The following is a 72,089-nucleotide window of genomic DNA, read 5'->3' on the forward strand; positions in this document are numbered from 1 at the left end:
CTGTCTTTTCCTCAATTGGCTCGTGAGCATGATTTTAAATTTCGGCCGAAATTCAAAATTTTGGATTTCGGTGGAGATCGAAACCGAAATTCAAAATTTTGGATTTCGGTGGAGACCGAAACCGAAATTTGGCAAAATTTCGAATTTAGCCCTTTACCAAATTTCGACCGAAATTTCAGAATTTCAGTCAGAAATTTCGATTTAATGTAATTTAAAAAAAAAAAACTGTTACAAAATTTCGGTCAAAATTTCAGAATTTATTAAATACACTTTTTAATTTATTACCAAATTTCAACAGAAAATTTTGAAATTTAGGGTACCGAAACCGAAATTTTAAACCATGCTCGTGAGAGCATTTTGAGAAAAGTAATAACATTTTTGGCAGCTCTTTAAATACTAAAAGACATGATGGTATATGAAAATATCAAAATATGGTTGTCCTGATATCATTTCCATCAAATATAGGGAATGATACCCCCCCCCCCCCCAAAAAAAAAATGATTTCTATGAGAATGGTTCACTACTTGTGGATAAATTCACCCTCTTTAACTTTTTTTTCTTACCTTTGAAAGTTAACACATAATGTTAAATGAGGGGATTTTATCCGTCAAAAGAAGGGAAATATCATTTCCCCAAATATAATAAAAGTATTATTATTTCTCAATTTTATTGTCTACTTTTTTTTACTCAATTTAATTATGGAAAAATGATTAGAAAAATGTACTTTTTAGCTGAAATTGTCAGAAAGGGGGGCTGATTTCTAAATTCTCAAAGATGTTTTAAGGGAGAAAACTTAGCCCATTTTTGGACCACAATACCCTTACCTCATTTTGAATTTTTTCACTTTTTACTTTTTTTTACCTTCTCTCCCTTCCCGCTACAAACCTCAATCCGTCTTCTCTCTCCATTCTCTCTGTCCTTCTCTCTTCCGCCGGTAGGGCCGTAGGTTCAAAGAAATCGAACCTCACCAGTGGCGAAGTGAATCAAACTATTGGGGTTGCACACACTCCGTCCTCTCTCTCCATCTTCTCCATCTTCTCTCTTCCACCGCGTTTTGTCGGAGAAATCAAACCCTACCGGCGGCGAAGTGAGCCCAACCGACACCGACGCCATTCTGTCATCCACCCTTCGACTAGGAACATGAACTCCATCTTCAACGATAAGAACAGAAACCCTAACTCAATTTTCTTCTATTAGGGTTTCATGGGTGGAAGGTTTTTTGTACTTGAAGAAGACCTTTATTGATGGATTCTATGGGCTCAGAACCACTATGGATGCCCTCAAGATGTAATAGTGGTTCAATGGTGGTTCAGTAGCTGTTGAATGTCCTCTATAGTTGCAATAGTTGTTCAATACTGGCTCAATTGTGGTTCAATGGCCTCTATAGTTGTAATATTGATTGAGTAGTGGTCAATGGCCTCTATAGTTATAATATTGATTGAGTAGTGGTCAATGGCCTCTATAGTTGTAATATTGGTTAAGTACTAGTTCAATGGTGGTTAAATAGCGGTTCAAAAGTAGTTCAGTAGTGGTTCAATGGCCTCTATAATTGTAATATTGGTTCAGTACTGGTTCAATAGTTGTTCAATTGCCTCTATAGTAGTTCAATAGTGGTTCAATGAACTCTATAGTGGTTCAATAGTGGTTCACTGGTGGTTCAATGGCCTCTATAGTTGTAATAGTCGTTCAATAGTTTGATTCCATCTACCTTACCAGTGGATTGGATTCATTGGATTGGATTCCATCTACCTTTCAATTGGATTGGATTAATTGGGTTGGATTCCATCTACTTTACCTGTGGATTGGATTCCATCTACCTTTCCAGTGCCTCTATAGTTGTAATAGTCGTTCAATAGTTTGATTCCATCTACCTTACCAGCGGATTGGATTCATTGGATTGGATTCCATCTACCTTTCAATTGGATTGGATTAATTGAGTTGGATTCCATCTACTTAACCTGTGGATTGGATTCATTGGATTGGATTCCATCTACCTTTCCATTGGATTGGATTCCATCTACCTTACCAGTGCCTCTATAGTTGTAATAGTCGTTCAATAGTTTGATTCCATCTACCTTACTAGTGGATTGGATTCATTGGATTGGATTCCATCTACCTTTCAATTGGATTGGATTAATTGGGTTGGATTCCATGTACTTTACCTGTGGGTTGGATTCATTGGATTGGATTCCATCTACCTTTCCATTGGATTGAATTCCATCTACCTTACCAGTGGATTAGATTCATTGGATTGGATTCCATCTACCTTTCCAGTTGATTGGGTTTTTTTTTATACTCTGTTATTGAATGTTGTCGTCCATAATTTGACATATTTGAGTATTTTACAATGGGTTTTTTTTTTTGCAGATTACTTCTACGGACCTTGTAGCATCTCCTCACATAATGGTTGGCTAAAAGCATTATTATTCTGTCAATTTGATTCCATCAATTTAGAGTTGTAGTGTATATGTTTTTATGAAATTGTGTTTTCTGCAGGCAAAATATATTACATCTAGATATTGCCCTTCGAAGTTTCATGAGTGCATCCAGTCGTTGAACCTTAAGGATGTGCATTTAGATTTGTTAAATAGAACCCCATTTAGTCAATTGTGAAACCTTGAAGATGTTACATTGCACAAAAAAATTCTATTCGTATTGGTAGGAAGCTGGCAACCTAAGACATCATCTTTCATAATAGACTTGGAAATTCCCTTTTTAGTTAGGGATGTAGCTCTAATATTAGGGTTGAATATGGTAAGTGAAAGGTTGAAAATTAACTGGGGTTCCACTGATAAGGTCGAAGGTTGGAGGTTCCCAACTCCAACGGCATCCTTAGATGAGACTGTGGGTGTAATACAGGCTGAGGTCAATTCGGATGAGAAATTGTCTGTAGAGGCGACTGTGAAGCACGTGCTGATGCTCTTGTTTAGCACTGTTTTGTTTGCACATTCTGATCGTAGGACTAGGTCATGCCTCTTCTGTTATGTAGATATCAAAATTGTTAGTAAATTTGCTTGGGCGTATCCCGTACATGACTTCATTGTACAATCGTTGAATTCATATTTGTTGAACAGAAAGGGACATATTATGGGATGCTCCATTTGACATATATTGTTGAAAACACTTGTACTTTATTTGTTAATATTCCTTAAATAAGTATATTATGATTCCAGGTATGGTTATTTGAGCATTCGAACCTTTGGGATCCTTCTCTTCCTCATGAGCTTCCACGTTTACTGAAGTGGACCCATCATATCGATACGAGGATGAAGGATCATAGATATTTGATTGAGCTCATCTAGTTTGGGTTACTTGGAGAGTCAGAGGTGAGATCTAAGAAGTTTGCTTGTATGTTGGTCAATCTTATTCATATTTTGTAACCAAAATCGTCATCAGAATTCAGGTTTTGAGGACGCTACAGTTTGTTGACGTAAAAGAAAAGCTACTAGCCAGCGAAGAGGGTCACGTGCATGATCATGGTGGAAAGGGGAAGGAGAAGTAGAACCGAGTGCCAGTTTCAGAGGTTAGTAGTTCGCTATATGGGGTATTGACTTTGCAGTTTTAGTGCACGTACTTGAATGAATGTTGTTGCTCAATAGATATCCCATCGCACATCGTAGGCTTTGAAGCGAAAGGGTGTGGGAGAGGAAAAGCTCCATGGAGTGCCACTTTCAGAGGAAGGCAACTTAGGCTCTGTGCCTGTATCTGTATTCACTTAATATTTTCGTTCCATTCTGTCAACAACTATTGTCCTTCTATCTGTGTTATGTTATAGCATTTTCATTTTGTGTGGGCGGTGGAGAAGTGAGAAAGGAAGAGAAGATTTTGAAAAGGAAAGAAAGAAGGAAAGGAGGAAGGTAAAGAGAAGGAAGGGAAATCTGTAACGTAGGCAGAATGTAAATTGATGAAAATTAGGATTTGGCAACTTGAATGTGAACTGGCAAAGCTGAAGAGGAAGAAGGCTAGAGACATGGATGATGAAAATGAGTTCCTTTGGAAAGAAGGGGATGGCCTACAGATGGTTCATATCATACCTGATAGTGAAAACCGCCAAGCAGGGCACAGCATGGATGAACCTATCATGGTTAATAGTCAAGATGCCTCGATTAAAAAGGACCGAAAGAAGGAGAAGACAGCACAAAAAGAGGAGAATCGAGGTAAGGCAAAACTTGGGAGCATTGAAAAGAATGTCAAGCGTGCTCTAAGGCAATTCAAACCAAGCAAGGCCACGAAGTCACCATATTTGGTACCAAGGAGAACGGGGAGGAACATTTTGAAATAACCTGTACTATTTCTATGCAACGGAAATTTGTTAATTCTGTTGTTTTGCGATGACAAAGTAATTGTAAGCGACGGCTATTACATATGCAAAGAATATTTGCTTATAGTTTGTAATCCTATAAGGTGGTTAAGTTCTCCTGTAATTGACAAGTGACATATTATTTTTTTGATGTAGTTAATTGTGTATTGAATTTTAATCCAGATTAACTGTTTTGTAGGTTATTAACGTATATACCGATTATCTTAACTTGCGGGACAAGTCTAGAAGGAAAGAAGGGAAATGAGGGTGTGTTTGCATTTCTAGCCATCTATACGTAAGAGTGTACCGATTTCTATATCTTTAGTTGTATAGCTTAACTTCCATAAAGTTTTTGACGATTGATTTCATTTCTGTAGTAAATTGTATCTGACCCCAGCTATACGAGTCTCGCATCAGTCTCGAAATACATACAGCATCTAGAGGTGATCCCAACTGTAGATATAAAAAGAGTCCTCATTCCAATGTGCATCCCGAATCACCGGATTCTTCTTGTCGTCGATATGCTTAAGAAATCCTTCGTCATGTACAACTCTATGGAAGAATGCACGTTTTTCCCAATGGCACAACCACTAGTAAGTGCTTACCGACTTAGCTTAATTCAGTCAAACATAGAAAATAACGTACTAACGAATGATCCGTAGGTTCGATACCTAATTCATTTTTTCGAAAGCATAAAGGAAGTGGATATTAGTGCATTTCAATTTGACGAACCCGCGAGGTCGGTGATGGCGATGGCTCCTCGAGGGGAAGGGGATCATCAAGGACAAGGGGGTTAACCCGCAAGGGCGGCGACAACGGCGCAAACCCTGAACCCTTATCTGAGCCCTCCCAAGTTGGATTAGGTTTTTTTCAGTCCGACCCAGAACAAAAGCTCTTCCACGAGCTAGGCAATCGGGAGATCTTATCAGGCCAGTATGTAGACATTCCTAATTGGGTCGATACGACATTGGTTCATATTTTGAGGCCAAAGGGTGGAAGTCAATCATAGATTTGAATAAAACCATATATCCAAACCTAATCCGTATGTTCTACGCACATGTGAGATTTTCAGAAGACAAGCTCGTCCTAGAATCGTATGTGAAATCCACTCCGATTGTACTCGGTGGGGAACTCTTTTGTGAAATCCTAGGAATTCCAGACAGTGGTGAACCTATCTTTTTCTGGGAGAAAAAGAAGCTTGAAACTTATGGTGTTGATAAGGTCAGTATATATACTTCTATGTGTCAAGACTATCAACCCGAAATGAAGGTTGTATCGTGTCACCTACAACCCGTTGCTCGTGTTCTTCACAAGACAGTCGCCCACAACATCACTCCCAGAGGTGGAAGCTTAGACTCTGTGCATCCCTTTGAAGCATTCATCGTTTATTGTCTCATCGTGCGTCAAAAACTTAATCTTGGTCACATAGTCTTTAGTTTATAGCCAAAGCCACTACTCGCTCCAAAGGTAAGAACCCGTCATTGCCTTTTGGGATGATCCTTACTTGAATGTTTGAACATTTTAAGGTACCCCTTGAGGATGAATTAAGCAAGGATCCATCCCCTCCATTTGATGCCTCTACCCTGAGGAAGATGAGGATTGACATTGATGAAGCCTGTCCACGAGTTCCTCCTCAGGAACGTCAAGATTTGACCGAAGAGGTCTTCTTGCAGGAAATGACGGCACTCCATAATACCATGGCCACTCAGCACGATGTTGTGGTTAGGCACATGAGACAACAGGACGAAGCTATCGCCGCCATGAAGACAAGACTCGGAGATTTTATACGACAGTATAATGAGCCTGGCGAGGAGCATGAGGAGGATGAGGAGTAGATGGAACATCTTCAGTACTCTTTTGGGTCTATGGGGTTTAGATGTTATCATTCGTATGTTCTTTTTTTGGCATCTTTCTAGTTTTTGGCATGTACTTATCTTATTTTGGTTTCAACTGTTCTGTGGTGTTTAAAATACTCTTTCGTTGGTATCAGGCATTTAGTATTTTGTTGGTTTCTATATATGTTTGTGGCATTTGTTGGATGGACAACATAACTCTCATAACAGATTTTATTCAGGAAATTACACAGTATAAACAACATCTCTACATTAGGTTCTAACAATCCATCCCACTGCCTCCTATTCCTCCAACCACAAAAAAAACAGCTGGTTCCAGGAATTCAGGAGGCAACAAAAAAATAACCAACCCATGGCTTGAGTATGTACACCCTATCAATATAGCTACCAAAAGAATGGTGGGCTGGCAGGATATACCTACCAAAAGAATGGTGCTACGAAGGACACACCGGGCCTACAAAGGAAGGTTACATCGATTAATTAAGTAATGGATGGATGTCTTATGGAATTTAGCTACTGATTAATAATTCAACACGTATAAGCCACAAACATGTCCTACGTAGGTGCGATAGGCCCGATGGGAGTCATATTTGCTGCATGATTTACTAGGGGCGGATTTTTGCATGTTCTTTTATTATGTCCCGGTTGACCACATGTTTTACAATTGTGATGCGCTCCAAATTGCAGCCCTCTCTCTATTCGTACCTTTTTTGGTCGTCCTGGCTGTCTTCTCGTGGTGGCAGTACCAATGACAGAGGTTGGGAAGGCTCCGGCCATTGTGATCTATCTAACGTAGGATGAACCACCTCCTCATACGTAGACTGATGTTAGAAGCCAAAAACCAATCCTGACAGTACTTATATGGATCTAACCGGTTCATTCCCATGGCTGCTATGGCATGCCCGCATGGTAATCCCATCGTTTGGAATAGACCACAGTTACACGTTTTCTTCTCTAGGTCCACCATATCAACATTACTTAATGACCTCAGTTCATATTCAGTCAAACTACACGTGAACGGTGTATACTTACTACCATACGTACATGAATTTGCTAACCACTTCTCTGCTTTGGCAGTCAAACTTGTTTGCAATTTATCCCCTTCTTTCCGACGAAACTGAAAGAGGTCTTATACTTTCCATCTAGTGTGATCCACGAGAAAAGCAATCGGCAATTCCCTTGCACCATTTAATACATTGTTGAAGCACTCCGCTGCATTGGTTGTCTATACATTCCACCTAAACCCTTTAAAATAAACATTGGCCCAGTTTTCTTTAGGAATCTCACTTATCCATTTCTCCGTCGTGGGATTTTTTATTTTAATAAGTTACATCATATCCTTAAAAACACTCTCCCTTAGGGAATATACAGCTTTCGAAAAATTTTACAAAGTACTGTACTTTTAAAGGTTGATAAAAAATTAGCATTGATGTGACGAATACAATAGTTATGGTATAAACCGGGTAATGCTTCAGCTACTGCTCTAGGCAAACCCTTCATCCGATCGAAGGAAATCGTAAACTCGTCGTTGTTTTTTTCTGCTGGCATGACCTTTTGGCGAAGTAAAAGCAGAAACCATATCCAGCTTTCGTACAACTCGCTCTCACCACTGCATATGCTAACAGAAATAATCCACCATTACCATCTAGTGCAGTTGCGGCCAGTAAAATTCCTTTATACTTGCCCCTCAAATGTGTCCCATCGATTAGTGCGAGGGGTCTAATAGTTCGACTGAACACACGTATGCTAGGGCCGAATGACCAAAATAAACGCCCAAATCTGTCATCTCCATTCCGTCAATCCAGCTCTCGAGATCGGTATACCCGCATAATGGTGCCAGGATTGCATCTTTCCATCTCTTGCGCATATACAGGAAGGATGGGATAAGATACCTCGCAATTTCCGCACTTAATTTCGTAAATAATAACCTTCACATTGAAAGCTTTCCGATAGCTTATTGTTATACCCCAGTCTTTCTTGATGTATTCTCTGATCAAACTGGGCTTGACGTCTTCTGTATGGGGGAATAAGGCTAGACAGGTCTCAGCTACTCAAGCTGTTGTCACAAGGGGATGACCATTACCGCTCAAAGTAGTTGAGCATGTATGGTCTGGCACAAACCCTTTTACCTTAACAAATTCCAAGTAATTTGTCCCTGTGATTCTAAACGGGCAACTCCGAGCAATGCATTTAACAACATATTTTTTGGGTTTTGACTCCATTGGGACGTATGCAAACTTCCGTGAAATCGCATACTCTCTAACTGTTTTCTTAAAAACTTTCATATTTCGGAAGATCCCCCCGACCTTCAACTCCTCATGTCCCATATCACCCTCATTTAACTCATCGACAACCATTTCATCCAACTCTATCGGCTCCTTTACGTAGGTATTACCTAACGGGTGGTCACCCACATTGTTATGAACATCATCATGTTCTACACGGAAGTCCTCATTGTCCTCTATACGGTTTCCATTGTCACATTCATTCGCAATCCAACCAAGGTCCTCACCATCACCAAAGTCCTCATCATCAGTGTCTTCTACACTGTAACGATTGTTGTGTTCAAACCAATCATTAACATGCATATCACTTTGGACATCCCTCATACACTCTGGGTCGAGTCTGCAATGGTTGGCAGTATTCATATGCTGGGTTGTGTCATTTATTGTAGCAAAACATTCAGGATCTTCGTACTCTTCATTCAACCCCGCATCATATCTGCTCACAGGTTGATGAATTTTAGATGGAGAAATGGATTCACAAAATCATAATAGGATGATAAGAAAGCCCCATAGCAACTCATCTAACAAAATACCTTTGTCTTTTTCGTTATTTGGGAGCAACAACGGATGGAATAGGTGATGCATAATGTGCTGGGATAGAATTATTGGAGCGCAAAGCCGGTTTTGGTTTGACTGGAAAACGACACAATTCTGCTTCGAAAAACATTTGAAACTTCATTCAAGTCCACTTCAAACAATGGTGAATTAGAATAATGGGTGTTAAGTCCATCGCCATCTCTTCCCTCATTTAGGGGAACTTTGGATGGAACGAGTAATTCGGAGGGAGTACAATAAGGAGGGACACCGACATTTATACAGGCCACAGAATTACTTCCTCCAACTCTATACTCTTTAGTTATATACAGGCCCAGAGAATTAATCACATTATTGTCAAAAAGCATCATCATCAGCTCAAGATCATCATCATTTCCAATATCATATAGAATGATTTGAAATGGATCTAGGATGTACCGACATTTTATAGACAATGCAACTTCAGCTCCTACAGTCCCAATTTTGTTGTGAATTAGGGTCTCCAATTCCAAGAATTTAATTTTTCGATTCACTATTAGAGGCATCCTTTTCCCGCCAATATATTTGAAGGATATTGCATCCTTCAAGCATCCATCAACATGTAGGATAAAGGAAGCCCTTCGCTCTACCATATTCACAAACCCTGCAAGGATATGATAGGAATGAAAGAATCACTATTTTAACAGTAATAAGCAGTATTTAGTTACGTAGAACCACTATTTAACAATCCAAAGCACTATTTAAACACTAACAACCACTAAATACCACTCTGAACCACTATTTAAACATAAGAACCACTCTGAACCACTATTTAAACACAAAGAACAACTATTTAGTTAAATAAAACCACTATTTAACACTACAGACCACTGTTTTAAAACTACAGAACCACTATTTATCACTAATAGCCACTATTTACCTCTATGAACCACTATTTATCACTAATAACCACTATTTAACCCTATGAACCACTATTTAACACTCGAAACCAATATTTTAACACTAAGAACCACTATTTAACACTATTAGGTAGTAGTTCAAATCTACAGAACCACTATTTCACACTAAGAACCACTATTTAGGCCTCTGAACCACTATTTAAATACTAAGAACCAGTATTTATCACTCCAAACCACTGTTTTAACACTAAGAAACCTATGTTTATCAGTCCAAACCACTATTTAAACACTAAGAACCACTCCAAACCACTATTTGAACACTAAGAAACACTATTTAGTTAATCGGAACCACTGTTTGCCACTCCGAATCACTATTTTAACAGTACAGAACCACTATTTAATACTAATTAGCACTCTGAACCACTATTTCAACAATAAGAACCACTATTTATCACTGTGAACCTCTATTTTCAAAAAACAAAGTTAAGAGGGAGGGAATATCTTAAATTTGATGCGAAATGGAATCATAGATTGCTCGCAAGAACCCAGGTTTCTAAATACAAGGTTTGGCTTTGAGAAGATAAGAGATTGAAGAAGAGGTTTTTAAACTGGCTTTGAGGGTTTCACAAGCCTCTGAGAAGAGGTTTTACAAGGTTACAAGGTTTTTAAACTATTGGTTTGAGAAGAGAAGTGATTGAATAAGCTAAAATGGAAGAATGGAAAGTTCTTATGGGACTCTGAGAAGTGGTTTAATGGAAGCTTTTTCATTTGTTTGAGAAGAGAAGAGGTTGAAGAAGAAGGTTTCATTGGGTAGTAATCATGAAACAAGGTGAAAAGGTGCCTTTGGAAAACGTGAAAAGGAATGATTGGATGGGTTAACTTCAACACCTATGTAAGGGTATTGTGGTCCGAAAATGGGCTAAGTTTTCTCCCTCCTCCCTTCTTTGAGAATTTAGAAATCAGCCCTCCTTTCTGACAATTTCAGCTAAAAAGTACATTTTTCTGATCATTTTTCCTTTAATTATTTAGTTTTTTTGAGTCAATCAACCATTTATAAATTATGATTTATCAAAAAAATTCATTAAAAAAAGTGGAAAGGCCTGGCACGACACAAGTGGGCCATTCCGTACCCACCTCCCAAAACTCTTGGGCCGTGCCCGCCCGGCTCGAGAGGGAACCATACCATGCCTTGCCTGGGCCGCGGGGCCACGTGGGCCATTGCTTCGCATGGCCCATTTTGACACCTTGAGCATTTCCATCCACAAATTTATTAGTTTCTCATATTTGCTTTACTATAAGCAAATATATCTGCAATTCCTTGTTTTGATATACGCACTTCTCTATTCAATTCAAACTTGATAGATCCTGTTAAAGTACAAAAGATTAAATAACGGCTTCTCCAACAGCTAAAACATTTGGAGTAACTGCTGATTTCACATGGTATCAGAGCAAAGTTCCTGAGTTCAAACCTCCTTGATGTCAAAAACCCACATGCAATGGTCACCCCAATAGAGGGGCCACATGTGCCACTTATAAGCCAGCCCTGGAAAGAGGGGCCACATGTGAGGGGGAGTGTTAAAGTATAAAAGATTAAATAATGCCTTCTCCAACAGCTTAAGCTTCTAGAGTAACTAGTAATTTCAGCGATCCAAAGGGTCGAATTTATTTGGGTGACAATTAGGCACGGCAAATGGGTCCATCGGACACGGTTCGAATCTCAGCCCGTACCTACTGGACCGATACTGGAATTTCAGTTTTAGAGAAATCCTGTTTGACAGCTTATAAACCCTCATTGCATGTGGCAACTGATGACACCGATATCAAGGTGATCAGCTTAATTATATCTGGGGTGAAAGTTATCCCCTCGTTAAGATCATCTCTTATGATAATTTGTGGAGATGTTGGCAAGAGGCTTGCATTTCCAAGGAGCATAATGAGGTGCAATCTCCAAGTTGGAATCCAGGAAGTTATAACTTAATTTTGATGGTTCTAATTTTGGAAAGTCTGATACTGTTGATATTGGCGGTCTATTACGGGATGAATGGGATTCAATAGATGGACTTCCTAGGGCCCTATTGGAACCATGCATTCGAATGATGCTTAAGTGAGCGTGGTTCTTCAAGGAATTGAGTTGTTGAGCACTACTAGGAAAACGGGAATCCGTTTTGGGGAAAAAACGGGCATCAATCAATGGGCCACATCCACTGAAAGACAAAAGAAGGGAGTTCAAATCCCCATAAAAGCAATAAACACACCTTTAAAAAGGTCAAATCGACGGTCATGTCCATCCTGTTTTTATTTTTAACCCGGAATTCCGTTTTCAAAATGTTTTCCTAAGTTGATTGAGAGTAGAGACTTGGATAGTTTAATCGTAGAAGGTGATTCTTTCAATGTAATTAGTTTGTTAGAGGGCAGGACCCCTCCCATAGAAGGTGTCGTCTTTTAATGTTTCCTTCCAGCACATCATAAGGTCAACAAACACCAAGGCAAATAGTATAACTAGAGCGGGAGTTCTAAGAGATATGCTGGAGGTCTTTGATCTTCATTGATCCTAGGCTTCCCTATAATCAGCTTGTATCTTCTTACTCCATCCATTTCGGGCGGGTAAGTTTGTTTTTGTTTTTCTTCTTTAATGAAATATTCACAATTCAAAAAAAAAAAAAAACTGCTATACTTAGTTCACATATTCACTAAGGCCCTGATCGTTTAAGATTTATAACCACCGATTGTGAGCCCAAAACCAATTATTGGACTAAACATTAAACGTAATTTTGAGTCGAATAATTGGTTTTGGGCTCACAATCAGATGTCATAATCTTAAAGGAAGAGGCCCTAAGGCTATGTTTGTTTCGATTTCGAGAACCAATTGGGAGTCTAAAAGTCCAATAACCAGTTTTGGACTCCCAATGGGTTCTCAAAATACAAAACAAACAGGGTCTGATTATCAGACTTAAAATTCCGTTTAATTTTAAGAAGAAAAAGAACATTTTGGTTATTTTTTATGAGGTAAACGGATTTGACTATTTTTTGAGATAAGTGCATCTTGGTCATTTTTTTTAAGGTAGTGATGGGGATCTAATGGAAAACCTTGCTATTGGGCTCTTGCGAGGGCTTTCACCTTATCATTCTTGATAATAATTTGCTATGAAAATGTTAACCAACATTAATCAAACTGTAGAATTTAAAATTCTAGAAAATAAAAGGATGTGAACCAAACCAAATAGGAGGAAAAAAAATTCTACAAAAAATCCCTAATAAAAGAATTTTCTAGGGGAAAAACTTTCTTCACATCCAAATATGCCATTAATCAGTTAAACTCTTCAATGCATGTTGCCATGACTTGTTTGCATAAATTATAAAATAAAAATTAAGCAAAACTATATCAAATAGTTACAATGGGGAATTCCACTAATAATAACAACCATGATCCCTAAATTTATTACCATGTCATCTTCACTAATCTTAGTAATGACACACCCACAAACCGAACAATTGTGCATAGTTGTGTGCAAGGGTCCACCGACTTGATTACACATTTTTTCTACGGAAAGCTCTCTCCTTTTCTAGTCGTTCAAAGAGGGTTCCATCAAAAACCCCTCTAACAGTGTCCCTTTGTAGCAATCCATCCTCATCCTTGGCCAATTTATAAAGAAGCTTCCATTCTAACAAAGAGGCAATCCTGCAATTCATAACATCATTAAGAAATTATAAAGGAAGGGTTCTGTAAAATGAGTTGACACATTTGGGAGGCCGCTTTTCTCTAGAGATTGATCAGATGCCCTTGTCTGATCTTAACTAAGAGAAAGATTAGGCAAACAGTACCCTATAGATCAATGTTAATGATTAATTCTACGGTCTCACTAGAAGACATGTATGTGCAATCAGGACCGTTGATCTTATAAAACATCATCAACTCTGGGGTCTCACGGTTAGGAAAAGATTTTCACTATTAAGATGATTACAATCAACCCTAAACGGTGCTTATATAGATCACTTAGAGATAAGCATGCAAAGATAAAGATAAACATAAAAAAGACAATGAAAGAATGATCTCAATCGAAACTAACTTTCTAATCTAAACTACTTGCCTTGTGAGATCTGATCCTATTCTAATATGCCCCTCAAATGTATGTAGTTTGGAATGGACATAGGTATTACTCGAAAAATTTCTCAAAATGTAGTTAGAATTCCTGAATTTGATGCACACTATAAAAAAAGGGAGATGATATTTTCACTCCTCCTGCATTACGCGCACGCTCCCCTTATAACGTAATTTGACGTGAAAAGTGGGCAACTTTAATGCTTTTTGACGTCAAATCATGCTATAAGGGGGGTGCATGCATAATGCGGGTGGGTGAAAATATCATCGCCCATAAAAACTTGGTGATGAATTTCTGTTCATAATGGTGACCGATGCGTATTGGTAAATTTTATTGATTATGTATTTGATTCTGGTGATGAATATCTGTCAAAATCTAATGGGTCGTTATAGGTCATTGCCTAAATGGGATGGGGCTCTAGCTTCAATGGGTGAGTTCTCATGTGCCGGTTTCGAATATAGATCCTCATAGAACTGAGTTGTTGTTCCCCTAAATAGCCAAAATGAGCCTAGACAGACGGGTAGCAAAGGGTCTGGTTTAGGTGTCGATCCTCATAGGAATATGATTTAGTCATCCAATCACACACCTCAATAGAAATGAGAGCCTTAACTAAATAAAGTTACTATGTCAAGCACGAATCTCATCTGAAATAGACCAAAGATAAAAATTAATACTTTAGATAGAATTGATATTGAGAGCAAAGAGAAATATATGAGGGGAACAACTAGCAACAAGGGACCCTGACACCAAATATTAGAGACATTAGAAAAGCAAGACTATTTTATGAAAATGGACTTTGCATGGAATGTCGTCAACTGGAACGAAATCCTATGCAAGATGAAGTACAAAATCCAACCATTTAGGTTTTTTTTTGGCAGAACCTTCAAGAGACGTAATGGAACATGAACACTAGGTTCATTAGATCAAGGAGTCCTCAATGGCATTTGGTCAAACTTTTGGCCACACATTGAATCAACAGATCAGGTCACATAGACATGAGAAGGGGGGCCCAACGGCGTCTGCTAGGAAAGAGCAGTAGCTACTATCTTTGTAGCATTTTCCTTAAATAATACTGTATAAGGTGTTTAGGTGCCTCTTTTGATATTCATATAAATCTTATATGCAAATGGTTTTGAAGTTAAATATGATTAATGGTCCCAATAGTTTGAAAAATGATATAATTAATGGCTTCCAAGTCAAGTTCCAAAGAGTCCTTAATCTCCCACTTAGAAATAAGATTAAATTAGAATAATCTTATTTGCAACTAGGATGACATCCAAAGAGGCTGTAAGTTTAATTTTCTTAATCTTCAAAAAAAAGTCGAAAATGATAGGACCCACCATCCAAAGGAGTCTGAAGATTTGCGATTAGCTTTAAGCATCCTACTAAGCTCCTGTGATGTCAATGCATTAGGATTTGTGGTGGCATACTTGCTGAAGATGGCATCAAATTTCGATTGATCAAACCTGCATCCATGGCCAGTCATTGAGATTACTTCATCTTACCAGAAAAGTGGGAAATGATATTTCCACCCTTTTTTCTGTCTTTTCCTGAAAAATAGTTGACTGCATCAGGAAGGGACTAACTTACCTTCCTTGTGTGTCATAGGTTTCAGTGTCACTTCCATGCTTCAACTTGTGAATGTTTCTAATGTAAATAGGGAAGAGAAGAGAAGGTATGCGTCCCTACAAGGAGAAACATCAAAATAACAAGTAAAATTGTCATGAAATGGTAAGAGTTCTAGTTATTTAAACCAAAAAAAAGAAGATATTTTTAATGTTTTTAAACACGTGAAATCAATGTTTCAAAATGAGGATGTGGGCCAAAATACAGTCAAAGCAAATCCTACTCAGCTTAGAATGATGCTATCAAGTATTGGGTTGACGCAGCCAAGTACTCAACTGATGTGGTCATAACTCGAGATATTCTCATATTCAAAGCAGTTTTGATCGATTTTGAAATGTTGATACAAGAATGTGACCAAAGTAAAAGGAAGTCAAATGAAGCTGAAGAGATAGATTTGCGACAGCAAAGAGAGTGAAGAGATTATTGCCCTAGGTGGTGCCCCTGACCCTGGAAGGATGAAGTTAAATTTTGATGGATTTAATTTGGGAAATTCGGGGCCTCTGGTATTGGAGGTATTCTAAGAGATGAGAATAGCATCGCTAAATGGGCATTTTTCAGGTCCAATTGGAATTAAAGATTCCAATGAAGCTGAAGAGAGGGCAATCCTTCAAGGCCTTAGGTGGGTAGCGGATAGAGACATGGACAATCTCATTGTGGAAGGAGACTCCTTGAATGTCATAAGATGGTTAGAAGGCCGTTCACCACATCTGTGGAGAATTGAGGAGCTATTTGATGAGATTTTGGACCAGGTAGAAGGTCGTAGGATTACCTATCATCATGTAAGGAGGTCGCTCTGAATGAAGCGGCGGATCAGCTTGCTCGAGCAGACGTGTCATTTGTTTTTATTAGGATTTTTCTATCTTGTATTGTATATGCTCTTCTGCTCTTTGTTTCTGTTTGTGGCATTTGTTATTTTGGCCCCATGACTGACTTGGTCATGATCTTTTTTATATTATTGTAATAAAAAGTTACCACTTCAAAAAAAACTAAAAGGGAGTCAACTTGGGTGAGTTGATGTTGATAAAATTAAATTAAGAGAATTTCTACTAATCTTGGATAAATTACAAAGAGTAGGTCACTGCTTTTATAGAGCACTTACATGATAAACATAAAATGATATCAAGATAACTATGTAAAGAGACAAGAGTAGAATATCTTATTCTAACATAACTGATAATCTAATCTAGTTTCCTATATGAGTGTTTATATAGAACTATTTTGGAATGAAACTTCGCCGGATTTTTTAGACCAATGGCTGGAAACAAACATGGCCATGATCCTCTGGTGAGTCCCAGAACCCTAGAGCCCAATATCTCAGCTCAACCACCAAACATAATGGATTTTAACTTGCCTCAATCAGCATTATCTTACATGAAGGAAAGAAGAAAGAAGAAAGCAGAAAAGACTCACTGGGAGGGTGATATAGCTGAATGCAAGATTGATGAGCAGCGCGGCCGAAAGTGACTTACGAAAACCACAGCCAATAGCTCGAAACCCTACACAACAATAACAAAGTTCTTCATATAATTCCACACAATTCTTAGGGCTGATTTAATTTTTGTGAAAAATGATATATTGAAAAGGCTATGATTTCACTTTTTAAGTTTTGAATAGGAGAAACTAAAGACAAAATAATTCATCAAAACTTAATATTTACCTTGGTATGTCTCCCATGGATAGATTAAGCCATCTTTGTTTCTGTCAAAGAAAGCAACATGTTGTTGAAGAGCACTTAGATTGTGGTGCTCATGTCCTTCACTGCCATTTGGGTGTGTTGTTGCCATTGCAAGTGTTTGAATGGGAAGCTTATGTATTATTTCTATATGAGTCTTTTTGACAAGTCACAAAAACAAAGAAAAGATCCCAATTTCTTCTTAAGTGAGGAGAAGGGCTTCCAATATATATACACACACATGAAGATGGATAGACATAGAGCTTTTTTATTTGTAGAGACTTGCACGTGTTGGAACTGTAATTCAAACATCTTGCTAGTGGTCCCAGCCAAATTGATTTTATCTCTATCTTAGTCATCTAGAGTTGAGTCCGTCATGGTTTCCGGTGTGAAGCAATCTTTTTTTATTCTTATCTTAAAGAGTCCAACTGCTAGGTGGAGTCCGATTAGAAGAAGTGCAAAAGTAAGAAGAGGAACTCTAGACTGAAGGGAGCCCTTGCAAAAAATAGGTGAAAGGGCTCTCCCATTGGCTGCACATCACCATCATGCATTAATAAGTCCCTTCAGTTTAGACTTCCTCAAGTAAGAAACGTGAGTGTTTTTTGTTTTGTGTTGCACGTCAGCAACAATTCTATCTTCACCCTCTTGTGTTCTTAATAAATAAAAACTTATTTTATTCTTCTCTTGTTTTTATGCATTGTTGTTTGCTCTCAAATTCAACAGCAGGTATGTTGCACAGCTTTCCCTTGAACGTGGATTTGTTGTTCATTATCCTTTCCTATTTCTTTATTCTGGTTTTATTTTTGTTTTGGGTTTAGGTTTTGGCTCACAGTGACAATTTCTCGTTCAACACATGGTTTTTCTTGATGCCAGTAAGAATGTGGTTTGAGTATAATTTTTTGGGAATTGATAGTGTCCATCTCAAACGGCATTTAGCAGCTGGTCTGTCGCATGCCAGACCAGCCACCTCGTGACAGACCAGAAATGCCTTTTCCGAGGGACCTGGCAAACCCCTAATTTAATAACAATCATATATTTAGAGAGATGATATTTTCACCCCCCCTCATTACGTGCACGCTCCCCTTATAACCTGATTTGACGTGGAAAGGGACAAATTAGGTTATAAGGGGAGCGTGCACGTAATGCAAGGGGGTTTCACGTCCCTTTTCACGTCAAATGAGGTTATAAGCGGAGCGTGCACGTAATGCAAGGGGGGTGAAAATATCATCACCCTATATTTAATATAACTTGATCTTCACAAAAGAATATTTCCAAATTGAAGTTTGAAGAGGTGTGAAAGTTGCACCAAATTGTAATTACAGCTTACACGAAATCGCCCTTGGTAAATGAAAAACTGCAATAATATACTGGCTTCAAACATGAAGTCAGGATCATAAATGGGCACATGTATAATACTTGAGTTTTTTTATATGGTTAACGGTCGTGCATTTTATTGTGTGTGAAAAAAAAATAGAGTGGAGGGGCACATTATTGGTTGATCTAGAGGGAAATGATATATTCACCCCCTTTCTTCACTGAGCCACCCCATTGTAGTGTACCTTTTACACCAAAGAGGGGCCGCGGAAGAAAAAGGGATCTAATCTATCACTTCCTTACCATTCATTTGTGGGGCCGTCATATATAGGCCGTACCCAAAATATCTTCTTCATGGGATGATCCTAGCCCTCCAATCTGTGGCCTTTCTATACCGGATCTTCCATTTAAACCCTTTTCTAAATTTTCTTAATTTAATTTGGATATTAAATGTTGATCAAGCGGCTATGATTGTCTAGGGATGTAACTTTTTGGTAATGGGTTGCCCAAAATAAGACCCTTCTTTTGGTGGGTCCACATCTATATCATGTGCCGTGCATTTTTGGGCCAAGGGCAAGGCCAAACTTTAGGTGGCTCCTAACTTCCAACTGAGTGCACGAGGATAATAGCTAATGTTGACTGCAAGATTGAGACGTGTAAAAATCATCCGATGAGAATAGGCCAAGGGTAATAAGCCAAATTGTGATGGGTTTATCTGATTAAGTTAACGGGTTGGATTTTGAGAATTGATTTTGAGTCCAAAACTGATTATTGGACTTAAAATTAAAAATCTGAAACAAAAACCCCAATCTGGTCATACATCATGCCATTTATGCAAGTGAGAATTTATACGATACATGGGTGCTTTGGGCGTGTAATTTCCACAGAAATAAACAGGGCAGAAATAAGTATAGGGGCCAACCTATTTAGATTTGATTTGTAGAGGCTTCCATACCGTACTGTTCCAAGCAATAGAATAACTATATATGGAATTTGCTATCGTCCATCGCATAGCGGATGGTCTGTTGCATGTGAGAGCAGCCACACAGGCTCACTTCTCAGCAGATTTTGTCTTCATTCACCAGGTGGCTGGTCTCACATGCAACAGACCATCCGCAGCGTGTAATTTCCACAGAAATAAACAGGGCAGAAATAAGTATATGGGCCAACCTATTTAGATTTGATTTGTAGAGGCTTCCATACCGTACTGTTCCAAGCAATAGAATAACTATATATGGAATTTGCTATCGTCCATCGCATAGCTGATGGTCTGTTGCATGTGAGAGCAGCCACACAGGCTCACTTCTCGGCAGATTTTGTCTTCATTCACCAGGTGGCTGGTCTCACATGCAACAGACCATCCGCGAAATGCCTTATGCAATGGTAGCTAGCAAATCACACTATATATATATAGTAGTTTCTCCTGCCATAATTTGGGACACTGAATTACAAACTTTCACAGCCGGAGGTGGTCCTAACACTTGATTCGTTTCGTTTTTAGGCATTGGTTGTGACAATTTGACTGGTTTTGGTCGCCACGAAAACAGAAACATTTCAGTTTATGTTGGAAATTTCAGTGGAAAAAAATGATACGATATAAAGAAGAAACTTCAAAAAATAATAGAACAGGCACAAACACACACTTAGAAATCATCACACAAACAAGATAAATCACGCATAATGGTTTAAAAACATCAACATGCAATGTGACACATGTCTGATAATTTAGTACATACCAAATTCACAGGTCATATAAATGTGAAGGCTGCTAGCAAAATGGGATTTCGTTTTGGGAAAAAAGATGAATCCCTTTGAAGCGACACATGCAATAAGACAAGAAAGTGAACTCGCATCTCTACGAAATGCAAAAAATCACGTGAAAATGACCATATCAACCGTCATTTTCACCGGTCTTTATTTTCTAAACGGGATCCCGTTTTACAAGTGTTTTCATATAAATATTTATAAATAATACATGCACCACAATTTACATATAATTAATATAAATATAATCATATAATACATATGGATATAGTACACTATTAACTCTATGATTTTGGTTTATGCATTTCAGTCGTTCCAATATCAGTTTCGGTATAGATGATAATGTAAGTATTTCAGTCGTTTCGTGTCGGTTTCGGTGGAAATTTAAAACCATGCTCCTAAGAACCATCCATATACATATATGAGAAACAAAGTTTTAAATATCACAATATATCGGCCGATATCAGGAATATTCCCAAAATATGGGTATTAGAGGTGCCTCATATACAGGAAACTTCAAACCTTAATGAGAACCTGTGGAGTAGTAGTAGTAGTAGTATAGAAAGCCATGACTAATCTATTCAGTGCAAATCAGTTATTTTTCGATTATTAACATATAAACTACCTCCTCATTTCCCCACTTGAATACTTGTGCGACTAGATTGCAGATGCATGCCAATAAATGCGCCAGGCATTCGGAAAGATTTCGGATCCCATCTCTGTCTAATATGGCCTTCTACACAGCAATCACGGTTGCCACCTACATGGAGATACTATACATACATTACAGTGTTCATCTCACCTGATTCAGAGAATAGAACACCTGAGCACCAAAGCCTTTTGATCCATCCTGTGCTCTTCATTTCCTGCAAACATAAAAAAAATCTGTAATTCCAAATCTAAAAACAATATATAATAAGACAGGGAACGATATAAGGTGACCCACAGCCAAATAAAAAGGAAAATGAAGCAAAAAAAATTTCAACATGCTCGATGATCCGGATTCCAAACTGTCCATCGAGGATGCACTGACTGTGAATGGGTCAGAGAACAAAAATAAACACCAATTGAACGACCATATTAGCAATCCTAGTAATGGACTTGGTCCTGCCCATTTCCTAGACTTAAGGCCCTGTTTGTTTTGGATTTTGAGAACAGATTGTCACTCCATAACTGATTATTGAACTCAAATTTAGGCACTGTTCGTTTTAGATAGTGACAAGTGATTGTGAGCCCCAAACCGATTATTGCACTCAAAATGAGTGCAATAATCGGTTTGGGGCTCACAATCTAAAACAAAAAGAGCCTTATGTTTAATTGGACTCACAATCAGTTCTAAAAATACAAAACAAACAGGGCCATAGAAATTTAAAAAGGAGATACATGCATGTACAGATCACCTTCTGGAGGCTGGACCAACTTTCGGTTCTGAGAAGTCATCATTTCCTTCTTCAATTGGGTCAATATGTCTTCCATCGTGTACTCCCTTTGCCAATCCGCTAGCATTGGAAATTGGGCTGGTTCAACCTGGTCAATCGGAAGAATCTAAGCATACAGGACAAAGAGGGCTGATAGCAAAAACGGATTTCGTTTGGAAAATAAAGACGAAACCCTATGTTGTGACACATGCGCAAAAAGACGATTGAGCGAGCTAAAATCCGCTCGAAAATCATTGTGGAAATGACCAAATCATTGGTCAATTTCACTTTGGCTCTGTTTAATTCGACGGAAAATGGGCGTAAAACAAATTTTATGCCCATTTTAAGTTAAAAATGGGCGAAAATTTGTTTTTACTTCAAATTTACATTGAAAGAAACAGAGCCTTTCGTCTTTATTTTCCGAACGAAATCCTGTTTTTTGAAAGTGTTTTCCCAGTGTAAATTCAGACTGGAATGAGGAATGCGCGAGTTTTTTTTAATATTACCACTCCAGTTTCCTGGTTCACACAAGTCATGTTTATGCGTGTTTGAAACCTCACGGTAGGTGGGTTAGCTGGGTAATCTTTGTCACAAAATAGTTTCAGCTGATATATGCGTCCTTCATGAACAGTCTGGAAAAGCAGAATAGTAGACAGGTTAATAGAATATGCTCTGAGGAGCTAGGCATGATGAAGCCATGAACGGAGACAATAAGAACCATTGATGGATGTGAAAATGAAGGGGCATAAGCAAACATACATTGTGAGGACCAATGATGGTTCCAGTCCAGGATTGCATTAATATGTCATCAGCATCATCCATTCCATAGCTGACGGTTCCATCTCCAATCCCCTTCTCCCCCCTCTCAAGTTCTTCCAGCAATCTGAAATTTCTAGGAACTGCAACCAAACACCGCAATTGTCATTCAAAAAAACCTGATTGTCATTGAAAAAAAATAGATTGCCATTCAAACAGTGTTAATAGATTGACATTCAAAAAAAAGAAAAGAAAGAAACTTCTAGGAACTGCAACCAAACAACGCAATTGTCAGTCATGTATTTAGACATGCATGATATGTACACATGTATGATAGATACCCTCCCGGCTCTTGGAGTTATATTCACCATGCACAAAGTAATCATGGGTTTAAATGTCGGTTTTGGTGTCGGTTTCAGTGGAAATTTAAGCCGAAATCATGTAAAACCTTGATAAAAATTTTGGCTTTTTTAAAATTTCCACTGAAATGTATAAAATTTCGGTGGAAATTTCAGCGATTTCAGTGGAAATTTTGTAAATAAGGGTGAAAAACAAAATTTAGGTAGGCAAATGACACCAATATCAAATGACAACATTGTGAGTAGTTAGCTAGGCAAGACACCAATATCTGGCCATGCCTTAAAATTAGTTGAACCGCCAGCTAATTGCTTGTATCAACAATTCCAGCTCCAACTTCTGAACTCAATCAGTTGAACTAATGGAGAAAGATAATCATGCACACAATAACGAAATGCCTCCCTTAATTTGGTACTACCAATTTTGATTAACAAAGAACTTGGAAGTTTCAAACTCACTGATTCGCTTGTTTTATGACCACTTATATCAATCTGAAGGCTGTTACAATTGATCAATAGTTTCAATCTCACTAATTATCTACAATATAATAAGGGAATGACATACACACTACCTCTCTTTGTCAAAAGACTTTCAGATTGGATGTTGATAGCTTTTAGGAAGGAGAATGATGGGGACTGATAAGAAGGGCTTCAGGGACAAGATGGCCAGTCCCTGCATGCTACATGCATAGTCAGACTCCTCAGAACTGTAACATTTCTTTGCCTTCAATGTAAGGCCTTCATTTTTTTTTCTCCCATTTTGAATGGTTCAATGTAAGGCCTTCATGTATTTCTTTTTTAGAGGTATTATATTTTTGGGAAAAAATCCCAATAAGAAAAAGAACACAGTTATAGCATGACTACCTTTTTTCAAGATTTTTTATGAAAAATATTTACCTAAAAAGCAGGTTACCGAACCTAAAAAAATGCTTTTTGTTGAAATATTTTCAGTCTAGCCAAACATGCCTTTATTGTTTTTATTTTTCTCTTTCTTTAAACTACTATAAAAGATCATATAAGTTGTTATTTGGATGCATGCTCCTATGATGTTGATTACTAGAACATTAAAAATATTTGCTCACTACTTTTGATGACTTTGTGTTATGTTTTGTTTAAAAAAGTAGTTTGCAAAACATCATAGACACTGGGATTTGGCAATAAGAGCATCACCCAATATATTGAATAGTGTATGTTGATTACTGAACAGTCTTTTTTTGAGTGGCAGAAAATTTCATTAAAAAAGGTTCCTATGCTCAACCTATGAAAATTAAGCTAATGGACACCTGCCCTGGAGGAGAACAACGAGGCGCATGGGAAGATTGAGTCTTCTGGCTTCTTAAAATCTCATGCCGAAGCATGGATTTTTAATATTTTTAGGGCAGTGATAAATCGACTCCCCATTTGGATAAATCGACTCCCCATGTGTCTATCTCTCTCTAACCTAGAGGAGAGAGAAAGACACATGGGGAGTCGATTTATCAATTTGGGGAGTCGATTTATCACTCCCCTATTTTTAATGATTTTATTTGTAAAACAACATAGGTGCATGGATTTGGCACTTGATTGATGGATTTGGCACTTGATCCATGCATCATGATATCAACTACAATTTTTTTTTACTTTTTAAAAATGTTTTTCTCTACAGGGATTGTGTTTTAATGTTTAAACACCCCCCCCCAAAAAAAAGTACGAAATTTATCCTTTAGTTAACCTTATCAATGAATGATTTTGGGGTTTGTTCTTTTCTTACTCTTTTGTTGTTGTTTAATTCCTTTCTTACTTCCATGGTGCCTTTTCTTGTTCTCCTCATGGATTGGAGAACATAATTGCATATTAGGTTCTTAATCCACTAAACTTACATGTGGCTCAATGAATGACTTTGGGATTTGTTCTTCTCTTATTTTATTTTACACCAAGTATCAACAATGAAGGCCTTTGCCAAGGAAGAACAGTCAAAATCAAATTTTGACCAAAGGAAAGAAAATAAATTTGAAGTGGAGAGCACCAATACCAATGAAGAGAATTTGAATAAATTTTTTTGGGGAATTTAGAAGGGTCACGGTGAATGGAAAAGGCATCAACTACTTACCAACCCCCAACACCCCCCCCCACCAACACCACCAAGCTCCCACCTTCAAATGATGATCACCTGTCTAGTGGTCTTGAAATTGAAGCCTGGTGGTCTTGAAAATGAAGCCCTAAGGTCTTGTTCAGCAGCTTCTACTTCATATTGACATTTCAAACTTCTGCTTATGCTTTGCATATGACATCTTGCATCCATATTCTCTTCATTAGTTCCCCAGGATGTTTCCAAAGCAAGGAAGAGGATTGAGATCGAGAGCAGATATCAAGTGGAGTAAGATCTTAATCCCTATCATTCCTTTTTCTTTTTCCTTCCATTTGTACAAGAATAGTTCAATTTTTTGCATAATTCATCATTAGATTTGGTTTAAGGTTAGATCTAACTGCCTAAAACCCTAGCCTTATCCTCATTTCTTCGATTCATTTATTAAGCAGCAAGATCTCATCAATTTAGCTCAGAAATTCATGCGAGAACTCAGAAGTTCATAGCTGAAATTCAAGTGACAAATTGAAGTCACTAGCCGTCTAGTGCTTTTTGCTAAAATTGAAGTAATCGATTTCCATGAGCATTTTCAACTTGAATTCTTCAAGAAATTCATGCAAATTTCTTTTGTGAGTAAAGTTGATATTACATTCTAAAATATCTCAAAGCCTCAAGCTTAAATCCTTCATAGATCTAAAAATCTAAAGCCATAAACTTCACTAGTTCATACCTATGGCTGCAGGACTGTGCTCATAGTTTTAAGCAAAGTTTTTCATCTTTTCTCCAAGAATTCTTCAGTTCTTTGCATGAAATTCTTCCTAATTATTCTAAATACATCCTAAAACAAAGTACATATCTATCTAGATCCATAGCAGATCTAAGGTTTAAAGTCCAAAGGATACTCGATTTTTGTATTGTTCATATGTGCAGAAAATTGTTATTGTTGATCTTTTGAGGCCTTATTTGGAGTTGTTCTTGTAAGATTTCTTTAGAACTCTTGTTTCCTGAGTGTTCTGCAAGCGAAATACATCTAATTCAAACCAATTTCCACCACGAAATTCTATTAAGATTGAAGGAAACAAAGTTAAACTTGATCAAGTTTATCATTGTGGATTGTTTTCCACATAATTCTCGGCTAGACCTATTGCAGATAATTTTATTGGAATTTTCAAGAGGAATTCGTTTTTGAGTACTCTCTTGAATATCACAACAGTATTCAAAGAGAAATTCTCCAAGGAAACTCAAGAATTCCAGTCCATTGCCTTGGCCGAATTTTTAAAAATCGATTTCACAAAACAATCCTGAAATTTTTACAAACACGTGCCGAAACAAAGCCTTTAGCTAGTTGAATTCCGCCCACTTCTCCCCACTATTCCCTTCTACAGCACCTCTCCTACATCAGACTTAGTATCAGAGCCAAGTAAGATCCAAAGCACATAAGCGAAGCCAAACCAACATATAAGGCTCGATACCAAGTTTGATGTAGGAGAGACGTTACATAAGGGAATGGTGAGGAGAAATTGACATAAGTTGTCGGAAATCTCTCTTTTTTTATGGGTATTGTTGTCAGAATTCAACTAGCTTAAGACCTTAGATCAATAGGTGCTTGTGAAAATTCTAAGGCATTGTGTCTAGTATAGACGGTTTTTAATGAGAATAGGTCAAAGCAATGGCTTGAAATTCTTGAGATTTCTTGTGGAATTTCCTCAAGAACTAATCTTATTTGAATTATAGAAGTCTCAAAGAAGATCCACCTTTGTAATTCTCTTGTCCTTAATGGAATTTTAAGATGAATATCGATTTGTATTGCAAGTGTTACACATGGAGAACACTCTGAAAACAAGAGAAATAAAGAAATATCTTTTTAGCATGTCCAAATTAAAGCTCAAGATAAAAACAATCACACACTGTTCTGAACTTTTGAAAGTGCTAAAATCAAGTGTTCCTTTGCTTTGATCCTTAGATTTGCTATGGATCTTAGTAGATCCGCATTAGCTCTTTATTCTCAGATGAATGTAGCATAGTTAGGAAGAATCTCACGCAAAAGAACTGGAGAAATTCCAGATAAATAAAAGAAATATGCTCCACAACCGTGAGCATGGTAATTCTGTCCAGATTGCACAACTGGTGATGTTTGTGGCTTTGGATCTTTAAATCTATGATAGAACTAAGCTTGAGGCTCCGAGAACTTTTAGAATGTAGTATGAACTTCACACTAGAAAGAAATATGAACTTCACAAAATTTGCGTGAATTTCATAATTTTCATTAAGGAATCAAGATGAAAAATGCTTATGAAAATAGGCTACTTGCAATTTCAGTAAAAGTGCCTTTGATTTCTCACTTGAATTTCAGCTAATAACTGAGTTCTAGCAAAAATTTCAAATGGATATTAAAGATAACTAGTTGATTAATGAAGGAATGATGGAAATGAGGATAAAGCTAGGGTTCTACGCTGCTAGATCTAGCCTTAAACAAGATCTAATGGTGAATTGTGTAGGAAATTGAACTACTCTGGTACAAATGGAGGGAAAGAAGAAAAAGGAATGGAAGAGATCAAGATCTTGCTCCAAGATCTCCTTGATCTCTGCTCTCAATCTTCTTCCTTGTTGTGGAAGAATCCTAGGAAACTCCTCCCTTGTTTCTTAAGCTCTCCTCTCTCTTAGAGAAATTCTAATTTTCCCTCTATAGGATTTAAATTGCCAAAAGTCTAAAGGTCTCTCTTTTACAAGGTCCCCACTCCTCTATTTATAGAGTGGTGGAGGTGGTCTACAAGCTTCTCATCCAGCTGGCAAGGGATCAGGTGTCAAGCAAGTGGCATGTTTGTGTGGTCCCCACTTAATGATGTGGCAAGCCACTTGTCTTACCCTTATTCACTAGGTAATTACAAGTAAACCTTACTACAAAATTACTTGATCTCTTTACAATATTTACAATCATGACATGCTTGGCAAATACAACCAATATGTAGTGGAAATCACACCCAACCAAGGAGAAAATTCATGCAAGAGAGAATGTAGAATTCGAACATGAAGGGGTTGCAAGTGGTCGCACCATAATATAGATTTTGCTAAACCAGAAGGCTGGCTTACGTCACTAGTGATGTGGCAAGAACCCATTTGTTCGGTTCGTGCTCGGTCTTACTCTTGGTTTCACTAGCTTTACTGTTTTTTCAATTATCCTAAAATTCATGTTTAAGCCCATTCAAAACCTCATGGTCTGGGGGAAAAATATTTTTTCTGCTCTTACAAGCGAGGACAAAGTCCAATAATACATGTATGTTTCATTACTAGCAAAATTTCTATCATGAATTAAAATATATTTATCGTCTTTTATTTTATTTTTTATTTATCTTCATTTATTATATTGTTTCTTCTTCTTCTTTTGATTTTTTTTGGAGTTTTATCATATTATCTCTTCTTATTCTCTTGATTTTTGGAGTTTTTTCAACTTCCATAAACCTACACAATACCAATATGGATTGGCATATTGATTTTTGATGGTGATGTGTTGGCATATTGATTTTGAGGGTTTATGATGCCAGTTGCCACATCAAAATCTGAGATTTTAGTCCTTCACACAAATTGCTCAATCTCATCAACACGTAAGTTCCTTATCAACATGAGTCACCAAAAACCTTTCCCACCTTTTTTCAATATTGTCTAACCAATGGCTCTTAATTCCTTGTAACCCAAACCAGCCTTCAAGATATTTCAGCCAAAGGAAACGTCAATGCCTAATATCATTAGAAAACCAAATGCAATTACTTATCCCAACCATATACTTAACACCCAACCTAAGCTCTACCCTCACCCTAGTAACTGCCCAAAAGATCCAAATCCTCAATCTGTACAAACTTCTCTGCAACATCCTCCCTTCTGACATTTTTGTGAAGATGCAGACTACCTACACATGGACAAAAAGACCATATGAAGCTTTACTGTTCCGGGGATAGGCTTTGGGCCTTTCCTACGCAACTCTGGTGGAGGGAAAAGAAGTCCTCTTTGTAGGGAGGCCCAAGCCATCAATGAGATACCACACTGGAAGAGCTAGAATTATAACCTTGTGTCAAGACCACAGGCCAAAGGACAAATCCAAATCCAAATCCTCTATTTGTACCAACTTCTCTTTAACACTCCCCCACCTCCAAGCAACCTGCTTCTCTATGAAAAGCCTTCTCGGAAGACTCCACTTCTCTGTTGTTGCCACTAACGCCACCTTGTCAAATGTGCAAAGATTCCTAATTCCCAAACCACCCCCTTCTTAAAAACACAAACCTTCTTTCTACTAACCAATTGAACTTGTTCCCATGTCCATTTCCACTCCACAAGAAGACTCATTGGGTCTTACACGCCTATCTTAGTTATGAATTCCATTTCGTTTTGGCTATTGGAACGAAATGTTTCGGTATTTCGTTCGAAACTTTTCATTCCGCTACGACGACTTTTTTTTTTAAATTTACAAATATGAAAAAAATCCAAAAAATCAGAAATTATTAAAAATATAAGAAACAATTAAATGAACCAAATATGTAAAAGATCCAACATTTACAAAGAAAAATCGCTATCAGCTGAAATGCCTATGTTGACCCGTGTGTTGACCAGTGCCTGATAAGATGAAAAAATTTTAGAGACCAAATTATGGGATTTTTTTTTACCGGACTTTTGGGATTTCACAGTATTTGGACATGATAAAATTTAGGGAATTTTAAAATTGGAACAATTACCCCATCGTTTGAAAGTTAAGATTTTGACCTGGCCCGATATTTTTCAAAATTTGTACTAGAACTGGAAAGTTGAACTTTTACCTTTTTAGAATTGGGTCTTGTAACTATTTTAAATAAATCCAAATGGGGGGCATTCCCTTATTCACATGTAAATCTTAAGTAATGTAAATACTAAGAAGAGGAATGAAGAAGATAAGAGAACTAAGAAAAGGAAAGAAGACAAGAAAAAGCTATCAACTGAAATGCCTATGTTCACCCATGTGTTGACCAGTGCATGATAAGATGAAAAAAGTTTAGAGACCAAATTATGGGAATTTTTTTACCGGACTTTTGGGATTTGACAATATTTGGACAAGATAAAATTTATGGAATTTAAAATTGGAAAAATACCCCATCGTTTGAAAGTTAAGATTTTGACCTGGCGTGATTTTTTTCAAAATTTGTACTAGAACTAGAAAGTTGAATTTTTATCCTTTTAGAATTGGGTATTGTAACTATTTTTAATAAATCCAAATGGGGGGCATTCCCTTATTTACATGTAAATCTTAAGTAATGTAAATACTATGAAGAGGAATGAAGAAGATGAGGGAACTAAGAAAAGGCAAGAAGACAAGAAAAACAAAAAAAAGTGTTTTCCGTTTCGTTGTTTAGTCTAGATTTCGTCCGAAACGAACGAAATGGACCGTTCCGGTTTTCGGTCCTGAAAGAAAATTCCCGTTCGTTTCGGACGAAGCGAAACGAATTTTATAACTATGATGCCTATCCTTACCCTTCCATTGGATTTAGAAAATAGACTTTGAATAGATAGGAGTACACTCACCAGGGATAATTTAATAAGCATAATTCTCTGTCCAAGAGAGTGATACTGACTCTTCCAAGAGGAAAGCCTCTTTTGAGGGTTTTCCACCAACAACTTCATAAGGTCCTTTTGGAATTAGTAATATAATTCAAAGTTCAAGATAAGCTGACTACAACCTCTTTTGAGATGCCGAAACGCACACAAAGTTCTCCAAACTGCTCCCCACATATCTAACTTCCAAAAAGTGAGCTTTTAATTTTATTTTATTTTTGAATGGTAAAAGATATTTATTAAAAGAAAAGGGGAAAGATATGCAACCAAGACAGAGATGGTCACCACCAGAAACACAAGAGCCAAAAAGAAACATACAAAGATGAATAATAATTCCTCACAGCCTCGAGGAAGAAAATCAAAACCTCCAATCGAGGGCTACCAACCCCTGCTCGAGCAAGCATCTGCCTAAAGTGAGCTTTTAAGTTTTAACTATAAATATCCACAAAGTAGCAAATGAGAAGCACATGAAATCTAAAGACATCCAACCTCACATGAAATCTTTTAAGAATCTTTGCAACAATTGAAAAGAGGATTACCATGAAGAAGTCCCGTTAGTATAACTATTGAGAATGATACACATTAGATAACTAAGACAATGACATGCAAGAAAGCATATCCCTACATAAATGGCCTTCACAGCCCACCCTGCCAGGCATATAGTGCAAGAAAGCTCAAACAACATGATTACAAGAAGACTCCATCTTGATTTTCAAATTAAGTCAAAGTCGTCTTCTGAACGCATTTAATCACGACATTCATGGGCGATAAGTGCAACATAATGTATCTTCCTACCATGAACGAAAACAACTCGTTGCAGATAAAACCTAAAAGGATAAAACCAATCACCTCTCGATGAAAATAGGAGCACCTTTGCGAAAATCTTGTAAACACCACTCACCAAACTAATCAATTTGTGAAGTCTTATTTCAAGTGCTCTATCTTTCTTAGGCACCAAGGTAGTTCACACCTTTATCAACTTCAATTATATATAGATGTAGCCATTAAAAAACTATATATAGATGTAGATATAGATATATATAAGTGTGTGCGGGCTTTTAAGTCTCACAAGGCTTCCCATTGTGACCATCATCCACCTTAATACTACTAATGTGATAGCATCTTATTCTTCCACTTGCAACAGACTAAAAGCAGCTCTTGTATTCTGATCCCCTTCCTTCAACCGTTAATATTTTCTGCCTCCAAGTGATTTGCTCCAATAATCATGCTATGCTTCTTCTTCTTCTTTTTGAATGGTATCCAATTTTATTGCAAGAAAATCATGCTAAGCTTCTCTTCAACAAACAACTCCCAATTGTTTCCTTGTAATTCCCACAAGCACTTTTGTAATCTTCAAACTAATAGCTCCAAACTTGAAATACCAAAGTTTCTAGAGCCCATTCATTAACCTTGAGTAACTTTAGTTTCTTCATAAACATGAAACTTGTCCAAACTCTATCAACCAATATTTGAGTAACTCGAGATTATCACAGTATGGGGAACTCAGTAATTATCCGTCTCTCTTGTTCTTGTGAAGCGAAAGTGAAGATACAAGGCTTTTTTCGAATAAGCCAATTCATTTGGGACCCTGCAGATCCATTCTTTTTCCTATTCAAAGATCAGCCCTTTGTCTCTGTGTTTTCACGTCGAGAATTCTTCTCGAATGGAAAAAAAGTATCTTTTTTCTGGGAAAAAGGTCAACCAGAAATTCTGATGTTCGCGATTCTTCATCCACCGAAGCAGAAAATTGGGGACCTTTTTGGGAGATTCTACTTCCGGTGTTTGCCGTAACCTTTTGTATCTGATCAAAAAGGCAGCAACTGTCAACCAAGTGATTTAATTTTATTTTATTTTTGAATGGTTCAAGTGATTTCAAATTCAAAAAACCACAACATCTTGTTTAGTCACTAATATTTTCTCATAAACTTTTTTCTTTTTACCTACAGTCATTTTTACCCCTCATATTTCGAGAAACACCATATCAAACATGTATTTGTATTATAGTTATCAAAAGCTTCCTACTGGGGTAAGAAACTAGCTTCCGTGAAAGCTCACTTCAGAAGCTAAACACTTTTTGCTTCCGAAATTTAGCAGAAGTGTGGCTACAACACGCTTTATCTGAATTGCAAGTATACTTAGAATCAAGGAGAATTTTTCATACAATAATTTTTACTCTTTTGATAATGCCAAAGGAATGTATTTAAAAACTAAAAACTAATCTAAGTTTCAAATAAACCTTATGTGAATCTTTTCCAGATAACTGAATGTTAGATCTAAATGAATAATACACCAAGCTTGTAAATTTATAAATCCCTAACACTTGTAATTTCAATCATCCGTGCGGTCCTCTTTAATACTTGTAACCCAAACCTATATCAATCATTCCGTCTAGCTTATTATAATCCTATCTATTTCTATAAGCGTCACTTTCACTTACAACGAGGCTTATTACATGCTTCAAGTTGACTTTTGATAACGCTTCCTATGTATTTCTTTACTTTCATTAGCATTTTTCGCTTCCCGTATTTTCTCTTTTTTAGATCCCTTGCTTCCCGCTTCCGTATCCCATTTCACTTCTTGTACTAGCTTTCTAGTCTGGCAACTATGATTTGTAACATCCCACTAAGAAGTCCACGGACTCCATACCATTTCACTCCAACTCCTACACAGACAACTCCGGCTTCATACTTCCATGAGTTCAAGACCATAGAAGTACCAGGTCATCAGAATGTGCACAGTGTTAGAATGTAATAGATCAGATCTAGAAAGATCTGATACCATAAGGGGCTGTTTGGAGACGTGGATTTTAGAATCCAGGTTTCAGTTTGAAAGTGGTGTAAAATCCAGGTTTTAGAAATCTCACCCCCATCTTGAGATTTCTAAAACCTAGAAACACGGGACGATCCCCTACTATCTCGCTCGACAAAAGGAGGGGCGAGAAATCAAAAAACGACGGACGGTCTCCTTCTCTCGTCTCCCATCCAGGATTTTGATGAAATCCAAGGTTTTAAAATATTAATATCCAAACGGCCCCTAAAAGAGTACGAAAACATGGAGAAATAGGAACAAAACCCAATTGGTTTCTGGGTTTCATTTGCATTATGTTTATAGATAAGTTTACAAGTACTTTACATGAAAAACATGTTAAACATGTGCTTAACTGCCTATAACTACTTGTATTTGAATTTCAAAATACATAACTAAGATAACCTCCTAATCTACCACTACATTGATCCAACTGTCAGATCTTTCTAGATTTGATCTAATACATTCTAACACACAACCTATTTACTTGACACTCTATTCACCAGAGAAAAAATAGAGGGAAAAACAGTCACAATAGGCATAAAATGTTTGAAACAACCAATCTAGTTAACAGCTAGTCATTAATGGAAAGCCTTGCATTAAATCCATCCATTTTGTAAGTTCCCAAATCATTTCAAAATGCAAATTAAATTGGCAATGTAAATTTCTGGAACAAGTAGTACCCATATTCCTATTCATGAAAACCAAAACAAGAAACACAAAATCAAGTATTCAATTGTTAAACATGATACCTCTACTCAAACCATAATCATCCCCAAATTTACCAAACACAGAACTACATTAAATTTTATATCCACCAGATTCCACCATAAAATCTCTAAGATATTCTCAGAAACCCTAGAATTTTGCTACTGAGCAGTAAATAAACGTATAACAGCACAAATATCCAGGAATTCTAAGGAAATTACGTTATACAAATAAAATCGTAAAATATAAGGACAGAAATAAAATTAGATGAGGAGAGGGTGCTTTGAAACTCACCTACAACCCTCGATCCTTCGGAGCCCATTTTCTAGTCCAGGCACTGAAAGCTAGGGTTTCACGATAAGCTAGGGTTTCTCTCTCTCTCTCTCTCTCTCTCTCTCTCTATCTCTAATATACTTAGAGAGTAGGAGAGAGAAAGCAAAAAATCGTTACGCGGTTCGTACTTTGTTCTGTAAGAAAAGGAGGAGAAAAGAGAGACTAGATATAACCGTGAAGCAAACTTAAACTAAAATTCTTAGACCGCTTACTGAGAGAGAGAGGGGGGATGGCGGAGGTCTTATGGGCCCCATCATGATGGGGTGAAAATCAAGTCAATGGGATGATCCTAACCGAACGATTGATTTCAAGTTTTGCAGCATCTTTTGAAGGCTAAGCATCTAATGGCTAGGATTGCTTGAAAATTGATCCTGTGTTCCGATGATGCTGGTCACTGATGGAAAATCTCGATCGTTAGACCCTTGAGCCAGTTGACTAATGAAGATGAGGGAAGTGATATTTTCAGCCCCTTTTCTTCCCTGGGACACCCCTCTAGTGTATTTATGAGTTATGACCAAGGATTTAAATTCGTCCGAAATCCAAAATTTCAGATTTCGGCACTGAAATTTCCGAAATGTACCTTCGGAAATTTAAGAAATTTCAGCAGAATTTTTGAAATATACTAATTCTTTATTCATTTACAAAATTTAAGCCGAAATTAATTTTTCGGCTTAAATTTCGGCCCAAAAAGATGACATTTCGAGCGCCTTTACCGAATTTCGGCCGAAATTTCAGGATTTCGGCTAAAATTTTGGTTTCGTTACCCCCGAAATTACCTCCCAAACTGAAATTTAAAACCTTACTTATGACCATTGTTTTAAATTTCGGTCTCCGGCCGAAATCCAGAGATTTCTTCCCCGGGACACCCCATCTATCTAGGTGGCATTTTTCTAACAAATAAATCCAAAAATAAGGGTATCTCTGTCTTCTGATCCTTGATCATTTTTATGAAATTAAATTAAAAAATGGCATTAAGCCAAAGCGTTAGAAAGACAACAGTTGAACGGTCTTGAGTCTGAAACGTATAATTTAGGGAAAAATACACTTAGACCCCTGTGGTTTCCATTTGTACAAGGTAAGCCCCCTCAGTTGACGGTTCATCAACAGATTGAAGGGTTAGGATGATCCGATGGAGCTGATTTTTTGGGCACACCCTATCTCTATGTGAGGGCCCATCAAATGAACGCTCTGGATCATCCAAACAATGTGGGCCTATACCCAAATCCAAACACTACCAAAAACACAGTGGGCCCACATTATTTGGATGATCCAAAGCGTTCATTTGATGGGCCCTGATATAGATAGGGTGTGCTTAAAAAATCAGCTCCATCGGATCATCCTAACCCTTCAATCTGTAGACCAACTGTCATAAGGGGTCTTTCTTATACAAATTGAAACCACGCTTGTAACTTTTAAACATTAGGGTAAGTTGAATGTGTCAGAAACCACATGGGTTTGAGTGTATTTTTCCCTATAATTTAAGGATAGCATGCACTGAATCAAAACCCTAAGAAGAGAAGACTCAAACTTGGGAAAGAGGAAAAAAAAAAAAAAAACGAAAAATAAGATGACTTTGGTAGAAGGCGCTACAGAATACGATCGGGCAAAAGAAGTGAAGGAATTCGATGATTCCAAGATGGGAGTAAAAGGTCTTGTCGAATCGGGTACGAAAACCATCCCACGTTTCTTTATACACCCGCCGGAAAATCTCACCGGCCTCAAATCACCTCCTCCGACTGCCGGAATCCCTATCATCGATCTCTCCGGCTTAAATTCCCACCGTCGATCAGAAATCGTCGAGCAAATCCGAGAAGCATCCAGCCGTTGGGGCTTCTTCCAAGTTTTTAATCATGGAATCTCCGATTCCGTCCTTGACGAGGCAATCTCAGCCGTTAAAGCCTTCCATGAACAGCCGTTGGATGTGCGGGCCCGGTACTGTGAAATTACTAATTACTTCAAAAGCTTACTCTGTTTAGTTGTGGATTTTTAGGACTGATTGTGAGTTCAAGACTGATTATTGGACTCAAAAATTCAATGCAAATTTGAGTTCAATAATCAGTTCTGAAATGATAATCGGTTCACAAAATCTGTTTTGAACTCACAATCGGTTCTCAAAATCCAAAGGCCATGTTCGTTTTCGATTGTGACACTTATTATAAGCTCCCAAAACTAATATTGGACTCAAAATTATATTTAATTTTGAGTCCAACAATCACTTTAGGACACACAATCGGTTAGCGCATTCTTAAGGCCTTATTCGTTTGAGATTATTACGACTGCTTGTGAGCCCTAAACCTATTATTGAGCTCAAATTACATTTAAATTTGAGTCCAATAATAAGTTTAGAGATGATAATCGGTTGTAATAATCTCAAACGAACAGGGCCTAAACGATTAGGGCCTTAAACGCTCAATTTTGGGTCCAATAATTGGATTGGGGGTGACAATCGGTTTCATAATCTCAAACGAACAGGGCAAAAACACTATTCAAAAGCTTAAGCGCTCTGATACAACGTGAAATAACCAATCACTCCAAAAGCTTAAGCTGTTAGAGATGGTGTTTGTGAAACAACCTGTTGCTCCAAATGCTTAAGCTTTCGAGAAGGTATTATTAAATCTTTTATACTTTAACACTCCCCCTCATGCGTGGCTCCTCTTTCTTTAGGTTGGCCTACACTTGGCACATGTGGCCCCACTTGCTCCTCTTTCTTTAGGTTGGCCTACACGTGGCACATGTGGCCCCACTTTTAGGTTGACCAACGCATGTGAATTTTTTGACATCAAGAAGGGTTGAACTCAGGTGCTCTGATACCATGTGAAATAAACCAGTTGCTCGAAAAGCTTAAGCTGTTCGGGAAGGTCTCTTTTATACTTTAAGAGTGTTATTTAATCATTTATACTTTAACAGGTACTACAGCCGGGAAATGGGAAAAGGATTTTCCTATAACTCGAATTTCGATCTTTTCCGTTCGAAGGCGGCAACTTGGAGGGACACGTTGCAGATGAAAACGGGACCGGAGCCACCAGAGTTGGACCACATTCCGGCGATATGCCGGAGAGAGTTGTGTGGGTGGGATCAGAAGGCCAAGTGGTTGGCTGAGGTGGTGATGGAGCTGTTGTGTGAGGGGTTGGGTGTGGGGCCAGAGAAGTTGAAGGAGCTGACGTGTTTGGAGGGGAGGACAATGGTGGCCCACTATTATCCAGAGTGTCCGCAGCCGGATCTGACGTTGGGACTTGGGTCCCATTCGGATCCTGATGTGTTGACGGTTTTGTTGCAGGATGGAGTGCGAGGGCTGCAGGTAAAGCATGGAGAGGAGTGGGTGGATGTGAAACCGTTGCCTGGGGGTGTCGTTATCAATATCGGAGATCTTCTTCAGGTATGTGTCTTTCCTCTTTTTTTTAGATGTGAATTCGTTATGATTGGGCCAGGTAGGCCAAAAGCTGCATACGTTTGGATAATGTTAAATGGACCCAGAACTGGAGGAATCAAATGAATCGTGGCAGAAGGTTCCAAAGAAAAATTGTCCAAGATGCTCCCAAAGATCTGGACATCCTCCCATCAAGCGATTATGTAACTAACTAGTATTGAGCAGTTTGATCTCTTAGGTTTAGCGTTCCTCTATATCGTGTTTTGGATCTCCCTCTCTCGTGTGTTATGAGTTAGGGATGGCATATTGTGCCCATGAATGTATCATCTTTCTCTTTGTCTAATAAACTGGTAGGGGTCCCCTTCAAACCCCAGCTTACCCATAAAAAAAAAGGTTAATTGCATGATCTGATTGTTGGGAATCTGAGATTATCCAAATGGAGACTTTTTGGGTATTGTTTTCTATCTTTGTAGTTTTCCATTGGGAGTAGGACACGAAGAGAAACTGTATTGAATAGTTTTTCAAAAAAACAAGGGAGTTCTCTCTCTGTCTCTTTTTTCAGGTGATGGATAGATAGATGTGTTGGGTTTAGAAGAAAAACTAAGCATAAAAGGTTATGTGGAAACCTTATGGGAGTTGTAAGATCTTTCAAGGGATAGATAGAGGCATTAGATTTTGAAGAAAAACCAAGTCTAAAATGTTATACTTAAAGGGATAAATAGAGGTGTTAGATTTAGAAGAAAAACTAAGTATAAAAGGTTATACTTATGGGATAGATAATGGTGAAAACCTTATGTGATAGATAGAGGTGTTAGGTTTAGAAGATGCCTTAGGTATAAAAGGTTATGTGAAAACCTTATATGGGTGTTGTTAAGATCTTTCAAGGGAGAGATAAAGAAGAGGATTACAGTTTGTAAATTTAGAGACTAATATCTTGTAATCTTTGTTTATCTATTTCTCATAGTGAAACATTCAGACCATCGCTCGTAAAACATTTGGTTTATCTTTGTTCTTGCTGCTTTCTTATTTCTTTTGCACGTGATCAGATCGGATTAGGCCCGTCAGATTTCTGCAAAGTGATATCAGATCGCAAGATTAGCGGATTGGACATAGGAAGAAAAAGAATCAGATATTTTTAGAGATTCAATCTGTAGAAAGAGTTTGATTGCTGGTGGACTGTTGTTTCTGTTCGCTTTAGAAAGATGGTTTGTAGCTCCGGAACCAATGTCCCAACTAATGGTGGCTGTGTTAGAAGATGATGGAGCAACAACAAATACCATTTCCTTAATGAGACCAGGACACGTCTTCCTTACATCTAACCTTTGTGGATTGGGTGTTGGAGGGGTTGTGACCCTGACCGCGTCCACACCCATGGTTGACCTCATTATTATTCTGGTTTGATGCACTCGAACGTCCTTCTCCACGTCCTCGATGGACCTTCCCTCTGATAGGTGTGTTTGCGAAGGGGATAAGTTGATCCTCAACTGGGTTTTTTCTCAAGCTGAATTTCATGGATGAGAAGATGACCATAGAGGTCATTAAGAGACATTGGTTCGACTCTGGTTGTGAAATTACCAGAGAATTGTAGTATGAACCTAGTCCCACTGAGAGCGTAAGAAATTTCTTCATGTCATGTGTATTCTGGCCCACGGCTTCGAAAGTATCAGTTAGACTTCTCTTTTGAAGATATCATTTTTTGAAAGGATTTCCTTCTTTAGAGAGGAGAGTTGAAATTGAATTTGGATGGCATAAACTCAAGAATGGGGTGTGATGATGCCGAAATCCGCTCTATACGATCTAGTAGTGATAGAGTTATTCCTGTAAGCAACTTGTACTCACAGAAAGATGTTAGTAGTATGATACTTCAATATTTAAGCTAGAAATCGGAATCACAGGTGAATTGAAGGGAAGGAGATGAGACTCAGAAGCATTACCAATGAAGAAAAGGTGGGAGATGATTTGACTGAACCTGGTCTTCCCAAGCTGCCTACATACCCCTTTATTGAGGATCAAGTCTAACGTAGTTCCATTATGAAGTAAGGGTCCCTTTTATAGAGAAATGAGTCCTCAATGATTAAAATGTTGTTGTAGGAGTCTTTCCTAATCGGTTGACTTCCTCGAGAGATAAGTTTATATTTATTTTTAATAGATATCCTATTTCCCTTAACGAGCAAGTTACTATTCAATGAATTTCCTATAGGTAGAAAGTCACCGCCTTAGAGTACATTGCCTCTTTGAGGGGCGGTTTCCTAACTATGAATGTTGCTGTTTATAAGGAAAGGATAAGATTTTATTATCTTTCTCGTAGGTCGGTTTCTATTTACTCGGAGGTGCCACGTGTCGTTCATCAACGGCTAGTGTCAATTTTACCCCCAACATATTGCCCCCAGTTCCTTGAGCCATTTTTGGGTCGAGGAAGTAGCTCGAGGATTCCTTTATTCTGTGGGAAGTTTTATCGGTACCGATGGTGTTATGAACGCACCTTTGCAGGGATCCATCCGATCTTCAATGTTTGGCTGGTTGAAGTGAAAACCGAGTCTCGCAAATGCTATCATTTTTAACTTTATCATTCCTTGTGGTTCATCACCGGGAATCGTCAAATCACTCTTGATATTCGAAATGACGGTGTCTATCATAATGACGTGATGGGAAAGGGTCTCTTCATAATGGACGCCGTTTCTTGAGGCAAATAGTATCGTGTCACGTGGCAAGAGGCGGAAAAGACCCAAAGGACACTTAATGGTACTTAGTTTCCTTTTTTCTTCCCTTTTTTCCAAAAACCCCATGACTGAAAACCAAGATCTGGACCTTTCCACCCCTGGGCTCTTCGAGGCCCACATCGTTGATGTGGATGCCGTACCCGAAGTGGAGGTTGTTATGACGCCCCCGCCGGAGCCACCAGTGGAACCGGCTGCAAAGAGAACCAGGAGGGGCTCCGCCGGAAAAGAGGTGGTGAAGCAAGAAGAGACGAAAGAAGAGACCACTGCGCCTCCTGCTCCCCCACCGCCGGTGGCTAGAAAGAGGCTGAAAAAAGTTGCACCTCCCTCTCCAACACAGTCGGATGCCCAGTGCGAGATGTCCGATTTAAAGGGAATGCGACTGTTTGCTCGCAACTATCAACGTTCAGCTAGGCGGGCCAAGGACCGGAGCATAGCATTCGCCGGCCGGTTCGTGGAACTGGCGCAGGAGGTCTGTAACTTGGAGATGAAGGCGGCTCTGTTGGAGGAGGAGAACGCGGCTCTTCATACCTGGCTCGCGAATCTGACTGGAGAAGTTGGTCCTTCAGAAATTTCTTCCGAGGCTGACCCTACCGAGTAAAATTACTTGGTACCCCGGATTCTGAGAAGGTCAGAATAGTGTTCTTTGCATTTCCCTATCTCTTCATTGGGGAGGGGAGAACATTGTTCTTTGGACTTCTCTTCAAATCCGGGGGAGGCTCCTTTTTGTTGGTCGATATGACGGGTCTCTGGCGATCTCCACCATCTTCTGGGAATTGGCTGATTTTCTTTTGTTTTTAGTATTTTGCTTCTCACAGTTTCGGCCACGAAGCCTCTCATATGTAAGCATTTAAACAGATCAATGAAACAGTCGTCTTTTTGCTGCTTATAATATTTCTATTTTATTTCTGTAACTCAACCATTTTGGTTCATGATGCATACTTACCGAGTCATAGGTCTTCTTGCAATGTAACATTTTAACTTTATTATCCGCATGCTAATCGACTGCCGAGTATGTGAGTCGATTCTTATTAAGATGTAGTTCGCTACCGAGGTTCAATGTTCGCCCATAAGTTACTGTTTATGGAGACTCGGCTGTGGTAATGGCGCGTTGGTATCGAGTTATGGGATTACCTCCCTTAGAATTTTGACAATTATTGCGTTGGAAACTGGTGCCTTTTACTCATAAAGGTAACCGCCATTTTTTTCGGTGCAATGATGGAAGACGTGAGGTGTCACTGCCTAGGGGCGTGACACGTGTTTCCTTTTAGAATGGTAACCCTGATTTTTCCCGCCCAAGGGTTTTACCCCATTTATAAGGCTTTTTTTACCTGTCAATTTCGCTTCAAGGGTGGTGGCAAAGAATAGCGGGACGTTCCTTGCCTCGGAAGGTTCATCTGGTACCTTCGTTCCTACAAAAATCCGTAAGTTTTTCTTCTCTTTTCTCTTGTGTTTCTGCCCTTAAACATGTCTGATTCTTCAGACTCACAAAACCCTTCTAGGAGCGTAGGGCATATGGAGAACTCAGAGTCTCCTCATAAAGTAGATTCAGATGAGAACCTTAGGGATGAGGCCAGCGCTAGTGAGCCACCGGCTTCGGCGAAGTCTTGTAAGAAGAGAAAACCCACTAGGAAGGAGAGGGCCCCAAAATTGTCTAAGAGGGTCAAAACTGATTCGGGGGCCGCCAGTGATGTTTACAAACCTGATGACATTCCTAGGGGTTTGATAATGAGAACACCGATAGGGGAACAACACATTTCCCTAGTTAAAGAGTCGGCTGATTTCTTTGAGGCTATGGGGGATATTGGGGAACCCCATAGACCGGAGGTAGTCGCAACTCAGGTTTGCACCTTGATAGGGAGGAACGTAGATTATATCCGTAGAGAGTACCTCATTCCTGATGATTATTTTATTTGGATACCCAACTCCACCGAATGAGCCTGCGAAAATTCGGTCGCGGGTGAAACGACCTTTTATCTAGAGGCCTTTCGTGGGGGTCTACGATTTCCCGTAGCGGAGGTAATTCCTCAAATCTTCAAGTTTTATGGGATAACTCCCTCTCAAGTCTTTCCGAACAGTTGGAGAAATTTATTGGCCTACTTGGCCAAAAGCAAACTCTTGAATGCCGGTGTATCGGTTGATATCTTCCGTCGGTGTTTTAAACTGGTGGATGATGGAGAATGGTTGACCATCACTCATCGCCGAAACATAATGATTGGGCAAAAACCCCTTCTTCAATCAAAGGGCGGAAGAATGAGTTTCTTTTCGTTCGGCCTCCAATGGGCGCTGGATGGGACTTTCCCTTTGATTGGAGAAAACCCTCAGCCGACAGATTAAGTGTTTTACCGAAGCTAGGAGATATGGGAAATAAGATTTTCAGGTCCATCTCGTCGGGCTTTAAGATTGACACCCGGGAGTTCAAAGACCAAGAAAAGCTAGTAGAATATGGTTTGTGCCGCGAGGTAGTTCTCCCCAGAGTTTCCATCAAGGGGGTCGAATCCTCCAAGAGCGGTAATTCTCGTTTCTGCGTCTTATTCATTCGATTATGCCCCCATTGAAGAATCTAATAATTATATTTCTTTGTACAGGAATGATCAACCTCAGTCGCACTTTACATATCATCTGGTTGATCCAAAGATCTAGGCATCGAGTCCTCCTGTCTAATGGGTCAGACGAGTGCCTCACCCTACTCGACCGGTTTAAATACTTGGTCGGTGGGCATTCACCTTAAGAGGTTAATTGATGTAATGGCATCGAGTCTTCCTGTCTAATGGGTCGAACAAGTACCTTACCCTACTCGATCGACTTATTTGCTCGGTCGGCGGGCATTAACCTTAAGAGGTTAATTGATGTAATTTATATTTTTGAAACATAGGTATGTAAGGGCTTTGTTTCTACCCATTTTTAAAGGTTTGACAAGCATTTTACCTTGTTTATTCAGTTTGCCTATACAATTGGTGGGTACTGAAATTGTTTAATGTTTTCAAGCATGTATAGAAACATATTTAACACATAGAAACATAATAGGAACACTTTTGAAACAAATTTAAACTTTATTTCATTAAGCTAAATTTCTCATTACATCCTTTCAGAAGATCTGTTTCTACTTATTCCTGCATTTGAAAAAAGAAAAAACAAAATAACAAAAACTAATTAAAGGAAAACTTACTGATAGAATTTCCTTAGGTTTTGCATATGCCATGTCCTGAGGATCGGTGCACCATCTAGATTTTCCAATTGGTAGGCTTCTGGGCGTAAGATCCTTATAACTCTGTAAGGCCGCTCCCATGAGGGGGCAAGTTTTTCGGCATTCCTCGGGTCTGAAACATCTGCCCAACGGAGTACCAAGTCTGCTTCTTTAAGAGCTCTTTCTTTCATCCGATAGTTATAATACCGACGACCCTCTGCTGGTATGCGGCGACTCTGATCCGAGCTTTTTCCCTGGTCTCCTCTACGAGGTCCAAACTGCTCCTCATGAGTTCGTTGTTCATATGTTCATTATAGCACTTGACCCTCGGAGAAGGGATGGCTATCTCAACTGGAATAATTGCTTCGACACCGAATGCTAGGTCGAATGGGGATTCACCTGTTGCGGTACGTGGAGTAGTTCGGTAGGCCTATAGGACATTCGATAACTCTGACGCCCAAGTGTTTTTGGCTTCTTCAACTCTCTTTTTAAAGCTCTGAAGGAGAATTCGGTTGGTTACCTCGACTTGTCCATTTGCTGGTGGATGTTCGACCGAAGTAAATCTTTGTTTGATCATGAGTCTTTCGCAAAAATTCCTGAATTGTTCACTAGCGAACTGTGGTCCATTGTCGGTGTAGATCAGGGTCCACAGTCGGTGACCAACACCATTGGTATTCCATATCTGCATATGATGTCGTGGTAGAAAAAAGGTTTTTGTTGCCTTAGAGGTGGCCTTTTTTACTGCTTTGGCCTCTACCCCTTTGGTGAAATAGTCTATCGCGACATATAGCATCGTATGTCCGCCGACTGATCATGGAAAGGGACCTAATAGATCCATTCCCCACATCACAAAGGGGATTGGGCTGGAGATAGGGGAGTATTGGGCTGCTGGCTGGCGAAGTACCGATGAAAACTTTTGGCACTATTCACACTTCTTGACATAGTTCTGGGCATCTTCCAGTATGGTCGACCAAAAGAATCCTTGGCGAAGGATCTTATGAGCTAGCACCCTGCCCCCCAAGTGATCTCCACATATGCCTTCATGTACCTCAGCCATTGCTCGATCGGCGTCTGTGGGTCGGAGAAACTTTAATAGTAGCCAAGAAAATGATCGTTTATAGAGCACTTCACCTTTCAGGATGTAAAGGGCGGATTTGGCAGTAATTCTCCTTGCTTCCTCTCGGTCTTCTGGCAAGGTACCGTCTTTGAGATACTGTATTATAGGGTCCATCCAGCTGGGTTCATGATCAATATGAGTAACTTCTTCTCTCTATGCTAGGACGGGAGAGAACCTCAGTATACACGTTCCCCCAGTTAGTGGTTTCCGAGGAGGCCATTTTGGATAGGGCATCGGTTCTTGCATTAAGGGTTCTAGAAATTTGCACAATCTCAAATTCTTTGAAAAGGGAGATTTTTCCTCTCACCTTTTTTAGGTATTTAAGCATCCTTCGATCTTGTCTCATAGAGTCCATTAATATGTCCAACAATGAGTTGTGAATCACTATGGGCTTTTAGTCGGTCGGCTTCCAATTCAAGGGCTAATGCTAGTCCGGCTAGGAGTGCCTCATACTCGGCCTCGTTGTTGGAAGCATCGAAGTCAAGTTTCAAAGCATATTCCACTATAAATTTATGGGGTCCGGCCAAGACTAATCCTGCTCCTCTTCCGCCTGCATTGGCTGATCCATCGACAAACAACATCCATGTATATTGTTTTTCTTGTTCATCTTTTATCTCCTCCTGCCCCCCCCCCCCCCCCGCCCCCAAGTCTTTGGTCGGAGCCGTGCATTCTACCACAAAGTCGGCAAGTACTTGCGACTTAATTGTGGGGCGATGTCACACTTGTATGTCAAATTCGCCAAGCTCTACGGCCCAATTGATTAATTGTCCTGAAGTGTCAGGTTTTTGAAGGATTTTGCGCAATTGTTGGTTGATAAGAACAACTACGGTGTGGGCTTGAAAGTATGGACGTAATTTTCTGGCGGTAACGACTACCGCAAATGCAAACTTTTTTATGTTCTGATACCTTGTTTCGGCGTCATGTAGTACTCGGTTGACATAATATATGGGGTGCTCCATCCTTTGCTCTTGCCTGAAAAGTACGGCGCTAACAGCTAGATAGAGGTATAACTCTTCATTCGATAGCTCATCAACACCGGAGGAGACTGGAGGTAATGTTTGAGTTTGTCAAATGCTTCCTGGCATTCGTTCGTCCATTGAAAAATTTTCATGTTTCTCAGTATCTTGAAGAATGGAAGGCACTTCTTGGCGGATTTGGACATGAATCGACTCAAAGCCGCTATCCTTCCCGTGAGTCGTTGTACTTCGTTCACGATTTTTGGTGGTGTCATATCGAGGATGGCTTGGATTTTCTCAGGATTAGCTTCTATGCCTCGTTGACTGACCATGAATCCGAAGAACTTCCCAGAAGTTACCCCAAAGGCGCACTTTGAGGGGTTGAGCTTCATCTGATATTTTCGTGATACCACGAAAGCTTCCTGAAGGTCGATAACATGGTTCATGCTTTTCATGCTTTTAACAAGCATATCGTTAACATATACTTCCATGTTTCGACCGATTTGTGGGGCGAAAATTTTATTCACCAACCGCTGATACGTGGCTCCCGCGTTCTTAAGGCTGAAAGGCAAGACCTTATAACAAAATAGTTCTTGTTCTGTGACAAATGATGTTTTGGGGATATCAGGGGGTACATACGTATCTGGTTATATCCAGAGAAAGCATCCATAAAGCTGAGCATCTCGTGGCCAGATGTAGCGTCTATCAGCATATCGATCCGAGGGAGGGCGTAGTGGTCTTTTGGACAGGCTTTGTTTAAGTCAGTAAAATCCACGCATATCCGCCACTTCCCGCTCGCCTTTTTTACCATTACTCAATTGGCGAGCCAGTCTGGATAATTTATTTTCCAGATGAACCCGGCTTGTAGGAGTTTATCAACTTCCTCTTTTATAGCTTTCTGTCGCTCTGGAGCGAAATTCCGTTTCTTTTGTTTAACGGGTCTATGAGAGGGGTCGGCACTGAGTCGATGGACGGGAACGTCTGTCGAGATACCTGGCATATCTAAAGCAGACCATGCAAAAACATCTGCATTAGCTTTCAAAAAATTGACCAGGTTAATTCGGATCTTACCGGTGAGGAGTGAGCCGATCTGGACCATTCTTTCATCGTCTTCCCCGAGCAACGGTATCTGGGTCAGCTCTTCTACCGGTTCTCCGCGCCGCGTCTAGTAATTATCTGGTCGTGGATCGGTACCGGCTATTTGAAGGGATTCCTTCGCCTTTTTCACTACTTTAGTATAATCCGCATAATAGTTCCTGGCTCTTTCCTTATCTCCTTTCACTTCTCCAACTCCTGCTTTTGTCGGGAATTTGATTTTGAGATGAGGTGTGGAGACGACCGCTTCAAGCTTGTTTAGAGCCGGACGCCCTATGATGGCAGTATAGGTGCAGGGCACTTTAACAACCAGGAAAGTCTGCATGATGGTTTTCTGGCGGGGTTCTGTACCGAACGTAACACGAAGGTCTATCCTTCCCTCAATACAAATCGATCCGCCGGAGAATCCGTAGATCGACCATTCTACTGGCGTGAGTCTATCCAATCCTAAGTGCATCTCTTTAAAAGCGTTGTAATGTAAAATATTGACAGAGCTACCGCTGTTTATCATTACCTTACTTACATTGAAATTGGCAATAATAAGGCGGACAACGATCACATCGTCATGAGGGAGGTGGACGTCGTCGTAGTCTTTTTCAGAAAAGACTATCTGTTCCTCATTATTGGTCGAATCCGATCATAACTTCTCTGCTGGAGCCTCTACCGCATGGATTTGGGCCACATAAGCCTTTTGCCCGGAAATTGTTGGTCCTCCTGAGGCCAATCCTCCAGCGATTACATCGATATTCCCCACAATCCTTAATGAAGCGTCGGTCCTTATGTCCGGGAGTTGTCTAACTCAGAAATCTGTCTGGTTTGATCAGTCCCGACGGTCGATTGGGCTGGATTAGAAGGATCGGGCGTCTTTGGAACCTCAGATTTATGAGAAGGTTCATTATTCTTCAGTTTCAACAAGTATTTATCGACACGCCCGAGCCCCACCAACCTTTCGATTTCGTTCTTCAGATTATAACATTCATCTAGATTATAACAATCATCTGTTGTATGACCATGGTCACCTTGAAAATGGCAATATTTGCTAGTATTACGCTTTTGACCAGTAGCTTTCATCTTCCGTGGCCATTGGAGATCTTCCTTTCCTCGGATTTCATAAAGGACGTTTGCCACGGAAGTATTTAAAGGAGTGTAGTTGTATCTTTCGAACTGTTGCGATGGAGCTCGGCTGCCAGATTGTGACTGTCGAGTATCGGATCGAGAAGGTTTAGCCTGACCATTATTCGACCGAGCCTCCTCCTTCCTCTTTTCCGGGGCTTTCGCTACCTCTAATTCTCTCTCCATTGCGAAGGACTCTTCATTGTTGACATATTTGTCTGCTACCGCCATCAGTTCCTGGAGATCTCGGGGAGGGTCAATATTCAGGGCTACCTTGAGATCCCTGTCGTGGACAACCGATTTCATCGTTGCGGACAACGATCGCATCGTCATGAGGGAGGTGGACGTCGTCGTAGTCTTTTTCAGAAAAGACTACCTGTTCCTCAGTATTGGTCGAATCCGATCATAACTTCTTTGCTGGAGCCTCTACCGCATGGATTTGGGCGGCATAAGCCTTTTGCCCGGAAATTGTTGGTCCTCCTGAGGCCAATCCTCCAACGATTACATCGATATTCCCCACAATCCTGAATGAAGCGTCGGTCCTTATGTCCGGGAGTTGTCTAACTCGGAAATCTGTCTGGTTTGGTCAGTCTCGGCGGTCGATTGGGCTGGATTAGAAGGATCGGGCGTCTTTGGAACCTCAGATTTATGGGAAGGTTCATTATTCTTCGGTTTCAACAAGTATTTATCGACACGCCGGAGCCCCACCAACCTTTCGATTTTGTTCTTCAGATTATAACAATCATCTGTTGTATGACCATGGTCGCCTTGAAAATGGCAATATTTGCTAGTATTACGCTTTCGACCAGTAGCTTTCATCTTCCGTGGCCATTGGAGATCTTCCTTTCCTCGGATTTCATAAAGGACGTTTGCCACGGATGTATTTAAAGGAGTGTAGTTGTATCTTTCGAACTGTTGCGATGGAGCTCGGCTGCCAGATTGTGACTGTCGAGTATCGGATCGAGAAGGTTTAGCCTGACCATTATTCGACCGAGCCTCCTTCCTCTTTTCCGGGGCTTTCGCTAGCTCTAATTCTCTCTCCATTGCGAAGGACTCTTCATTGTTGACATATTTGTCTGCTACCGCCATCAGTTCCTGGAGATCTCGGGGAGGATCGATATTCAGGGCTACCTTGAGATCCTTGTCGTGGACAGCCGATTTCATCGTTGCTCTAACCATTTCATGGTTGGGGTCTTTGATCTGTGATAATTCAGCCCTAAACCGACCTATAAAAGATCGTAAGGTTTCCTCATTTCCTTGACGAAGAGCGAGGAGCGCGTCGGCAGGTTTTTTCTGTGGCCGACTATTGGCGAAGTAGTTTTTTACAAATTCCCTACCTAGCTCTCGAAAAGAGGATATAGAGTTAGGTTTAAGGCGGCCATACCAACTATTTGCTCCCCTTTTTAAGTATGACGAAAAAGCGCGTTACATAACTATGTCGTTAGCACCTTTGAATTCCATCGCCTTTGATAGCCTTGCAGGTATTCCAATGGATCTGACGTACCATCATAGAGTTCAAGCCTCGGTAAATCGAAATTTGGTATTAATTGGGCTTGTGCTATGGCTTCGATAAATGGTGATTGTATTTCATTCTCCCATTCAGTTAGGAGATCTGGCTCATAAGGTTTCTTAATATGACATTGCATCTCTCGGACTTGTCGTTGAAGTTCGCCAAGGAGTCCTGAATCAGGGGTATTAAATCCATCTCTAAAATTTTGATGCGGGTTATCTTACCCTTGATTCAGGTTTCTCGCGCTATTAGCTCCTTGAGGGACATTGTTGTTCTGGGTCAGAATTGGCCTAAAAGTCAATTCCGGTGCTCGTCGATCGTTCGCCTCCCCGTTTCCATGATTCGGCCTGGGACTAGTAATCGAAGGAGAAGGTCGGTGATTTACTGGCCTTCGACTGCGAGGGTTTCTGCCCTCAGGCGATTCGTCTTCTTCTTCCTCTAAATGCGGATTCCGCACTTCCGCGATTAGTGGAGGAATATTGACGTTTTGAACTATCGGTGGGGGGTGATAAACATCTCAATATTTCCTGAAGGGCGATCGAAACGTTCCCCACTTGCGATGCAAGTTGGTTGAACATGGTCATAGTGACTGGAGTAGTATCGTCGTTATTAGGCGTTTCCTCCGGAACTTGATTCTCGGGGATTGTAGCATGTGCTTGACTCGTGGTCATTACTCCTTCTCGCCCTGTGGGTTAGTTGCGACGGATTTCGAAGTTTTTGATCTCGAATTCGTCATGGTGGTGCCACGGATGGCGCTAATCTGATGATGCCGAAATCCGCTCTATACGATCTAGTAGTGATAGAGTTATTCCTGTGAGTAACTTGTACTCACAGAAAGATGTTAGTAGTACCGGAATTATGATACTTCAATATTTAGGCTAGAAATCGGAATCACACATGAATTGAAGGGAAGGAGATGGAATTCAAAAGCATTACCAACGAAGAAGAGGTGGTAGATGATTTGACTGAACCTGGTCTTCCCAAGCCGCCTACGTACCCCTTTATTGAGGATCAAGTCTAACGTAGTTCCATTATGAAGTAAGGGTCCATTTTTATAGAGAAAGGAGTCCTCAATGATTAGAATGTTGCTGTTTTAGGAGTCTTTCCTAATTGGTTGACTTCCCCGGGAGATAAGTTTATATCTATTTTTAATAGATATCCTATTTTCCTTAATGAGCAAGTTATTATTCAATGAACTTCCTATAGGTAGAAAGTCACCACCTTAGAGTACATTGCCTCTTTGAGGGGCGGTTTCCTAACTATGAACGTTGCAATTTATAAGGAAAGGATAAGATTTTATTATCTTTCCCGTAGGTCGGTTTCTATTTACTCGGAGGTGCCACATGTCGTTCATGAACGGCTAGTGTCGATATTACCCCCAACAGGGTGAAAACATACTTTCTAGTGTTTTCCATACCTCTTTGGCAGTTGATAAACCGACAATCTGAGCCAATACTCCTTCAGTGAGTGAAGAAAACAAACAATTGAACAGTTTTCTTGTTTATACCAAACAAGATAATAAGGATTCAAGTGGATGGATTGGGATCAGATCCATTCGGAGAAACAAATGATATGATGTGAGGGGAGGTATAGGTGCCATTGACAGACCTCTCGATATTATAGCCGTGCAAGATTTCGAGCAAATGTGGCCGCCAAAGGAAGTAATTATCTTGGTTCAGTTTGATATAAGGAGATGGCAATGCGACAGTTGAGGATGCTAAGGGAAGACAGAGATGATGGGCTGAGACGATGATACAGTTGGAGCACCAGAAACCGAGGGTGTGGAGAAAAAAACTGACATGACTCATTCTGTTCGGATACCATAAAACAACACGCACAGCAGAGATAGATCAAAGACTCTCACACTTGAATGGTTCATGTGTAGAGCTTGTATACCTTTATATTACTATTCAGATGACTACAAATATGAAAACATGTGATATAACTTGTAGATTAGGCGAATGATAAGGACAACTAAGTTAAGGTCTTTATTTGTTGCTCTGATACCATGGTAAAATCAGAAGATTTTTATTAATCTCAGTTGATTATAATTAGTCCGATTGAGTGTGTTTATAGAACACCCGAAGGGATAAAGATAGCAGAGATTAACATAATCAGGAATGTTATGAGGATGGAAATCTTAACTTTAGTTGCTAATCTATTGAAAACTACCTAATCTACCACACATCCAATCCAATGGTCAGATCTATTAAGATCTGATATTCTCTAACAAAATTCTCCTTACTAAATTTCTATATATGTTTTCCTGAGTTGCTTATCTTCTTTAACTCTTGTCACCTTTCAGATAATTTCTAATGACGAGTACAAGAGCGCAGAGCATCGGGTGTTGGCCAATCCTTCTCATGATCCACGAATCTCAATTGCCATTTTCTTCAACCCAAGCATAAGGGGGGACTTCGATTTCTTTGGACCTCTTCCGGAGCTGCTTTCGCCAGAAAAGCCAGCTATATACCGGAATTTTACTGTTACAGAGTTCATGAGAAAGCTTTTCAGTAGGGAGCTGGGTGGCAATACTCTGATAAATGACTTCAAATTGTAAGAGATGCTAAAGTCAAGAGCATGATAGATCAAGGAAAGTTTACAAACATTATCTTTTATTTTCTCTATTGAAGAAATTATGAAGTAAATAGATCTCATTCTGTTGATATGGTACTTACATGGTCCTCAATCTATGAAGAATTAAGCTGGCGTTTTCAGTGTAAAATTTGCAGTGAAAGAGGTAGCCCCCACTTGAACTTGTGCTCTTTAATGTATTTCCCAAAGAAAAAAGAGCACACTTTACTAAGCAAGAGCTCATATATGAGAATATGAGATTATAAACTTCGAATCTAATAGAACTTGTATCCATCACTTCACACTCCCTCATATCTATTTGGGATCATCTTTCTTTTTTTAAGTTGACATATTTCATTAATATTAAGATAGCAGATGGACCAGTAGTCCTAAGCAGCATTACAAAATATTAAAGTGGACTGGGTCGACATGCCGACCCCAGTCCAAAGGATAAGCAAAATGTTGATATGGTTTATATATAGCCATATATTACAGAAAGACTATTTTCTATCATTTTTCATTCCACACAGTATGTGCACACCCTTATGTGAAAGGCCACCACTTACTACCAGCCAAACAATCTAGAGAACGCCTCATCTTACAATTATGGAGGATTAAATGATATTGCCCCCTTTGAACTCAACGCATCCAAAATTCTGATGCCCTGGAAAGACCCAGCTACAATATCCAGACAGAACAAAGCGAGAGAACGAATCCCTCAAACTCCAGCAATGGAAAGTGAGTTCTGGATTTGTAACCCATGAATCAGCAAGCTACTAGTCAAAGTGTCCAGGGGAATGAAATCTACAAATTGTAATTCTGAGGATTAAACCTTTAGGTAGCATAGCTTCTCCACCAACCAGTGAAACCAACCTTCAATTAACTTAGAACCCAATCCTTCGGACTAAACCATCTTTCTGGTATTTGCCTACACCTAACCTTCCCAATTCTTCCCTATTTTCCAATCCTATTTACACTTTTTCTACTCCTTTTCTCTATTTGGGATCATCTTGAATTCTTAATCCTTCTTTTACTGTTCTTAAAACCTTTCCTGGTAACAGACTTAAATACATTTGAATCTATATCCAGTTTAGTTTGCTTTCATGTACTCCCTTGTCTTAATAATGACACTCGTTTCTTCGATTTACACTTTTCTAATAACTGATACATTTCCTAGAAAGCCATAAACATCCAAATAGACATGTAGACTCAGTTGTTGGAGTGTCATTATCAAACAAGCCAGATACCACTTACCCTTGCCTTTTGGCTTCGAAGGTTCAAGCAAACTTTTGAATAAAATGTTTAGGGTGAAATTAGGGCCCGTTTGGATACCTCATATTTTGTACTTGGAATTGAGTTTTGAATACAAAATGAATAGATCCGCCAACTCATGTTGAGGGAGAGAGAGGGAAGGCGGTACATCATACTGAAGATGAGAGGTTGAGGAGCAAAGAAAGTGAAGGAAACTGCCAGATCTGTGGATTTCCAATTACTTATTTCCACACCATATTTGGAGGTCTGATTTTTTTCACTGTCAGCCGCTGATTTGGAAATCAAAGGATTTGATCTAGATCCAAATCACAACACAAAAAGGGCTACAAATGTGAGAAATCCAAATCAAAATCTTCTCGACATCCAAATGGGCCCTTACTGTACCAAAAAATCTATGGATTGTTGGATATTTTTTATTTCATAAAACATACTACAAGCTTGTTCTGTTATGTTGACAGGTGGTGCCTCCATGTGGCAACATGTACAATAATAAGTCAATAACATGTACCATAATAACCAAGTTGAAGGGAAATGATATATTCGCCCCTTTTTCTACTTGGGACAACCCTCTCTAGTGTAAAAGAGTTGTCAAAAATACTATAGAGATGGCTGTCCCAAGTAAAAGGGGTGAATATATCACTTCCTTTAGTTAGATACTCGTATTTTTTAACTTGCTGTCTGTGGTCTGATCAATATATCTGTTCTTCCTAGCATTTCATCCAACGGAAGATTTCAAAGGCTCTTTGTCTGAGATCAGATGAATGATATTGCATAGCCAGTACATTGGTAGTTGGGGGGGGCATAGTAAAATAATTTCAAGTTTTGTAGTGGGCCCACCAAGCATGTGTCTTCCACTCTTCCTTAAGTGGGTCCACTATTTTACTATCGTAATTGTGAGAAATTATATGATGCCCGACCGTTAAGAAACAAGAGCGGAGAGAGAGAAAACTCCCGGCCCTTGATTTCCGATTCAACAAAAGTAAAAAATGGGGGCTTTTATTGGGCCAAAAATCAAGGGTGGGGGTTTTCTCTCTCCGCCCTTATTTCTTGGCGGTCGGGCACCATATAAAATCTCCGTAATTGTTCCAAAAGTTATCTTTGGAAATGATATATTCCACCCGTTTTCTTCCCCTTGAAGTGCAAAAGGGTAGTCATAATTCATAAATACACCGGAGTGGTCTGTCCCAGGGAAGAAAAAGGGGGCAAATATGACTTCCCTTATCTTTATTGGTCAACTGGCTGAAGGATCTGAAGATTGAGAATTTCCATCTGTGGACAGCATCAGAACATAGGATCAAATTTTCAAGCAATCCCAGCCATTAGATGGTTGGGACTTCAACTGAAGTCAATCGTTCGGTTGGGATCATACTATTGATTTGATTTCCAGGCCGTCAAGATGGGGCCCACGTATGAACGGATGGGAATAGGAGCTGCCCTCCCCACTTGTACGTAGGAGACGGTTGAAGGCTGAGGTGGATAAGCCGCCCTTTTGCTGAGGTGAATTTTACTATAATATAAATAGGGTGATGAAAAATCCGCACCCTCTGTAGGATAATTCACACCCCTTTAACGTAAATTGAAGTAAAAAAGCCTTAAAGTCTACCACATACTCTCCTTTAAAGAGGTGCGAATTATCCTACAATGGGTGCGAATTTATCATCACCCTATAAATATGATAGCTATGTAACTGTTGAAGGCTGAGGTGGACAACCCTACCTTTTGCAAAGGTGGCGTAGAATCCTATGTGGCAGTTGAAAATCGAAGAACCCCTGTAAGGAGGAGTCCAAAACACAAAACCACCTACATAAGTGTTGCGGCAAGACCCCTCCGCTAGAAATCCGGTTATGGGAGACTACTCGAACCAAACAATACCAAATAGCCTCCGGCAACTCACGAAATAAATCCTAAACGAGTGTGTGCAACAAAACAAGAGTGTAGTGAAATAAAGAAAGAAAACAAGCGAGCAAGAGACATAAGAGATTTATGTGGTTTGGCACTTTGGCCCACTCCACGGGCAATCCGGTAAGTAAACTTCACTATTAATGATGAGAAATCACAAACTAGGGTTAAAATCCTTACCTCTCCAACAATGGTGAAAACCCCACCAATACCCTTTTCTTAACACTCAAGCAAACTCAACTCCCACTTTACAATGTCTTCATAACCCCATAAACACCATAACAGATAACCTTAGATCAAAGCCTTTGCAAGAGAAGAAGAAGAAACCCTTGAAGAGAGAAAAACCCATTTTCTTGTATAGGGAAAAGCTCTTAACATTCTTTTAAGAATCATACACCCACTTAAAGATGAAAGCCCTCTTTAGTGGTCTTATAAAACACATTCCAAAAATGCCCTCCGTAAAGAGATTAATTTCAAGTGATTTTATATCACTAATCCAACAATCTCCACCTTGATAGAAAATCACCACTTGCCATTGCCAAATCACCAAACTCATCTTGGCATAATACCGAGAGAAGTCAAGCTCCACTCCAACTTCTCTCTTTGAACCACCTTAGTAAGCATATCCACCACATTCTCTTTGGTTCCCACTTTCAACAATCGGATTCTTCCGTCTTCAATGACTTCCCGAATGTAGTGATATTGGACAAATATGTGTTTGATCCTTTGTGATTAACCAGATTCTTAGACAAATAAATGGCATTCATGTTATCACTAAACAAACCCATGGGTTTTGACTTAATGCCAATCTCACCCATCAAACCTAGAAGACAAACCGCTTCCTTGCAAGCTTCCGTTGCCACCATGTACTCGGCCTCGGTAGTTGATAATGTCACTGTTTGAAGTTTAGACATCCAACTTATCGGTCCATTAGCAAATCGAAAAATATAACCCGAAGTAAATCTCACTCTATTAGGGTCATCGGCATAACTTACATCAACATACCCTTGAATTGATGCCGAACTTTTGCTAAAAGTAATGGAATAATCACTTGTGTCTCTCAAATACTGAAGCACCCACTTTGTCGCTTGCCAATACATCTTTCCGGGATTAGCCATGAACCTACTTAACACACTAACCAAATGAGCAATATCCTGTCTAGTACACATCATTAGAAACATCAAACTTACACATCATTAGAAACATCAAACTCCCAACAACATTTGCATATGGAAACCTAGCCATGAGCTCCTTCTCTTCTTTTGTCTTTGGACTATCATCGGAAGACAACTTGAAATGTGATGCCAATGGGGTTTTAACCGCCTTTGCCTTACTCATGCCAAACTTGTCAAGCACTTTCTCCACAAATCCCCTTTGTGAAAGTGACAAGGTTCCATGCCTCCTATCTCTTTGAATCTCAATACCAAGTATTTGCTTGGCCGGACCAAGATCCTTCATTTCAAACTTCTTGCTCAAACACCCCTTGAGCTCTTCAATCGTAGTCTTGTCCTTGGACACCAAGAGCATATCATCCACATACAAAACTATGATAAGGAATGTACCATCATCAAAGAATTTCATATACATGTGTGGACCCCGATCCGAGAGAGGCGGGGGGACAAGCCCCCATAAAGTTTCTAGATCATCCACGTGAATGAGAGCTCCACCAAAGAACTCTCGAAAGAGTGCCCCTCACAGCATGAGTGGCGATGTAAAGTGAGATACCTATCGATTCGTGGATTAGCCCGGATTCGAGGCGTACCTTAAACAAAGAAAGAGTCGTCATCCAAGGAAGTAGGCCCTGGATCCCATGTTGTGCTCTATCGCAACAGATAACCAGAGATACAAAAGGTCCGTGCCTGATGACGAATGGGGAAGGGGTTAGGCGCCCCCAATTCGCCCAAGTGCAAGCACCTGGTTTCTTATGCCATTTATTATTAACTTTGAGGAGTTTTAGACGAAAATCATGCGAAATGGGAACGAATATCCCCGAGATAACGTCTAGCTAATCATGCATGTCTCGGAGATGAATAAGAAGTACACACAAAAGAAAATGAAAGACATGCCACCTAAGAATAGCTAGCTTATGAGTGTCATGCCTAATTGGTGTCTAAGTTCCGATGGGCAAACACATGCACACTACAACTAAAGGTATAAGGTCTGTACAGGAAAGTGAGAAAACACAGCAAAACATACAATATGACAAACCCTAGACTCTAATGCGATACTTGACTCGGGCCAAGATGGCCATCCATCCTGGCTGCACTACATATCCCGGCCTCGGGAAGAATCAGAGTCAACGTAGTTCGGCGACCTATGCTAAACTACAATGCCTAACCCTCTAGAACCGCTATCCTAGACTCGATCAACTAGACCTGAATAGTTTTTAAAGCTTCTTGCGCCATTATTTAAGTTCAAGTGAATGATAATTTTTAGGACTCCCTATATGTCCTAACTAATGCAGGTGGGCCCTACACCCTGTGTGTGACTAAGTTGTGCGTCCTAAGGAAAACCATGAGCTATCTAAGCGCGTTCTAGTCTAGCCATCGAATCGACTAAATGTCTAACCGACCACGACTCGAGGCCTTCTAACTCTGAGGACACTCACACGACAAGACACAACATATCAACACAAACAGGACAGACTCCTAACTCTAAGACACCCCAAATACCTAGGACAGACTCCTAACTCTATGGAAAGATCTTTTGAAAATGATTTGCAAGGTTATTTTGAAGAATTTTTATATTTTTGGAAGGTTTGAAAGGTTTTGAAGTTGTGACTGAACTCAGTATGACAGCTGCAAGCCTGAGCTGCCTACGTACCCCTCAGCTAGGGATCAAGCCATCCGTAGTTCGGACCTTTTCTAAACTACGAAGCCTAAGAACATGCAAAGACTGACTCTGAAAGATAGAAGGACGGAATCCTAAACTCTATGAAGGTTGGACAGACTCCTAAACTCTATAAGGGTTGGACAGACTCCTAACTCTATAAAGAGTATGACAGACTCCTAAACTCTATGAGGGTAGGACAGACTCCTAAACTCTATAAAGCTAGGACAGACTCCTATGACACTATAGAGGTAGGACAGAATCCTAAACTTTATGAAAGGCAGGACCGACTCCTAACTCTATATGACGGTAGGACAGACTCCCAACGCTCTACAACTGCAGGACGGACTCCTAACTCATCGAGGGTAGGACAGACTCCTAACTCTTATGACGGTAGGACAGACTCCTAACTCTCCCTAAAGAGGAAGAGACCCCTCGACCTGCGAAAACTCTAAGGCAGGAAGGGAAGGGGTTGGCTCAAGAAGCATTCCGTCATAGCCTGGACCTTAAGAGGAAACTACGAAGAAGGCCTCTAAATGGAAAGAAAGAGAAACAAAAGGGAGGGGGTTTGTGTAACCACATCATAGCCCTCTCACCCCTTTGGGAATCAACAAATCAAAGATCAAAGCGCTAAATGCATTGAGCTATAGAATCCAAAATTTCCCTTCAACACTTAGTCCCATAAAAAAACTATATAGGTAGAACTCCTAAAATCTCAAATCATAAAAGTGAAGCTTTACATTCAGCTACAAGTTTATGGTATTCGAATAAGCAACTCAAGAACCATCAAAGTAAATCTACAGCCTAGGACCCATCCAAATACGAAAGACTAAAACTTCAACAGAGCAATCATGAGAAATCACATTATAGAACTTGCTCTATTTAAGTGAATGGATTGCAAACGATTAATTTCTGTGACCTTATATCATATCTATCATAGTAGAGAGGACAAAACAACTTTGCATCGATATCGAAATCAAGTGCCAACCCTGTCACTAGCAGTTAAGTAATCCGATTTATATTTGCTGGTGAACAACAATACCAAAATCCTTTTTATTGAAATAATGACTAGCAAAATAAGATTGAATTCAAGTGCAATTATAATAATCCATGTTAAAACTGACTGTGAAAGAAACAGGGCATTGATATTAGTACTACCCGCTTTGATGGCTGCACCAAGATCATCTTGTCTCTCCAGATTGAAACATTCGCCAGGTAAAACAAATGGGGGCAAAGGCACAGGCCATGCTCTATTTTTGATAGATGTATTACCTCCATTTAAACCATCATACTTCTTGAGATTTTTGGGAAGTTGATTGAAACTGAGAAGTGGGGCAGGCAATATGTTTTTAATTATCAACACACAGTTATATAGATAGTAGGCTCATGAAGAGGAGGAACTTTTTCTAATTACTCCAAACCCACAACCAAGCCAGCTCTCTAAATTCATAAGGTTATCAAGCAGCCTATTGAACTATGAAGCTTGACACTAGCAATCAAGCGGGAAGAGACGCACAAACAGTTAGCATCGAGACAATATGGGTAAACATAAAACTGATGCAGGTTAGAAGAAGGTAATGCTCAGAGACAGATAATCTCGAGAATGTCGCACTCAAGCTACTGTGATGATTTTCCATTATTTTAACTATAGCGCTCTCTAAATTTCCATAAACCAACAAGTCCCAAGCATTACCCTCCAATACACCAAACAAATATAGATCTGGACTCAAAGGATTTTATGAAAATAGATAGATCTGAAGCATTATTCGGGAATACCCATGAAAACAGCCAAACAGGGGCATTGCTTATGAAATTCTCACAGAAACAAACAAGTCCATAACAATGCTTATAAATTTCCACAAAAATCAATAAATCCAGAGTTTTATTCGAGAAAATCCATGAAAAGGAGCAAGTTTATTGCAATATTCATGAATTTTAATGCTATCATTTATGTGGAGACGAAATGATATACCTGAAATGAACTCCTCAAACCCTGATGAATGCCGAACCACGGATCTGAGGCGGGGAAGAAGGCGATGATTGCGATGGGGTGATGGTGGGGCAATGGAGGAGGCTTGGCCGGAATCCGGCAAGCTTGCCGGAGAAGATGGAGGTGGGTATGTCGCAGAGGTGGGGTGGAAGATAGAAGTGGGGTGGAATGAAAGAGGGTTTGATGAAATTAAAAGGGCTGAGATGGGTTTAAGGTTGGAGAAAGGGGTTTTGATGTGGGATTGGGTGGAGATGGGGTTCGGATGAGGAGATGGTGGTCAGAGTAAACTGGTTTTCGAAAATGGGTTTTGGAATGGGGTGAGAGATTTGGGGTTTAATGGGGGTTATGTTGCAGATTTGAGATGGAGGTTGAAGATGGGTTTATGAGATTGGGGATTCAGCTAAGGAGATGGTGAGGATGGAAGGGTGGAGAAGAAGGACCTGGAATATAGCCGGAGCTTGACCGGATTCTGACCGGAATCTCGTCGGAGAAGACAAAGATGGGTTAGGGTTTGGTGATTCTCTCCTCTGCTCTCTCTAGTTAGGTTAGAAAAACCCTCCTCCTCTCAAATGAAAGGGGATCCTCTCTATTTATAGGTGAAGATGGTGGATGAATATCGGAGATGGAGGTAGAAAAGGAAGAAAATGGTGGTGGGTTTTCGAAAATGGGTTTTGGGGAAAAAGTCTGAGATGGAGAAGAGGGTTTGGATCGTGGCTGATTTGGGTAGAAGGAAGAAGAAGAAGGTGGACGGTGGTGGTGAGTGGAGCTTGGGCTCCCTTTCTCTCCCTCTCTCTCTCTCTTGGTTTTCTCTGCAAAAATGAGGCCTCTCTGTTTTCTTCGAAAAAAAAAACCCTTTCTCTCTCTCTCTCTCTCTAGTTGCCTTTTATAACCGAGATATTTTCATGGGTATGATCCTAGCCATTCATTGCAAAGCCCATGTGTCTTGTGTAATTTCAACCCTTGAGCTCTTCCATTGTCTTTACAAACCCTAATAAAAAATCTTTTTCTCACCTCATCCTACCCACACACTTTCCTTGTTGATCCTATGGCTTAGAATTATTACTTCCCAAGCAAGCAATGAGAACATCCAAGAATACCCTTAAAGATGGGTTGATTTCCTTCTTGCCCAAACCCCTATTTTGATTTTTATTAAAGAAGAATGATATACCTGACCCCCCTTTTTGCTCTAGACAACCCCATCTAGTGTATTTTAACTACTCTTCTCTTTACAGGGGGTGGCTCGGGTAGGAAAAGGGTAATACTAAAAAAAAGTAATGGTAGATTTGACCTCCCATGCACTTGCCCTTGGACAGCCACTTTCTAGTGTATTTCACTCTCTTTTTACTCTATTCAGGGGGGGGGGGGGGGGCTCGGGTAGGAACATCGACCAAAGGGCTTGGTAACAACAGTATTTTCCAGGCTTTTCGGGTTGATTTCGCACTTCGAGACCTTATTCAACCTCGGGATTTCATTCGAATACGTGGGTTTAGGGCCTTGTCAAAATGGGGTGTCTACAACATGCAATGATCATAGTCACTTCTTTGATAACCAAGACCCAACACGAAAGAATCAAACGTCTTGTACCATTGTCTTGAAGCTTGTTTCAGTCCATGTAAGGACTTTTCAACTTGCATACAAGCTCCACCTTGCCTTTTTCAACAAAACCTCATGGTTACCATGTAAGAACGCCGTCTTCACATCTATTTGCTCAAGCTCTAAGTCATACATTGCAACAAGCCCAAGCACTAATCGAATAGTGACAAACTTTACTACCGGAGCAAATGTTTCAAAGAAACCAATGACTTCCTTTTGTGCAAGGCCTTGGGCAACAAGCCTTGCCCTATACCTTTCTACTTTGCCATTTACTCATTTCTTACACATGTACACCCACTTGCAACCAATTGCTTTTCTACCCTTTGGCAACTCCACCAAATCCCATGTTTTTGTTCTTTTGAAGTGCTACCATTTCTCTTTTAAAAATAAAATAAAAAATGACACATATTATAACTGATAAGGGAATTACAGAGGTTATGGACCAGGAGTCCCTTTCTGATTTACAATATTTGGGATCCAATGGATCACCAATTGGGCCAAATCCAAAAACTCCTCAAGCCACTTCAGCAACATTCCATCCATAAGGATAGCTCATTCTAAACCTATCATCATCCAAAAGAAAACAAATACCTCCAATCCAAGGCTCCTAACGACAAACATTCCAGCAACCTGATATGTACTTTCCTAAGCCTGTACATCATACTATTGGACTTTAAGATGCTCTCCTTAAGATGAGCATTTTTGTAAGTCTGGCAAAAGTCTTTCCATCTCAGATGCCAAAACCTCCTCGTCAAGATTAATAGCTGCGGTTTCCTCGACATTTGGGTCCATTACTTTAGGTGCTCTTTTCTGTTTAATCATAGCCTCCAGTATCTTAATTCCTGACTCCCTATCTTCTTCCCATCGTAAATACCTCAATTTCTTTTCATCCTCCATGACCTTAGTGAAGAAGGGGTGCTTATACATCGGTGAGTGGGTTTCTTTAACATTATGCGACCCGGTTACACTAAAAAATAGTTCCGGCCTCCTGCTAGCCACCTCTTTGAAGAGCTTCCACCGTCTCTTCAAGAAGTCCCTAATGACTTCTCTCGGTGTTGGCACTAATTTAGAAGCCAACTCTTCATTGTAAACCATCGCCTTTACCCTACTCAATGTTTCCTCTATCTCAATTAACTCCATAGTACGCTTCCTCTTCCGGCCCACCACCATAGTACTCGAGGAAGAGGACTGGGATAAGGAGGTATCGTTCAAGTTTTCCATTTGGTTTTCTCGAGTGTTTTCTTTCCCTCTACTCTTAATATTTACAAGAAAATCGAAGAGACAAAAATTCCTTCTTTTGTATGTCAGCGCCACAAAATGACCTCTGACCAAGGGTCAGGTGTCCATACACACACTCCTTTTAGTGTACAAAAAGCTCTTTCTGCCATAAATGGGCATTAATGGCACTGTATTACTCATTGACACCCATCCCAACTCGAGGAAACCTTTTCGACTTCCCATGATGTAGAAAACTTTCAAAAGATGAACACTTGAATTAAAAAATTTAAAAAGCCTTAAATGCTTATCCCAAAACGGAAATCCATGTCCTTCCTTCCTTTAACAAATATGATCATTCCTTCATGAAATACCATCTCAACCCTGCCAATGGCATGGTCAATAAATAGTAGATGTACCTTCCTCGAAACCCTCCCCGATCCCAAGCACCGTCATCCAGGGGCTGGGGGGATCCCAAATAGTCTTCATCCACAAGCAACACATACCTTGGGGATTTGAGAAACCCATCCAGAACTCACAAGGGTCGCGACAATATTTTTCTTTTTATTCTTCAGCCCTTCGAAAGGAAATTTATTAGAAGCATCCATAAATTTCATAGGTAATTTTCCTTGAGGGTACCCCCTATGCTGGCCGGGCCCTTCCGCTTTAGATCTTTGCTTCCATTCAAAGCTATATTTAAGCTTTCGAGGTCTGGGCTCTGACCCAAAAGATATCCCAGAAGAAGATAGCTTAAAAATCCCAGGTTTAGAGACTCCCAAACCTTTCCTTGATTTCACATGCCTGTCCTTCCGGGTCAACAAACATGCAGAGCTAGCACTCCTAGGTGAATAAGGACCCTTCAACCTGAATCCTTCCTTAGTGGGATCCGGTACAGAGGGTAAAGGGCAATCTTGTATAGGTTGAGTGTTTGATGATCCCAAGGCACCTCCATCAATCATAGGAGGGACCAGAGCTGGGAGAGGAAATTTTTCCAGATTTCCTGACACTACATCTGAGCAGTGAAGTTTGAAATTTGAATTCAATGGAGCGGGCCCCAAGGGATCAACGACTCTCCATCCCTGATTATCCAAAGGCTTTAGAGAAGGCCCTATCACCACCACCGATGGCTGCCTTTCCAAAATTGGAATTTCCTTCCCCGGAGAATGTGGTAGCTCCGAACAGTGACGTGGCTCAGAAGGAGCAGAGTCAGATCCCAGCTGTGATTTATGGACTTCAATTCTGACTGTGAAATATTAGCCCGAGATCCGAATTTGGGTAAGCGAAGGAGATAACTTCCACCATGGAGTAAGGATTTTAGCAGAGACAAAGCTCATAAATTTGTTATGGCTCCCTTCCATTCTTACCTCAAGAACCCGGCCAAATAAATTTCTTAGGGCTTCAACCGCTGAGGTGGCCAAAATGTGAAGTGGGATGCCATAGAAGTTAACCTAGAAAGCTTCCACGCCTTGAATATATTCATAGCTCCAAGTGGATAAAGAGTGCAATTGACTGCCCCATACCTTGATATCTTTATCCAGGGTCTCTACAGCCTCCTCCTCTGAATCAACCATAAACAAAACTTCGTCCTTTGATAGGATACACGGACAAGGAAGGGAGGGGATATCCCAAGCTCCTTTAGCCCACAACCAAAGATCATTAAGGGTCCCAAAAGTCCCCATCCTCCTTCCTATCAAGCAGGCTTCTAGGGTATCCAACCTCGTTTCCACCTCCTTACCCAAAATAGATATGAGCAGAGAACCACCTCGACCGATGAGGAGATCGTCCCAGAGTCCGGCCAGTGGTCATCTTCCTTATTAACCAAGGGGGCTTCCGAAGTTGTGTGGTTTGCGTCAAGGGTGAAAGTACCTTTCTTTCTGTCCAAATGACACCTTCGACATCTGTCCCGCCATCTGAAATCAAGATAGTTGCAAGACAAGCAACCCCAGTCTCCAGGCCTTCGAATTGATTTCCCCTTATTTCTTGCTTTCCACAAACCCTCCTTTAGAGATGGGTAACTCCAGATTGGTAATCCCGTTTTTTCTGCTTACACCATCGACAATAACTCCGCCATTTAAAGTTACAGTAAGCACAAGATAATCAGAACCAATCCCCCACCCTCGTTACCATATGCGCTCTGTTCTCGGGATATGTTATATTCACATTAAGTCCAAATTTTTTTTCTAGCCTCCAAAAGTTCGCTATAATTTATTCTTCCATAGCCTCTTTCCAGCTTTGAGCATCATTTCTATTAATGGCATCTTGAAATGAGCTTGGTTCTTCATCCAAGACTGTCAAAGCTCTAAGAGTACCCGGGTCTACATAATCTTTGAACCCTTTCGGTAAACGACTTTCTCTTGAAGACGTTCTTTGAGTAGATTCCACTACTTCCTCTTCATCATCAATCAGTTCTTCAGCTTAATTTCCAGTTCTATACCTTGATCACTAAAATCCATGGGAACATCTTCACTGGGAACACCCTCATTTGAAGAAGAACTTTTAGGTTGAATTTGAACTCACGGGTATCTTCGACAATAGACTTTGCTTTCTCAAGCCTCTTTTCCAATCCCCTCATAAACACGAAGGATTCATCAAAGTGCACATCACGACTTATGATGATCTTGCGGGGATCCAATTTGGATCCCACAATTGATACCCTTTTACATTCTTCCCACAAAAAAAGCATTTCTTTTATTTTGGATCAAGTTTAGTTCTATGACAACTTGGAATTAAAGCATATGCATCACAACCAAATACTTTCAAATACGAATAATCACAAGGAGTTCTGAACCATACCTCATTTGGTGTCTTCTCAGCCAATGCCATGGAAGGAGACCTATTCATACGATAGCATGCCGTTAATACAACTTCAGCTCACAGTCCTTGCTCTAAGCTAGCATTGCTCAACATAGCCCGAGCCCTCTCTAGGGGTGTAAACAGATCGAATTCGAATCGGATATGGCTATATCCGAATTCGATTACAGTATACACTATGCGAATTCGGATTCGGATTCGAATTTGACAGATATTTAATATCTACTACCGAATTCGTATCCGTCGGATATTGTTCGAATTCGGATATTATCCGTATCCGTTTATCCGGTAAATTCGAACATTTTAGTGCAGCACTTTATCTTTCTTCTCTTTCTTACTCCTCGAATAAATTTTTCAAATCCTAAAACCAGACCTCTACCTTCTCTTCACAAAATTAACTCTCAAACCCTAAAATATATGAGATCCTCTTCTTCCTTTTAAAACAAAGGCAAAGAGAGGCGGTGGGGATGGATGAAGGTGTTGGTAGTGGTCTTTGGGTTTTTTTTTTTTTGTATATGATGGAATAGGTTTGGGCTATTTTGAGCAAGGGAAGTGGGAGTGCTGATTGTGGAAGATGAAGAGAAATGAGGATGGAGATGAGGATTGGGTTAGAAATGGAGGTAACTGGCAGTGATGGAGGTGGCTGTGAGAAGGTGGAGAGGCGCGGCGGTGGATTTTGGTGGGGTTGGAGGCACCAAGGAATGCCAAAGATGGTGACTCAACCTCCTCCTTTCCCCTCTCTTGCTTCTCCTTGCAAACATTAGAAGTCCCCTCTTTTAATTGCATTTTGGGTTTTTATATAACCCTAAGTTGAAAAATTGATCTGAGCCGTCCATTTACCATCAATGACTATGGCCTTTTTGCTCTAGAATTCTCTAGAAACTATGACATCTTTTTTCAATCACCATCATTCATTTGTCTCTTAAAATGACATCCTACAGCCCACATTTGTTGCTTCATAAAGAAGCCATGTCAAACTCCAATAATGCCCTTAAAATGAGAGATTACTTCATTTCCTACCCAAAACACTTTTTGCTTTTGTTTTTTTCTAAAAGGAAAATTCACTTTTCTTTTAGAAACAAGTGTGTCATTATTAAAAATAAATATTAATAATATTATTAATAATAAATAAAAAGGATGCTTCTCGGATTCGGATGTTAAACGGATCGGATATACCATTTACCAGATTCGCATCCGCTAAGAGCCGGATATCTCATAAACGGATTCGGATAATATCCGCTTGAAACGGATCCGGATAATATTCGCTTTAAACGGATTCGGATGCGGACGGTAATCGAATTTTCGAATATCCATTTACACCCCTAGCCCTCTCCATCAATGTTCTATTCATGCATTCCGCTACGTCATTTTGTTGAGGAGTATACACTGTTGTGTAATGCCGAACAATTCCTTCATCCTTGCGAAATTTAACAAACTCATTGGACGCATATTCAGCTCCGTTATCCATTCTCAATACCTTAATGCATTTGCCCGTTGTCTTCTCCACCTCGGCCTTGAAGTTCTTGAAAGCCATAAACATATCACCTTTGGACTTGAGCATTATCACCCATACTTTCCTTGAGAAATCGCCAATGAAAGTAACAAAATATTTGGCACCGCCATAAGAAGCCTCAAAGAGACCACATACATCGGAATGTATGTAAGCAAGAATACCTTTACCTGTATGACTTGATGTCTTGAAAACCTGTTTATGTTGTTTCTCATAAACAATGCTCACAAAATTGCTTTTCACCAATGCTAATCCTAGGGATAAGATCCCTTTTCATCAAAATTTCTTGCCTCTTTCACTCATGTGGCCCAACCGTCTATGCCATAACTGAGCCGAAAACTCATCATTTTTCGCCACCATGTGTGCATCATCGACCACCATGCTTCCAAGCAACTTGTACAAGTTTCCAACCTGAATGCCTTTCATAACAACCAAGGCACCCTTAGAGATTTTAAGGACTCCATCTTGCCGGTTAATTTGTGGCCACTTGAATCCAAATCCGAAAGTGAAATCAAACTTTTCTTTAATTCCGGCACATGCCTCACATTATTAAGTGTTCTAACCATTCTATCAAACATCCTTAGTTGTACCGTACCAACTCCCACTGTCTTACTTGTAGAGTTATTACCCATCAAAATCGAACCACCGGCGCATGGCTCATATGTAGCAAATCATAACTAATGAGGACACCATGTGGTGAGTGGCACCACTATCAAGGATCCAATTTTGGTAAAAAATGGGATTGTTATTAGCCATGAACACTTCATTTCAATGAAACCGGATGTAGATTCTTCAACTTTATTGGCTTCATTCTTAACTTCAACATCCTTTTCTTTACCCTCTTGGAAACCCTTCTTGTACCGGCAATCTTTCTTTTGGTGACCTTTATTTTCACAATTCCAACAAGCATCTGTATCATACCGGCCTCTTGATTTTGATCAATACTTGGACTTGCTTCTTGAAGTCCCTTTTGATGAACTACGACACTCGCCTTATCTCCCTCTTATCACAAGAGCTTCATTTCCTACTTGTCCCGAACTCTCCAATGATATCTTTCTTCGGAGTTTATCGGCAAGCAATGCACTACACACATCATCCAAGTTAAGAGAATCATCCTTGGAACAACTCAACGTTGTGACCAAGTTTTCATGACTATCCGGCAATGTACATAACAATGTGACCGCCTTATCTTCATCATCCATCTTCACACGAACACTTTCAAGTTGGCAAATGATGTTGAACGTATTCAAATGCTCGGATATATTTGTGCCTTCCTTCATTCTCAAAGAGTATAGCTTTCTCTTCAAGAAAATACGATTGGTGAGAGACTTTCTTTGGTACAAACTTTCCAACTTTGCCCATAAATCGGCGGCCGTCTTCTCTCCCGCTATGTTGAATAAAACTTCATTCGCTAAACACAAACGAATAGTAGACCTAGCTTTAAAGTCAAATTCCTCCCAATCATCACTAGACATAGATTGTTGTTTGTTATCTTTTCCAAGCAATGTCTTATGTTGCCCATTTTCAATTAACAAGTCATGAATTTTAATCTTCCACAACTCAAAATTCTTTTTCCCATAAACTTCTCCACCTCAAACCGAGGACTCACCATCTTCTCAAACTTTGCCTCTCACAAACAATTTCAAAAACACCTTATGTGCAAAACCGTAATGCTTTGATACCACTTGTTGCGGCAAGACCCCGCCGCTAGAAATCCGGTTATCGGAGACTACTCGAACCAAACAATACCAAATAGCCTCTGGCAACCCACGGAATAAGCCCAAATGAGTGTGTGCAACAAATCAAGAGTGTAGTGAAATAAAGTAAGAAAACAAGTGTGAGACCTGATCCGGCGAGAAGGGAATGGCCCACGAGCCGCCTTCCTCTCTCTTAGTCTCTCGTACCCACGCGAATGGCGTGTGCATTTTATTATTGATTTTAATTACCCAACCAAGCAGACAGCAACCAAGCCATAGGATGCAAACAAATGTGCAACCCAATACCCATAAGGGCAGGGGTAAGCCGCCAAGCCTAGCAAAGTGTGATTTAATTCATCTTTTCTGTGAACTTGGGATCACTAAGACAATCCAAATTTCACGCAAAAGAGAGTGACAGAGTCGCCACCTAGATGAGGGATCTAGGACCCATAATTGACCAGAAATCTAGACTCGTTACCTGGTTACGAGAATGGAAGGTATGGGGAGTTACCACCACATGCATCATTCCTGCCCGATAATCGGCCTTCAATTTCAAAAGTTAACTCTTTTGAATTTCTTTTAAATGGCTCATTTAACTCTATATTAATGTGCAAACTACATGACATGCATCCTAAGATCTAATTTCAATGTAATTCCTAAATGTGTATCTTGATTTTTTTAATTTGTTTGAATTCAATCTAAGTGAAAGTTCTCATAAAATTCTAATTTCATGGAAAGTCCTAAGTGATTTAATTACTTTTAATTTAAGGATTAATATACAAAATCTCACCACTTTTGTGTGGAGCCGACTCGGGCTTGGTATGCCACTCAAGTATCCAAGTTGCCTACGTATCCCAGCCTCACTGGAATCAGAGTCGATCGTAGTTCGGTGCACCTAAACTAAGCAACTTATGCCTAACTCATCTAAGACACCGATCTAGACTGGAATGACTGTTTCAACAGTTTAAGAGAGATTATTTAGTTCAAGTTGAGTAGATTTTATTATCCTAGGACTCCATCTAAGATGCCATATGGTCCTATCTAAGTGCAAGACATCCCTTAGACTAATGCAGGTGAACTTACATCATAAGTAACTGTGGACCCCGATTTTCGGGAGAGAGGTGGGGGACGAGCCCCCAGCGGCCTCTTGGATCATCCACACGTGAAGGAGAGCTCTACCAAGGAACTCTCGAAACAAAAAACAAAACTCAGAGTCGCCATCCATGGTATACGGCCATGGATCCCTAAAAAAAATATGCTCTGTATACCATGGATAACCAGAAATGAATGGGTTCGTGCCTGATTACGAATGGAGAAGGTCCGAAGAGCGCCTCCAATTCGTCCGAGTGCAAGCACTTGGTCTCTTATGCCATTTATTATTAAATCCAAAGAATTTTGGGTAAAAATCATATGAAATAGGAACAATTCTCAGGAATCGTCTACCTAAGCATGCATTTTCTGAGGATAAAGAAATAAGCATACACAAAATGAAATGAAAAATGTGTCACCTAAGCAAAGCTAGGTTATGAGTGATATGCCTAATGGGTGTCTAAATTCTGGTGGACATACACATGCAGGCTACAGCTAAAGGTATAGTATCAGTACAAGAAAGTAAGAAGACACATCAAAACATAAAGCACAAATCAATCCTATATATATGACAGGATAAGACAAATCCTAACTCTAATGCGACTTGACTCGGACCAAGATGGCCATCCATCCCAGCTGCTCTACGTATCCCGGCCTAGGGAAGAATCGGAGTCAACGTAGTTCGATGCCCTATTCTAAACTATGATGCCTAATCATTTAGAACCGCTATCCTAGACTCGATCCACTAGACTCGACTGATTTTTAAAGCTTTTTGCATGATTGCTTAAGTTCAGGTGAATTGTAATTTTTAGGACTCTCTATATGCCCTAACTAATGCAAGTTAGTTAGCCTTAAGCTAATGCAGGTGGGCCCTACATCCTATGTGTATTTAGGCTGTGCAACCTAAGAAAAACCATGGGCTGACTATATGCTTCCTAATCTAGCCACCGGTTCGACTAAATGTCTAACCGATCAACTCGAGGCCTCCTAACTCTAGGGACACTCACACGACAGGACACACCAAATCAATACAAATCAAGACAGCCTCCTAACTCTAATACACCCCAAACAGTTAGGACAGACTCCTAAATCTAGAGGAAGATCTTTTTAAATAAGGTTTTGAAGAAGTTTTGTATTTTTGGAATGTTTAAAATGTTTATTTTTAAAAGTTTGGCTGGACCTGGGATGTGAATCCCAAGCTGCACTACGTACCCTATGGAAAGGGATCAAGCCAACGTAGTTCGGAAAAATATTCCGAGATAAACACACTAAACAAGTACACAAGGGTGATTCACAAACAAGTAAACTAGTGTGCTCACAAACAGGTACACCAGCTCGGTCACAAACAAGTAAACTAGCATGATCACAAACGAGTGGAATGCCAATCAGATAAAAACATGTCAAAAGGAAAAGACACGCCTAAAACAAATGAGACAAATCATGTCTCCTATGGGGCTCCAAGTAACCTAATAATCGCTCTTGCAATGAGACAAAGGGTTCTAAAAAGGATTAAAACATCTAAAAGGCTGGGTAAGCCTACTAAACAAAAAGAGGGGAGTGATACTAAGACCGAGCAGGTCCCTAAAAGATAGGCTTGAGCTATCACCTTCATCGCCCTTGCAATGAAAGGGATAAGGGCACATATATACACATTTCATAGAAAAATAATCTTTCACACAAATTTAATACCGTAATTATCACCATATCATTCTTAGAGACAAAGCACAAGAACCTCAATACTGTGAATAATATTTGTACCAAGGCAGAATGAAAAACCATATGAATATTCATGAGAAACAAATCACACAACAGGGCCTGTAAATATCATGAGGGTACATGGGCTGTAATTATCAAAAAGGGGTTAGGGGCTGCAATTATCAAAAAGGGGTTAGGGCTGCTCATATCAAACTGGTGTGTGGCTGCCATTATCAAAATGGTGAGGTGGCCACAAGTATCATATTTGTACAACCGTATGAACTGATCTCTTCCCCTTCTTCATTTTGAAAGCAGGTGAATATTCTTGCAATTTCCCAAATGCATAACTCTATGATCTATCACTTGTCTAAAAAAAACAAAGGTAATCCGCCCTTGTGCAATTAAACAATATATAGTAACATCCACCGGTAGATAATATGCAATAATGATATGATTACTGCTCTACTTTGATAGCTACACTAGCAGCCCTT

At 39.7% G+C, this 72,089-nt stretch overlaps 3 protein-coding genes across 3 annotated transcripts; 1 reads left to right on the forward strand and 2 right to left on the reverse strand.

Moving 5' to 3' along the window:
* Positions 1–13,188: 13,188 nt before the first annotated feature.
* On the reverse strand, positions 13,189–17,488 carry LOC143864047 (peroxygenase-like). Its single transcript, XM_077374866.1, has 5 exons — positions 17,255–17,488; positions 17,008–17,093; positions 15,562–15,656; positions 15,312–15,437; positions 13,189–13,550 (listed from the first exon to the last, which is right to left on the reverse strand). The coding sequence occupies exons 1-5, from the start codon at positions 17,379–17,381 to the stop codon at positions 13,400–13,402; spliced, it is 585 nt and encodes a 194-aa protein (XP_077230981.1). The 5' UTR covers positions 17,382–17,488; the 3' UTR covers positions 13,189–13,399.
* Positions 17,489–20,743: 3,255 nt separating this feature from the next.
* On the reverse strand, positions 20,744–34,556 carry LOC143863923 (ubiquitin-conjugating enzyme E2 variant 1D-like). Its single transcript, XM_077374721.1, has 5 exons — positions 34,324–34,556; positions 22,525–22,664; positions 22,272–22,397; positions 21,748–21,874; positions 20,744–21,213 (listed from the first exon to the last, which is right to left on the reverse strand). The coding sequence occupies exons 1-5, from the start codon at positions 34,349–34,351 to the stop codon at positions 21,155–21,157; spliced, it is 480 nt and encodes a 159-aa protein (XP_077230836.1). The 5' UTR covers positions 34,352–34,556; the 3' UTR covers positions 20,744–21,154.
* Positions 34,557–35,798: 1,242 nt separating this feature from the next.
* On the forward strand, positions 35,799–52,133 carry LOC143863541 (1-aminocyclopropane-1-carboxylate oxidase homolog 4-like). Its single transcript, XM_077374239.1, has 3 exons — positions 35,799–36,294; positions 37,270–37,738; positions 51,730–52,133. Exons 1-3 carry the CDS (start codon positions 35,930–35,932, stop codon positions 51,982–51,984), a joined length of 1,089 nt encoding a protein of 362 aa, XP_077230354.1. The 5' UTR covers positions 35,799–35,929; the 3' UTR covers positions 51,985–52,133.
* The last annotated feature ends 19,956 nt before the right edge of the window (positions 52,134–72,089 follow it).

The sequence above is a fragment of the Tasmannia lanceolata genome, unplaced genomic scaffold (assembly GCF_043159265.1).
Source record: "Tasmannia lanceolata isolate RefF3 unplaced genomic scaffold, GAP_Taslan_0.1 ptg000044l, whole genome shotgun sequence".
Classification (NCBI taxonomy): Eukaryota; Viridiplantae; Streptophyta; class Magnoliopsida; order Canellales; family Winteraceae; genus Tasmannia; species Tasmannia lanceolata.

What these genes read in the sequence shown, in the direction of transcription:
- LOC143864047 (XM_077374866.1), bottom strand. Translation starts at nt 17,381, where the DNA reads ATGGCAACAACACACCCAAATGGCAGTGAAGGACATGAGCACCACAAT. An exon ending in TCAGCTATATCACCCTCCCA is followed by an intron (nt 15,657 to 17,007) that starts GTGAGTCTTTTC and finishes TTCTCCTTGTAG; the next exon opens with GGACGCATACCTTCTCTTCT. An exon ending in TCTTCAGACTCCTTTGGATG is followed by an intron (nt 13,551 to 15,311) that starts GTGGGTCCTATC and finishes TATGAATTGCAG; the next exon opens with GATTGCCTCTTTGTTAGAAT.
- LOC143863923 (XM_077374721.1), bottom strand. Translation starts at nt 34,351, where the DNA reads ATGGGCTCCGAAGGATCGAGGGTTGTAG. An exon ending in CCATCATTGGTCCTCACAAT is followed by an intron (nt 22,398 to 22,524) that starts GTATGTTTGCTT and finishes CTGCTTTTCCAG; the next exon opens with ACTGTTCATGAAGGACGCAT. An exon ending in GTTGGTCCAGCCTCCAGAAG is followed by an intron (nt 21,214 to 21,747) that starts GTGATCTGTACA and finishes TTATGTTTGCAG; the next exon opens with GAAATGAAGAGCACAGGATG.
- LOC143863541 (XM_077374239.1), top strand. Translation starts at nt 35,930, where the DNA reads ATGACTTTGGTAGAAGGCGCTACAGAATACGATCGGGCAAAAGAAGTG. An exon ending in CCGTTGGATGTGCGGGCCCG is followed by an intron (nt 36,295 to 37,269) that starts GTACTGTGAAAT and finishes ATACTTTAACAG; the next exon opens with GTACTACAGCCGGGAAATGG. An exon ending in ATATCGGAGATCTTCTTCAG is followed by an intron (nt 37,739 to 51,729) that starts GTATGTGTCTTT and finishes GTCACCTTTCAG; the next exon opens with ATAATTTCTAATGACGAGTA.